This window comes from Oncorhynchus clarkii, chromosome 9 (assembly GCF_045791955.1).
Source record: "Oncorhynchus clarkii lewisi isolate Uvic-CL-2024 chromosome 9, UVic_Ocla_1.0, whole genome shotgun sequence".
Lineage (NCBI taxonomy): Eukaryota > Metazoa > Chordata > Actinopteri > Salmoniformes > Salmonidae > Oncorhynchus > Oncorhynchus clarkii.
Window position 1 is genome coordinate 10,169,565 of NC_092155.1, and position 72,089 is coordinate 10,241,653.

The 72,089-nt window shown below is 43.2% G+C and overlaps 2 protein-coding genes across 2 annotated transcripts; both read left to right on the forward strand.

The window, feature by feature from the left end:
- Positions 1-15,822: 15,822 nt before the first annotated feature.
- Positions 15,823-47,949, forward strand: LOC139417081 (urea transporter 1). The gene is made up of 8 exons (XM_071166329.1): positions 15,823-15,946; positions 17,472-17,661; positions 20,193-20,321; positions 22,105-22,294; positions 25,632-25,779; positions 37,117-37,251; positions 47,419-47,468; positions 47,770-47,949. The coding sequence occupies exons 1-8, from the start codon at positions 15,823-15,825 to the stop codon at positions 47,947-47,949; spliced, it is 1,146 nt and encodes a 381-aa protein (XP_071022430.1).
- A 6,951-nt stretch (positions 47,950-54,900) lies between these two features.
- Positions 54,901-63,795, forward strand: LOC139417082 (N-acetyllactosaminide beta-1,3-N-acetylglucosaminyltransferase 3-like). The gene is made up of 5 exons (XM_071166330.1): positions 54,901-55,004; positions 59,634-59,724; positions 59,798-60,842; positions 61,870-61,955; positions 62,501-63,795. Exons 1-5 carry the CDS (start codon positions 54,992-54,994, stop codon positions 62,631-62,633), a joined length of 1,368 nt encoding a protein of 455 aa, XP_071022431.1. The 5' UTR covers positions 54,901-54,991; the 3' UTR covers positions 62,634-63,795.
- Positions 63,796-72,089: the final 8,294 nt, after the last annotated feature.

Genomic DNA, 72,089 nt, shown 5'->3' on the forward strand with positions numbered 1-72,089 from the left:
GAACTCCTATCAGCTGTCCAATTGCATCTTGGTATACTTTTGGATCTAATTCATAGGCCCCCCTTACAGACTCATCCTGCTGTGATTTAATGATAGACACCTGGTGTAATCGCTCTAACTAAAGCACAGAGACCTGTCCAGTCTTCTGGTAAAACATTCAAGAGTTTGTTCTGCCCATACATCCAGAAACTATCAGCTATACCTCTAACCCGATTCTTTAACATCGTAAGAGATGGTGTTACTTGAGTTAAATTACCACATTTACCTTTGTGATTCATAATCATTCCAATAATTTAACAATCAACTGTATTGTTTCCCACTATCTCCATAGCAGTAGAAACATTCAGGTTTACTTTTTACAATAGTAAACCTGTCATTATGAGGACCATTTAATTCAGTTCTTATGTCACACGTTGCACATTCATGTTCTTCCAACATAGTTTTGTTTAATTCACTTCTGCCTTTAGTGCTTCCTAATGCCAACCTGCATTCTATGTTTACACAAAGGAATTTAGAATTTTCTCTGAGTACAGTGAACATTTTTCCAAAGAGAACATTCTTCAAATGATGCAGGTTCAGGTACAATTAACAGATCTGCCAAAAGGGATTTACTACACAATATACAATGGTCCATCCCATGTTTGGTGGCTGTATGTTGACCCCACTTATACCAGCCATGTGTTATTGCTTTTCTACATTTTGGGTCAATGTTTGATTCTGGGGTAGTTTCTTCATTATGGCTACCCCAGTTGGTAACAGATGTCCAGATTTTCTTCATCAACCCACTTTCTTGTGGTTTTGCCATTGTCTTAGTTGGTGTACTAGTCTCTAGTGGGAGGTGATTTTACCATTTCTTCTAGGTTTGTCGATGTTGCTGTCAAGGCCATTCTACCGTTCTTCATCTGTCCTGGTTTTCACTTTCTGTTAGAAAGACCATGTGAGACCATAGTCTCGAGAAATAACACCCCTCTACTGCCACAACCTTCATTTATGAGCCCCCTCAGATCCCCAATGTAGTCACAGTCCATCTAACTCATAACACATCCGTCACTACTCCTAATTTACTACCACAATTAGATACAGTTGAAGTCGGAAATTTACATACACCCTAGACAAATACATTTAAACTCAGTTTTTCACAATTCCTGACATTTAATCATAGTAAAAATTCCCTGTTTAAGGTCAGTTAGAATCGCCACCTTATTTAAAGAATGTGAAATGTCAGAATAATAGTAGAGAGAAGGATTTATTTCAGCTTCTATTTATTTCAACGCATTCCCAGTGGGTCAGAAGTTTACATACACTCAATTAGTATTTGGTAGCATTGCCTTTAAATTGTTTAACTTGGGTCAAATGTTTCGAGTAGCCTTCCACAAGCTTCCCACAATAAGTTGTGTGAATTTTGGCCCATTCCTTCTGACAGAGCTGGTGTAACTGAGTCAGGTTTGTTGGCCTCCTTGCTCGCACACTCTATTTCAGTTATGCCCACAAATGGTTTATAGGTTTGAGGTCAGGGCTTTGTGATGGCCACTCCAATACCTTGACTTTATTGTCCTTAAGCCATTTTGCCACAACTTTGTAAGTATGCTTGGGGTCATTGTCCATTTGGAAGACCCATTTGCGACCAAGCTTTAACTTCCTGACTGATGTCTTGAGATGTTGCTTGGATATATCCTCAGAATTTTCCTGCCTCATGATGCCAACTATTTTGTGAAGTACACCAGTCCTTCCTGCAGCAAAGCACCCCCACAACATGATGCTTCACGGTTGGGATGGTGTTCTTGGGCTTGTAAGCCTCCCCCTTTTTCCTCCAAACATAACGATGGTCATTATGGCCAAACAGTTCTATTTTTGTTTCATCAGACCAGAGGACATTTCTCCAAAAAGTACAATCTTTGTCCCCATGTGTAGTTGCAAACCCTAGTCTGGCTTTTTTTATGGCGGTTTTGGAGCAGTGGCTTCTTCCTTGCTAAGTGACCTTTCAGGTTATGTCGATACAGGACTTGTTTTATTTTGGATATAGATAATTTTGTTCCTGTTTCTTCCAGCATCTTCACAAGGTCCTTTGCTGTTGTTCTGGGATTGATTTGCACTTTTCGCACCAAAATACATTCATCACTAGGAGCCAGAACGGATCTCCTTCCTGAGCGGTATGACGGCTGCGTGGTCCCACGGTGTTTATACTTGCATGCTATTATTTGTACAGATGAACATGGTACCTTCAAGGATGAACCAGACTTGTGGAGGTCTACAAAAAAATGTTGAGGTCTTGGCTGATTTCTTTTGATTTCCCCATGATGTCAAGCAAGGAGGCACTGAGTTTGAAGGTAGGCCTTGAAATACATCCACAGGTACACCTCCAATTGACTTAAATGATGTCAATTAGTCTATCAGAAGCTTCTAAAGCCATGACATAATTTTCTGGAATTTTCCAAGCTGTTTAAAGGCACAGTCAACTTAGTGTATGTTAACTTCTGACCAACTGGAATTGTGATACAGTGAATTATAAGTGAAATAATCTGTCTGTAAACAATTGTTGGAAAAAGTACTTTGTTGTGAACATAGTAGATCCTACTAGTCCTAAATGACTTGCCAAAACTATAGTTTGTTAACAATAAATGTATGGAGTGGTTGAAAAACTAGTTTTAATGACTCCAACCTAAGTGTATGTAAACTAGTTTTAATAACTCCAACCTAAGTGTATGTAAACTAGTTTTAATGACTACAACCTAAGTGTATGCAAACTAGTTTTAATGACTCCCACCTAAGTGTATGTAAACTAGTTTTAATGGCTCCAACCTAAGTGTATGTAAACTAGTTTTAATAACTCCAACCTAAGTGTATGTAAACTAGTTTTAATGACTACAACCTAAGTGTATGTAAACTAGTTTTAATGACTCCCACCTAAGTGTATGTAAACTAGTTTTAATGGCTCCAACCTAAGTGTATGTAAACTAGTTTTAATAACTCCAACCTAAGTGTATGTAAACTAGTTTTAATAACTCCAACCTAAAGTGTATGTAAACTAGTTTTAATGGCTCCAACCTAAGTGTATGTAAACTAGTTTTAATGACTCCAACCTAAGTGTATGTAAACTAGTTTTAATGACTCCAACCTAAGTGTATGTAAACTAGTTTTAATGACTACAACCTAAGTGTATGTAAACTAGTTTTAATGACTACAACCTAAGTGTATGTAAACTAGTTTTAATGACTCCCACCTAAGTGTATGTAAACTAGTTTTAATGGCTCCAACCTAAGTGTATGTAAACTAGTTTTAATAACTCCAACCTAAGTGTATGTAAACTAGTTTTAATAACTCCAACCTAAAGTGTATGTAAACTAGTTTTAATGGCTCCAACCTAAGTGTATGTAAACTAGTTTTAATGACTCCAACCTAAGTGTATGTAAACTAGTTTTAATGACTCCAACCTAAGTGTATGTAAACTAGTTTTAATGACTCCAACCTAAGTGTATGTAAACTAGTTTTAATGACTCCAACCTAAGTGTATGTAAACTAGTTTTAATGACTCCAACCTAAGTGTATGTAAACTAGTTTTAATGACTCCAACCTAAGTGTATGTAAACTAGTTTTAATGACTCCAACCTAAGTGTATGTAAACTAGTTTTAATGACTCCAACCTAAGTGTATGTAAACTAGTTTTAATGACTCTAAGTGTATGTAAACTAGATTTAATGACTCCAACGTAAGTGTATGTAAACTAGTTTTAATGACTCTAAGTGTATGTAAACTAGTTTTAATGACTCCAACCTAAGTGTATGTAAACTAGTTTTAATGACTCTAAGTGTATGTAAACTAGATTTAATGACTCCAACCTAAGTGTATGTAAACTAGTTTTAATAACTCCAACCTAAGTGTATGTAAACTAGTTTTAATGACTCCAACCTAAGTGTATGTAAACTAGTTTTAATGACTCCAACCTAAGTGTATGTAAACTAGTTTTAATGACTCTAAGTGTATGTAAACTAGTTTTAATGACTCCAACCTAAGTGTATGTAAACTATATTTAATGACTCCAACCTAAGTGTATGTAAACTAGTTTTAATGACTCCAACCTAAGTGTATGTAAACTAGTTTTAATGGCTACAACCTAAGTGTATGTAAACTAGTTTTAATGACTCCAACCTAAGTGTATGTAAACTAGTTTTAATGACTCCAACCTAAGTGTATGTAAACTAGTTTTAATGACTCCAACCTAAGTGTATGTGAACTAGTTTTAATGACTCCAACCTAAGTGTATGTAACCTAGATTTAATGACTCCAACCTAAGTGTATGTAAACTAGTTTTAATGACTCTAAGTGTATGTAAACTAGTTTTAATGACTCCATCCTAAGTGTATGTAAACTAGTTTTAATGACTCCAACCTAAGTGTATGTAAACTAGTTTTAATGACTCCAACCTAAGTGTATGTAAACTAGTTTTAATGACTCCAACCTAAGTGTATGTAAACTAGTTTTAATGACTCCAACCTACGTGTATGTAAACTAGTTTTAATGACTCTAAGTGTATGTAAACTAGATTTAATGACTCCAACCTAAGTGTATGTAAACTAGTTTTAATGACTCCAACCTAAGTGTATGTAAACTAGTTTTAATGACTCCAACCTAAGTGTATGTAAACAAGTTTTAATGACTCCAACCTAAGTGTATGTAAACTAGTTTTAATGACTCCAACCTTAGTGTATGTAAACAAGTTTTAATGACTCCAACCTAAGTGTATGTAAACTAGTTTTAATGACTCCAACCTAAGTGTATGTAAACTAGTTTTAATGACTCCAACCTAAGTGTATGTAAACTAGTTTTAATGACTCCAACATAAGTGTATGTAAACTAGTTTTAATAACTCCAACCTAAGTGTATGTAAACTAGTTTTAATGACTCCAACCTAAGTGTATGTAAACTAGATTTAATGACTCCAACCTAAGTGTATGTAAACTAGTTTTAATAACTCCAACCTAAGTGTATGTAAACTAGTTTTAATGACTTCAACCTAAGTGTATGTAAACTAGTTTTAATGACTCCAACCTAAGTGTATGTAAACTAGTTTTAATGACTCCAACCAAAGTGTATGTAAACTAGTTTTAATGACTCCAACCTAAGTGTATGTAAACTAGTTTTAATGACTCCAACCTAAGTGTATGTAAACTAGTTTTAATGACTCCAACCTAAGTGTATGTAAACTAGTTTTAATGACTCCAACCTAAGTGTATGTAAACTAGTTTTAATGACTCTAAGTGTATGTAAACTAGATTTAATGACTCCAACCTAAGTGTATGTAAACTAGTTTTAATGACTCTAAGTGTATGTAAACTAGTTTTAATGACTCCAACCTAAGTGTATGTAAACTAGTTTTAATGACTCTAAGTGTATGTAAACTAGATTTAATGACTCCAACCTAAGTGTATGTAAACTAGTTTTAATAACTCCAACCTAAGTGTATGTAAACTAGTTTTAATGACTCCAACCTAAGTGTATGTAAACTAGTTTTAATGACTCCAACCTAAGTGTATGTAAACTAGTTTTAATGACTCTAAGTGTATGTAAACTAGTTTTAATGACTCCAACCTAAGTGTATGTAAACTAGATTTAATGACTCCAACCTAAGTGTATGTAAACTAGTTTTAATGACTCTAACCTAAGTGTATGTAAACTAGTTTTAATAACTCCAACCTAAGTGTATGTAAACTAGTTTGAATAACTCCAACCTAAGTGTATGTAAACTAGTTTTAATGACTCCAACATAAGTGTATGTAAACTAGTTTTAATGACTCCAACCTAAGTGTATGTAAACTAGTTTTAATGACTCCAACCTAAGTGTATGTAAACTAGATTTAATGACTCCAACCTAAGTGTATGTAAACTAGTTTTAATAACTCCAACCTAAGTGTATGTAAACTAGTTTTAATGACTTCAACCTAAGTGTATGTAAACTAGTTTTAATGACTCCAACCTAAGTGTATGTAAACTAGTTTTAATGACTCCAACCAAAGTGTATGTAAACTAGTTTTAATGACTCCAACCTAAGTGTATGTAAACTAGTTTTAATGACTCCAACCTAAGTGTATGTAAACTAGTTTTAATGACTCCAACCTAAGTGTATGTAAACTAGTTTTAATGACTCCAACCTAAGTGTATGTAAACTAGTTTTAATGACTCTAAGTGTATGTAAACTAGATTTAATGACTCCAACCTAAGTGTATGTAAACTAGTTTTAATGACTCTAAGTGTATGTAAACTAGTTTTAATGACTCTAAGTGTATGTAAACTAGTTTTAATGACTCTAAGTGTATGTAAACTAGATTTAATGACTCCAACCTAAGTGTATGTAAACTAGTTTTAATAACTCCAACCTAAGTGTATGTAAACTAGTTTTAATGACTCCAACCTAAGTGTATGTAAACTAGTTTTAATGACTCCAACCTAAGTGTATGTAAACTAGTTTTAATGACTCTAAGTGTATGTAAACTAGTTTTAATGACTCCAACCTAAGTGTATGTAAACTAGATTTAATGACTCCAACCTAAGTGTATGTAAACTAGTTTTAATGACTCTAACCTAAGTGTATGTAAACTAGTTTTAATAACTCCAACCTAAGTGTATGTAAACTAGTTTTAATAACTCCAACCTAAGTGTATGTAAACTAGTTTTAATGACTCCAACCTAAGTGTATGTAAACTAGATTTAATGACTCCAACCTAAGTGTATGTAAACTAGTTTTAATGGCTACAACCTAAGTGTATGTAAACTAGTTTTAATGACTCCAACCTAAGTGTATGTAAACTAGTTTTAATGACTCCAACCTAAGTGTATGTAAACTAGTTTTAATGACTCCAACCTAAGTGTATGTAAACTAGTTTTAATGACTCCAACCTAAGTGTATGTAAACTAGATTTAATGACTCCAACCTAAGTGTATGTAAACTAGTTTTAATGACTCCAACCTAAGTGTATGTAAACTAGTTTTAATGACTCCAACCTAAGTGTATGTAAACTAGTTTTAATGACTCCAACCTAAGTGTATGTAAACTAGTTTTAATGACTCCAACCTAAGTGTATGTAAACTAGATTTAATGACTCCAACCTAAGTGTATGTAAACTAGTTTTAATAACTCTAACCTAAGTGTATGTAAACTAGTTTTAATGACTTCAACCTAAGTGTATGTAAACTAGTTTTAATGACTCCAACCTAAGTGTATGTAAACTAGTTTTAATGACTCCAACCTAAGTGTATGTAAACTAGTTTTAATGACTCCAACCTAAGTGTATGTAAACTAGTTTTAATGACTCCAACCTAAGTGTATGTAAACTAGTTTTAATGACTCCAACCTAAGTGTATGTAAACTAGTTTTAATGACTCCAACCTAAGTGTATGTAAACTAGTTTTAATGACTCTAAGTGTATGTAAACTAGTTTTAATGACTCCAACCTAAGTGTATGTAAACTAGTTTTAATGACTCTAAGTGTATGTAAACTAGATTTAATGACTCCAACCTAAGTGTATGTAAACTAGTTTTAATAACTCCAACCTAAGTGTATTTAAACTAGTTTTAATGACTCCAACCTAAGTGTATGTAAACTAGTTTTAATGACTCCAACCTAAGTGTATGTAAACTAGTTTTAATGACTCTAAGTGTATGTAAACTAGTTTTAATGACTCCAACCTAAGTGTATGTAAACTAGATTTAATGACTCCAACCTAAGTGTATGTAAACTAGTTTTAATGACTCCAACCTAAGTGTATGTAAACTAGATTTAATGACTCCAACCTAAGTGTATGTAAACTAGATTTAATAACTACAACCTAAGTGTATGTAAACTAGTTTTAATGATTCCAACCTAAGTGTATGTAAACTAGATTTAATGACTCCAACCTAAGTGTATGTAAACTAGATTTAATAACTCCAACCTAAGTGTATGTAAACTAGTTTTAATGACTCCAACCTAAGTGTATGTAAACTAGATTTAATAACTACGACCTAAGTGTATGTAAACTAGTTTAATGACTCCAACCTAAGTGTATGTAAACTAGATTTAATGACTCCAACCTAAGTGTATGTAAACTAGATTTAATGACTCCAACCTAAGTGTATGTAAACTAGTTTTAATGACTCCAACCTAAGTGTATGTAAACTAGATTTAATAACTCCAACCTAAGTGTATTTAAACTAGTTTTAATGACTCCAACCTAAGTGTATGTAAACTAGTTTTAATGACTCCAACCTAAGTGTATGTAAACTAGTTTTAATGACTCTAAGTGTATGTAAACTAGTTTTAATGACTCCAACCTAAGTGTATGTAAACTAGATTTAATGACTCCAACCTAAGTGTATGTAAACTAGTTTTAATGACTCCAACCTAAGTGTATGTAAACTAGATTTAATGACTCCAACCTAAGTGTATGTAAACTAGATTTAATAACTACAACCTAAGTGTATGTAAACTAGTTTTAATGATTCCAACCTAAGTGTATGTAAACTAGATTTAATGACTCCAACCTAAGTGTATGTAAACTAGATTTAATAACTCCAACCTAAGTGTATGTAAACTAGTTTTAATGACTCCAACCTAAGTGTATGTAAACTAGATTTAATAACTACGACCTAAGTGTATGTAAACTAGTTTAATGACTCCAACCTAAGTGTATGTAAACTAGATTTAATGACTCCAACCTAAGTGTATGTAAACTAGATTTAATGACTCCAACCTAAGTGTATGTAAACTAGTTTTAATGACTCCAACCTAAGTGTATGTAAACTAGTTTTAATAACTCCAACCTAAGTGTATGTAAACTAGTTTTAATGACTCCAACCTAAGTGTATGTAAACTAGATTTAATAACTACAACCTAAGTGTATGTAAACTTCAGACTTCAACTGTACTAAAACATTCTCTAATCAATTTAATCAATTTAGTCTCTCCTCAGAGAGTGGAAGTTGGTCGGATCATGAGACATCCCGAAAATTAGTCTTCACGCAAAATACCCCCGTCTGAACTGTTTGGCCTATTATGACCTCACTGTGGAAAGGGGAGACTCACGAATAAGATGGCCTATTATGACCTCACTGTAGAAAGGGGAGACTCATGAATAGAATGGCCTATTATGACCTCACTGTGGAAGGGGAGCATCACGAATAGGATGGCCTATTATGACCTCACTGTGGAAAGGGGAGACTCACGAATAGGATGGCCTATTATGACCTCACTGTGGAAAGGGGAGACTCACGAATAGGATGGCCTATTATGACCTCACTTTGGAAAGGGGAGACTCACGAATAGGATGGCCTATTATGACCTCACTGTGGAAAGGGGAGACTCACAAATAGGATGGCCTATTATGACCTCACTGTGAAAAGGGGAGACTCACGAATAGGATGGCCTATTATGACCTCACTGTGGAAAGGGGAGACTGACAAATAGGATGGCCTATTATGACCTCACTGTGGAAAGGGGAGACTCACGAATAGGATGGCCTATTATGACCTCACTGTGGAAAGGGGAGACTCACGAATAGGATGGCCTATTATGACCTCACTGTGGAAAGGGGAGACTGACGAATAGGATGGCCTATTATGACCTCACTGTGGAAAGGGGAGACTGACGAATAGGATGGCCTATTATGACCTCACTGTGGAAACTCACGAACAGGATGGCCTATTATGACCTCACTGTGGAAAGGGGGAGACTCACGAATAGGATGGCCTATTATGACCTCACTGTGGAAAGGGGGAGACTCACGAATAGGATGGCCTATTATGACCTCACTGTGAAACGGGGGAGACTCACGAATAGGATGGTGTTCTCCGTTTTCTTTCTTTTCTCTAGGAACGCCACAAGTGTCACGAGACACGTCTGAAGGTAAACCAGACAAACTAATTGACGTGTAAGAGGTCGTGCGGTGCCAACAAAAATAAGGGCTTAAATTAAACATGTAAAAATATCCGGAACTTTCTTGTATCTCCTAGATATAGAACAGATACTTCAAAACCTTTTTCCATATACACTCTATGTTTGCTATTTAAAATGTGTTATTCAATGTGTTTGTACGGCCTATAGCAGTAAAAGCATCATTTAATATTTTATCAAATAATCCCCAAAGGTTTAGACTTTTCCGTTTACATTTCTCTCTCTTATGCTCTACGCTCTACGCACACATACACACATACACACACACACACACACGCACACACACACACACGCACACACGCACACACACACACACACACACACACACACACACACATACACATACACACACACACACACACACACACACACACACACACACACACACACACACACACACACACACACACATACACATACACATACACACACACACACACACACACACACACACACACACACACACACACACACACACACACACACACACACACACACACACACACAGCTGTCCCACTCTGTATTCACCCCCTGCTTGGGTATTTATTTATGTATTCAGTCACCTTTGACCCTGAGATGTTAGAATGTGTTGTCCCTACAGATAGAGAGATAGAGAGGTAGAGAGAGAGTGAAGTAGAGCAAGACAGAGAGATATATTATATATTATATATATTATTATATATATTATTTATTTTCCCTTTTGTACTTTAACTATTTGCACATTGTTACAACACTGTATATAGACATATAACATGACATTTAAAATGTCTTGATTATTTTTTTGTGTAATGTTTATCGTACATTTTTAATTGTTTATTTCACTTTTGTTTGTTATCTATTTTACTAGTTTTGGCAATGTTAACATGTTTCCCATGCCAATAAAGCCCTTTGAAAAGAATTGAATTGAAAGAGAGAGCAGGAGAGAGAGAGGGTAAGTGGTCTACAGGAGACACGAATACTAATGCAGGTGCGCGCGCGTGTGTGTGTGTGTGTGTGTGTGTGTGTGTGTGTGTGTGTGTGTGTGTGTGTGTGTGTGTGTGTGTGTGTGCATTACCTTAAAATATGGTAACAGAAAATGCATAATGTAGCTAAATACATTCCATAGGTGTATATGGTTCAGTGTGTGTCACTCCTGTCTACAGGAATCCCTCTCCTTCACACACACACACACACACACACACACACACACACACACACACACACACACACACACACACACACACACACACACACACACACACACACACACTCTCTCTCTCTCTCTCTCTCTCTGAGTCAAAGTGTAATTCTGGATGGTTTATCTGCTTCTCTTCCTCTCATTTACAGAACATCCACAGTCAATAATTTACCTGCAACGGATAGAGAGATGGAGGCATAGAGGGATGGAGGGAATGGAGAAAGAGCGGAAGAGTAATTTATTTAAGAAAAAATGTAAATGAAGAGAGAGGGAGGGGGAGAGGAGAGGTAGGTGGAGGGGGAGAGGGAGAGGAGAGGTAGGTGGAGGGGGAGAGGGAGAGGAGAGGTAGGTGGAGGGGGAGAGGGAGAGGGAGAGGGAGGTGGAGGGGAGAGGTAGGTGGAGGGGGAGAGGGAGAGGAGAGGTAGGTGGAGGGAGAGAGGGAGAGGGAGAGGGAGAGGGAGAGGGAGGGGGAGAGGTAGGTGGAGGGGAAGAGGGAGGGGGAGAGGAGAGGTAGGTGGAGGGGAGAGGATGAGGGAGGGGGAGAGGAGAGGGAAGGGGAAAGGAGAGGGAGGGGGAGATGAGAGGTAGGGGAGAGGGAGAGAGGGAGAGGAGAAGTAGAGGGAGAGGGGGAGAGGGAGGGCAAACAGTAATTTCCTGCACCTTGCAGTGGTGACTCTCAGACTACAGATGAGTTGTTGGCTACTTTCCAAATGGCGCTTTTGTAGGGCACTACATTGAACCAGGACCCATAGGGCACTACATTGAACCAGGACCCATAGGGCACTGCATTGGACCAGGACCTATAGGGCACTACATTGGACCAGGACCCATAGGGCACTACATTGAACCAGGACCCATAGGGCACTACATTGAACCAGGACCTATAGGGCACTACATTGGACCAGGACCCATAGGGCACTACATTGAACCAGGACCTATAGGGCACTACATTGGACCAGGACCCATAGGGCACTACATTGAACCAGGACCTATAGGGCACTACATTGGACCAGGACCCATAGGGCACTACATTGAACCAGGACCTATAGGGCACTACATTGAACCAGGACCTATAGGGCACTACATTGGACCAGGACCCATAGGGCACTACATTGAACCAGGACCTATAGGGCACTACATTGGACCAGGACCTATAGGGCACTACATTGAACCAGGACCTATAGGGCACTACATTGGACCAGGACCCATAGGGCACTACATTGGACCAGGACCCATAGGGCACTACATTGGACCAGGACCTATAGGGCACTACATTGGACCAGGACCTATAGGGCACTACATTGGACCAGGGCCCATAGGGCACTACATTGAACCAGGACTTATAGGGCACTACATTGGACCAGGACCCATAGGGCACTACATTGAACCAGGACCTATAGGGCACTACATTGGACCAGGACCCATAGGGCACTACATTGAACCAGGACCTATAGGGCACTACATTGGACCAGGACCCATAGGGAACTACATTGAACCAGGACCTATAGGGCACTACATTGGACCAGGACCTATAGGGCACTACATTGAACCAGGACCTATAGGGCACTACATTGGACCAGGACCCATAGGGCACTACATTGGACCAGGACCCATAGGGCACTACATTGGACCAGGACCTATAGGGCACTACATTGGACCAGGACCTATAGGGCACTACATTGGACCAGGACCCATAGGGCACTACATTGGACCAGGACCCATAGGGCACTACATTGGACCAGGACCTATAGGGCACTACATTGAACCAGGGCCCATAGGGCACTACATTGAACCAGGACCTATAGGGCACTACATTGGACCAGGACCCATAGGGCACTACATTGGACCAGGACCTATAGGGCACTACATTGGACCAGGACCCATAGGGCACTACATTGGACCAGGACCTATAGGCAATATATAGAAAGTGAATTACTTACATAAACAGGCTACAATCACAAAGATAACACAAACATGCACTCACTTTTGTCAGCAATACTATTGGGGTGATATCTGCACACCCCCAGAGGTTGTCTATTGCAGATGCAAGGTGACCATAAAGCTGATAACTAGTAAAGACTCCTATCACAGCTAGTTGACCATAAAGCTGATAACTAGTAAAGACTCATATCACAGCTAGTTGACCATAAAGCTGATAACTAGTAAAGAGTCATATCACAGCTAGTTGACCATAAAGCTGATAACTAGTAAAGACTCCTATCGCAGCTAGTTGACCATAAAGCTGATAACTAGTAAAGACTCCCATCACAGCTAGTTGACCATAAAGCTGATAACTAGTAAAGACTCCCATCACAGCTAGTTGACCATAAAGCTGATAACTAGTAAAGACTCCTATCACAGCTAGTTGACCATAAAACTGATAACTAGTAAAGACTCCTATCACAGCTAGTTGACCATAAAGCTGATAACTAGTAAAGACTCCTATCACAGCTAGTTGACCATAAAGCTGATAACTAGTAAAGACTCCTATCACAGCTAGTTGACCATAAAGCTGATAACTAGTAAAGACTCCTTTCACAGCTAGTTGACCATAAAGCTGATAACTAGTAAAGACTCCTATCACAGCTAGTTGACCATAAAGCTGCTAACTAGTAAAGACTCCTATCACAGCTAGTTGACCATAAAGCTGATAACTAGTAAAGACTCCTATCACAGCTAGTTGACCATAAAGCTGATAACTAGTAAAGACTCCTATCACAGCTAGTTGACCATAAAGCTGATAACTAGTAAAGACTCCCATCACAGCTAGTTGACCATAAAGCTGATAACTAGTAAAGACTCCTATCACAGCTAGTTGACCATAAAGCTGATAACTAGTAAAGACTCCTATCACAGCTAGTTGACCATAAAGCTGATAACTAGTAAAGACTCCTATCACAGCTAGTTGACCATAAAGCTGATAACTAGTAGAGACTCCCATCACAGCTAGTTGACCATAAAGCTGATAACTAGTAAAGACTCCTATCACAGCTAGTTGACCATAAAGCTGATAACTAGTAGAGACTCCTATCACAGCTAGGTGACCATAAAGCTGATAACTAGTAAAGACTACTATCACAGCTAGTTGACCATAAAGCTGCTAACTAGTAAAGACTCCTATCACAGCTAGGGGACCATCAAGCTGATAACTAGTAGAGACTCCTATCACAGCTAGGTGACCATAAAGCTGATAACTAGTAAAGACTCCTATCACAGCTAGTTGACCATAAAGCTGCTAACTAGTAAAGACTCCTATCACAGCTAGGTGACCATAAAGCTGATAACTAGTAAAGACTCCTATCACAGCTAGTTGACCATAAAGCTGATAACTAGTATAGACTCCCATCACAGCTAGTTGACCATAAAGCTGATAACTAGTAAAGACTCCTATCACAGCTAGTTGACCATAAAGCTGATAACTAGTAGAGACTCCTATCACAGCTAGGTGACCATAAAGCTGATAACTAGTAAAGACTCCTATCACAGCTAGTTGACCATAAAGCTGCTAACTAGTAAATACTCCTATCACAGCTAGGGGACCATCAAGCTGATAACTAGTAGAGACTCCTATCACAGCTAGGTGACCATAAAGCTGATAACTAGTAAAGACTCCTATCACAGCTAGTTGACCATAAAGCTGCTAACTAGTAAAGACTCCTATCACAGCTAGGTGACCATAAAGCTGATAACTAGTAAAGACTCCTATCACAGCTAGTTGACATAAAGCTGATAACTAGTAAAGACTCATATCACAGCTCGTTGACCATAAAGCTGCTAACTAGTAAAGACTCCTATCACAGCTAGTTGACCATAAAGCTGATAACTAGTAAAGACTCCTATCACAGCTAGTTGACCATAAAACTGATAATTAGTAAAGACTCCTATCACAGCTAGTTGACCATAAAGCTGATAACTAGTAAAGACTCCTATCACAGCTAGTTGACCATAAAGCTGATAACTAGTAAAGACTCCTATCACAGCTAGTTGACCATAAAGCTGATAACTAGTAGAGACTCCCATCACAGCTAGTTGACCATAAAGCTCATAACTAGTAAAGACTCCTATCACAGCTAGTTGACATAAAGCTGATAACTAGTAAAGACTCCTATCACAGCTAGGTGACCATAAAGCTGATAACTAGTAAAGACTCCTATCACAGCTAGGTGACCATAAAGCTGATAACTAGTAAAGACTCCTATCACAGCTAGTTGACCATAAAGCTGATAACTAGTAAAGACTCCCATCACAGCTAGTTGACCATAAAGCTGATAACTAGTAAAGACTCATATCACAGCTCGTTGACCATAAAGCTGATAACTAGTCAAAACACACCATACAAAGATAACAAACACCTCTATCTCACATTCACACTGCAAACACAATACTGAAGACTGAACGAGTTACTGAACAAAGAGAGGTGAAAAAGAGAGATAAATAAATATTGAAATAGAGAGAGATATGATCCATATTAAAGTTCTTTGCGTAATGTTGTGGACTTTGGTGTTCGGTGTGTGTGTGTGTGTGTGTGTGTGTGTGTGCGCGTCCAGTCAGTAATGCTTTATCTGGCTGTCCGGTTTATAAGTCATCTCGTTAACCCTCGCCTTAGAGGAAGAGGAGAATAGAGAGAGAGAGAGAGAGAGAAAGAGAGCGGAAGCCTCCGGAAGCGTGGACACACAGGGGGTTGCCGGCTGCTGTCACCATCTGCTGTTAACGCTGTGTCAGGATGTGGGTCGAGGACAAGGCCAAACCGGAGTCGAACCGGAGGACAGTCGGCATGCGCCAGCATTTTGTTAACGGTCTTGTTTACTGCACTGGAGACATGATGCACTTCAGCCAGTACATGGAGGGTACAGTTATGTCTTTCTTCTTCTCTTTATAGTCAAATGGTGTTACTTACCTTTTATGCCATGAACATAATGGATGAAATACAATACAACTGAAATACTGAAATAGGCTAAAATACTTGACATCGTTCATTCAAATCAAAACTGCCAAAAGGTCAATGAAAAGGTCGTTTCTGACAGTCCGAGACAGATCAATGTCCCTATGACAACACCTGTTGAAAGGAATCAAATTGAAATAAAAGGAGAATCTTAGTTATTGATTGTAGAAAACAATTTAAAATGTGGCTTATAGCTGACGAAAAAAATAGTTAACCAAATTGTCACATGACTTCCAATAGAATCTATGACTTGAAGTAAAACGAATGTGTCGCAACTTCATCCACCTATCCTCCCCCTCTCCTCCCCTTCCTCCTCCTCCTATCCTCTCCTCCCCTTCCTCCTCCTCCTATCCTCTCCTCCCCTTCCTCCTCCTCCTATCCTCTCCTCCCCTTCCTCCTCCTCCTATCCTCTCCTCCCCCTCTCCTCCCCTTCCTCCTCCTCCTATCCTCTCCTCCCCTTCCTCCTCCTCCTATCCTCTCCTCCCCTTCCACCTATCCTCCCCCTCTCCTCCCCTTCCTCCTCCTCCTATCGTCTCCTCCCCTTCCTCCTCCTCCTATCCTCTCCTCCCCTTCCTCCTATCCTCTCCCTCTCCTCCCCTCCCTCATCCCCCTCTCCTCCCCTTCCTCCTATCCTCTCCCTCTCGTCCCCTCCTCCTCTCCCTCTCCTCCTCTCCTCCCCTTCCTCCTATCCTCTCCCTCTCCTCCCCTCCTCCTCTCCCTCTCCTCCTCTCCTCCCCTTCCTCCTATCCTCTCCCTCTCCTCCCCTCCTCCTCTCCCTCTCCTCCTCTCCTCCCCTTCCTCCTATCCTCTCCCTCTCCTCCCCTCCTCCTCTCCCTCTCCTCCTCTCCTCCCCTTCCTCCTATTCTCTCCCTCTCCTCCCCTCCTCCTCTCCCTCTCCTCCTCTCCTCCCCTTCCTCCTATTCTCTCCCTCTCCTCCCCTCCTCCTCTCCCTCTCCTCCTCTCCTCCCCTTCCTCCTATTCTCTCCCTCTCCTCCCCTCCTCCTCTCCCTCTCCTCCTCTCCTCTCCCACACCTCCACTCCTCCTCTCCTCCTCTCTCCCTCACTCCTCCTCCCCTTCCTCACTCCTCTTCCCCCCCAACTTCTCCTCCTCACCCCTCTCCATCTCTCTCCTCCTCATTCCTCTCCCTCTCATCATCCCTCTCCCCCACTTCTCCTCCTCACCCCTCTCCCTCTCCTCCTCCTTCTCTCCCACTTCCCCTCCTCATTCCTCCTCCCTCTCCCCCACTTCTCCTCCTGACACCTCTCCCTCTCCTTCTCCCTCTCTCCCACTTCCCCTCCTCATTCCTCCTCCCTCTCCCCCACTTCTCCTCCTCACCCCTCTCCCTCTACCCCACTTTTCCTCCTCACACGTCTCCCTCTCCCCCACTTCTCCTCCTCACTCCTCTCCCTCCCCTCCTCCCTCTCTCCAGACAAGGCCTTCATTTTCCAGCTGTTTGAGTGGAGCATGCGGGGTGTAGCCAGGGTCATCCTGGCCAACAACCCCCTGAGTGGTGTTCTGATCCTGGGAGCACTGGTCTGGGCCTCCCCCTGGCAGGCTCTACTGGGGACCCTGGGTCTACTGACCTCTACACTCACTGCTGTTATCATAGGACAGGACAGGTGCAAACACACACACACATATACACACACATATACACACACATATACACACACACACACATATACACACACACACACACACACACACACACACACACACACACACACACACACACACACACAGAAATGCCACACACACAGAAACGCCACACACACATGATGCTTTTCCTACGAGCTCTCACAGTCTCACATCAGAATTACATGCTGACATGCCTCCCAGGTGGCACAGTGGTCAAGGGCGCTGTACTGCAGCGCCAGCTGTGCCACCAGAGACTCTGGGTTTGCGCCCAGGCTCTGTCGTAACCGTACGCGACCGGGAGGTCCGTGGGGCGACGCACAATTGGCCTAGCGTCGTAGGGATATCATTGTCTCATCGCGCACCAGCGACTCCTGTGGCGGGCCGGGCGCAGTGCGCGCTAACCAAGGTTACGCGCATCAGCACTCATTGGACTCACCTGGACTGGGTCTGGGGCTTCCACGCCTTAGCTGAGGTGTCCTTGCCTCGGTTGGCTCGGCAGGCTCCCACCCCACATCATGCTTCAGCCAGCTCGTCAGGCTCCCACACCACAGCCGGCTCATCAGGCTTACCTCCCACATCATGCTTCAGCCGTTTTGTCAGGATCTCGTGCCTCAGACGTCTCGTCACTCAAACACCTCAGCGGGATCGTCAGGCTCCCACGCCTCAGCCAGCTCGTCACTCAAACACCTCAGCGGGATCGTCAGGCTCCCACGCCTCAGCCAGCTCGTCACTCAAACACCTCAGCGGGACAGTCAGGCTCCCACGCCTCAGCCAGCTCGTCACTCAAACACCTCAGCGGGATCGTCAGGCTCCCACGCCTCAGCCAGCTCGTCACTCAAACACCTCAGCGGGATCGTCAGGCTCCCACGCCTCAGCCGGATCGTCAGGCTCCCACGCCTCAGCCGGCTCGTCACTCAAACACCTCAGCGGGATTGTCAGGCTCCCACGCCTCAGCCGGATCGTCAGGCTCCCACGCCTCAGCCGGATCGTCAGGCTCCCACGCCTCAGCCGGCTTGTCACTCAAACACCTCAGAGGGATCGTCAGGCTTCCACGCCTCAGCGGGATCGTCCCATGCCTCAGCCGGCTCGTCACTCAAACACCTCAGCGGGATCGTCAGGCTCCCATGCCTCAGCCAGCTCGTCGGACTTCCACGCCTCAGCCAGCTTGTCCGACTCCCATGTCTCGGCCGGCCCGTCAGGCCTATTTAATAACATGCATGTGTACATTTATTTTGCAACGCGAGTGCACACGACGGGAGCGGTGTATTCAGAATGTTAGACGTTAATCCATATTTCTCAAGCGTAACATTTCAAAGTTGTTCCAACTGTCAAATTTCAAATTTAAGGTTAAGTTCAGGTATTAACTCCAAATGATTAAGGTTAGGCGTTAACTCTGAATGGTTAAGGTAAGGCTTGGGATAGACTTAAAACAAAAACATCTTTCTACTGCTGGATTTGAACTTGTAACCTTTGGAATCAGAGGCAGATACTTACACCCATCCGCCACAACGGCCTAGCAAAACCAAAACCTACTTGAAGGTAACAGCGCTCACTGTTGCCCCCTAGTGTCCGGTTTCCAAAACCAGAACCTACTAGAAGGTAACAGCGCTCACTGTTGCCCCCTAGTGGCTGGTTTCCAAAACCAGAACCTACTTGAAGGTAACAGCGCTCACTGTTGCCCCTAGTGGCCGGTTTCCAAAACCAGAACCTACTAGAAGGTAACAGCGCTCACTGTTGCCCCTAGTGGCCGGTTTCCACATCATCTCCCGACGTCCTCAGACGGACGTCGAACACTGACTTGTATCACGGCTGACCTGGCTGAATTTTCAACCTTAACATCAGTATATGCATTGGTCTATACACTCTTATCTTATACTAGGGAAGTTGTGTTTCCATGGCTAGGGTTGACTTTGAGGACTTGTGAAGAGCAGAATCAGCAACCTCTGCATCATCAAAACAGTTGCTTTGTGAGAAACTGTGAAAGTTTACAGGAGCCATTGTTATGTAAATAAGTCTGAGCCTTTTAGGTAAAACACTGGGGTAAATCCTGTATGGAAATGAGCCAAAAAAGTGGAATTCCACGCACACACACACACACACACACACACACACACACACACACACACACACACACACACACACACACACACACACACACACACACACACACACACACACACACAGAGACACACACACAGAGACACAAACACATACACGAGACATAACACAGGCATATCCTTGTCAAATATCTGCCTGTATATTTATTTATTATATTTTAATGTATCCTTAATTTAACTAGACATTTCATTGTTACTTACAACCTCATGTTAATCACATTAGCCTACGTTAGCTCAACATTCCCTCAGGGGACCCACCGATCCTGTAGAAGTTTTAACTAGACAAGTTAGTTACGAACAAATTCTTGTTTACAATGTGTTTTGCCTTTTCTTCTCTCTCTCTGTGTGTGTGTGTGTGTGTGTGTGTGTGTGTGTGTGTGTGTGTGTATTCATAGTGAGGAGGTATCCGGAGGTCTCCATGGGTTCAATGGTATGCTGGTGTCTCTGTTGATGGGGGTGTGCAGCTCTGCAGGAGACTGGTACTGGTGGCTGCTACTGCCTGTCTTTCTGGGGGGAGCTACCAGGTGAGACACACACACACACACACACACACACACACACACACACACACACACACAATGTCTTTGTTTTCATTCTCATGTATAAACATATTCAAATATGTCCTTGCAGCACACTATCACAGATTATTGTGAAATAGACACTAATTACATATTCATATTTTTTTGTGTGTCCACCACACACCTATTTGTGTCTGTATTTTGTGTATATTTCACGATATTTTGTGATAGTACGTTCCCCCCAGTACTCCCCCCCCAGTACGTTCCTCTACAGTATGTTGATAGTACGCCCCCCCCCCAGTACGTTCCCCCCAGTACGTTCCTCTACAGTATGTTGATAGTAACCCCCCCCCCCCCCAGTACGTTCCTCTACAGTATGTTGATAGTACACCCCCCCCCCCCCCTCAGTACGTTCCTCTACAGTATGTTGATAGTACACCCCCCCCCCCCCCCCATCCAGTACGTTCCTCTACAGTATGTTGATAGTACACCCCCCCTCCAGTACGTTCCTCTACAGTATGTTGATAGTACCCCCCCCCCCCAGTAGGTTCCTCTACAGTATGTTGATAGTACCCCCCCCAGTACGTTCCTCTACAGTATGTTGATAGTAACCCCCCCCCCCCAGTACGTTCCTCTACAGTACGTTGATAGTACCCCCCCCCAGTACGTTCCTCTACAGTATGTTGATAGTAACCCCCCCCAGTACTTTCCTCTACAGTATGTTGATAGTAACCCCCCCCAGCACGTTCCTCTAAAGTATGTTGATAGTAACCCCCCCCCAGTACGTTCCTCTAAAGTATGTTGATAGTAACCCCCCCCAGTACGTTCCTCTACAGTATGTTGATAGTACCCCCCCCCCCCCCCCCCCCCCCAGTACGTTCCTCTACAGTACGTTGATAGTACCCCCCCCCAGTACGTTCCTCTACAGTATGTTGATAGTAACCCCCCCCAGTACTTTCCTCTACAGTATGTTGATAGTAACCCCCCCCAGTACGTTCCTCTAAAGTATGTTGATAGTAACCCCCCCCCAGTACGTTCCTCTAAAGTATGTTGATAGTAACCCCCCCAGTACGTTCCTCTACAGTATGTTGATAGTAACCCCCCCAGTACGTTCCTCTAAAGTATGTTGATAGTAACCCCCCCCAGTACGTTCCTCTACAGTACGTTGATAGTACCCCCCCCCAGTACGTTCCTCTACAGTATGTTGATAGTAACCCCCCCCAGTACTTTCCTCTACAGTATGTTGATAGTAACCCCCCCCAGTACGTTCCTCTAAAGTATGTTGATAGTAACCCCCCCCCAGTACGTTCCTCTAAAGTATGTTGATAGTAACCCCCCCCAGTACGTTCCTCTACAGTATGTTGATAGTAACCCCCCAGTACGTTCCTCTAAAGTATGTTGATAGTAACCCCCCCCAGTACTTTCCTCTACAGTATGTTGATAGTAACCCCCCCAGTACTTTCCTCTACAGTATGTTGATAGTAACCCCCCCCCCCAGTACGTTCCTCTACAGTGACCTGATAGTATGTTTCTCCCCCCAGTACGTTCCTCTACAGTATGTTGATAGTAACCCCCCCCCCAGTACTTTCCTCTACAGTATGTTGATAGTAACCCCCCCCCAGTACGTTCCTCTACAGTGACCTGATAGTATGTTTCTCCCCCCAGTACGTTCCTCTACAGTATGTTGATAGTAACCCCCCCCCAGTACGTTCCTCTACAGTGACCTGATAGTATGTTTCTCCCCCCAGTACGTTCCTCTAGTGACCTGATAGTACATTTCTTCCCGCAGTACGTTCCTCTACAGTGGCCTGGCTCCCCTGCTAGATAAGTGGGACCTACCTGTGGCTGTGTTCCCCTTCAACATGGTGATCCTGCTCTACCTGGCCTGTACTGGCTCCTCTAACCCCTACTACCCTCACCACCCTGCCACACCACTAGGGGAGCTAGAGAGCAATGCTACCCAGCTCAGCCTCACTCAGGTAGGAGAGAGAGGAAGAGGGGAAGGAAGAGGGGTGGGCAACACGTGGTGCTGAGAGATTAACCAACATGGGCAATATATCACGGCTAAGGGCTGTTCTTAGTCACGATGCAACGTGGAGTGCCTGGATACAGCCCTTAGCCGTAGTAGATTGGCCAAATATCACAAACCTCTGAAGTGCCTTTTTGCTATTATAAACTGGTTACCAACGTAATTAGAGCAGTAAAAATAAATGATTTGTCATACCCGTGGTGTGCGGTCTGATATACCACAACTGTCAGCCAATCAGCATTCAGGCTCGAAATGCCCAGTTTATGATAAACAACTAATTGACCGATGTCGGTTCAATTACTTGAATTTAATTTAGTTCTGTTCTTTTTGTGTGAAGCCCTACGCACCGTTTCTCTAGAGGGAAATCAAGTCAAGAACTATGTGGGACGCTGGGCTGAAAGGAGTTGTAGTTTTAATGAAGAAAATATTCAATCTAGTTCAGCGCAGAAACGTGGTAATTTCTCTACAATGACCATAATCCATTGTGCCACTTACGCCTGCTTCATTAAATTAGATACACACAGATCGCATGAGAGAGGAATGTACACAACACAAGACGAGAGGGACAGAGATAGTTTGTGAAAGTACGCCTTATCTACTTTGAAGAACTAGTCAAATGATTTGGTCAATCAGCTCTGCGGCTAGTCTACTGTAGCTAAATAGGATGACTACAGACAGTACAGTATGGGGAGCACAGAGATAGCATTAGATGGTCTGGCAGGCTGGTTGGCTGCTACTACCTGAGCAGAGATGGGATGATGACTTTAAGGAAGGAGAAATAACAACTTGGCAAGGGTACTTCTGACATAGCGATCTGGTCAAATGTAGTGTACTATAGGAAATAGGGTTCCGTTTGTGACTCAGTCAACAGGTGCCTTCTGGGAACGTATCCCCTGTCAATAGTCTAAAGTGTTTTACTTTCCTCGTCTCCTCTCCTTATTTCTTTCCGTTGTCACCTCTCCTTCTTTCTTTCCGTTGTCACCTCTCCTTCTTTCTTTCCTTGTGTCCTCTCCTTCTTTCTTTCTTTCCTTGTGTCCTCTCCTTCTTTCTTTCTTTCCTTGTGTCCTCTCCTTCTTTCTTTCTTTCCTTGTGTCCTCTCCTTCTTTCTTTCTTTCCTTGTGTCCTCTCCTTCTTTCTTTCTTTCCTTGTGTCCTCTCCTTCTTTCTTTCTTTCCTTGTGTCCTCTCCTTCTTTCTTTCTTTCCTTGTGTCCTCTCCTTCTTTCTTTCTTTCCTTGTGTCCTCTCCTTCTTTCTTTCTTTCCTCGTCTCCTCTCCTTCTTTCTTTCCTCATCTCCTTCCTTCTTTCTTTCCGTTGTCTACTCTCCTTTCTGTCCTCATCTCCTCTCCTTCTTTATTTCCTCGTCTCCTCTCTTTCTTTCTTTCCTCATCTCATCTCCTTCATCTGCGTTGTTCTGTAAAGACAGGCTAGGTGAAAGCATTATGGAAGAAGGACTTTCAGACAGCGAGGTCTTTCAAATCAGTTTAGAAAAGGTTATAGAGATGAACTAGACAGCTAATTCCATAATTTATAATGTGACAGCATTGGCAGCACCAATGAGGGTTAACATGTGCTTAAACAGTCCTCTATCCAACTCTATGAGACGAGCCACAACATAGCAAGCTTGTTGGAGAGTTCCTATGTTGCCAGTGCATTAGATCACATATAAACTGGCCTAAGGATATGTTCTTTCCGTATAAGAGTACTCTGAACAAATCCAAAACGTAGGCTTAAATAGAGATGATTTATTTACATCATGATGTCCATCCATGTGAGAGTAGTTTCACTACATCTCAAATGCCCCTCATCTTTTTCTGTTCTCTCTCTCTCTCTCTCTCTCTCTCTCTCTCTCTCTCTCTCTCTCTCTCTCTCTGTCTCTCTCTCTCTCTCTCTCTCTCTCTCTCTCTCTCTCTCTCTCTCTCTCTCTCTCTCTCTTTCTCTCTCTCTCTCTGTCTCTCTCTCTCTCTCTGTCTCTCTCTCTCTCTCTCTCTCTCTCTCTCTCTCTCTCTCTCTCTCTCTCTCTCTCTCTGTCTCTCTCTGTCTCTCTCTCTGTCTCTCTCTCTCTCTCTCTCTCTCTGTCTCTCTCTCTCTCTCTCTCTCTCTCTCAATTCAATTCAATTTCAATTCAAGGGGCTTTATTGGCATGGGAAACATATGTTTACATTGTTGAAGCAAGTGAAGTAGATAATATACAAAAGTGAAATAAACAATAAACATTACACTCACGGAAGTTCCAAAATAATATAGACATTTCTTCTTCTTAGAACATAACATAGACATTTTTCTTCTTCTCTTGCCAACTTCCCCTCCTTTGATCTCATCTCTCTTTTATTCAAATTCCAGTCCTCTCTCTTCCTCTCTGTCACCGACTAGGCTACATCTCCTCAGCTCTTTCTCTGTTTCTCTCCGTCTCTCTCTCTCTCTCTCTCTCTCCCTGTGCTTATTCTTATTATAGACACACACACACACACACTCTCACACATGGAGAGAGAGAGAGAGAAAGAGAGAGAGAGAGAGAGAGAACCACAGGCACCTGGGAACCTACGCTGCTCTGTCATTGTTTTACATTGGGACAGAGAGAGAGATAGACAGAGAGAGAGAGAAACAGAGACAAAGACAGACAGAGAGAAACAGAGACAAATACAGACAGAGAAAAACAGAGACAAAGACAGACTGAAAGAGAGAGAGAGGGATGAGAGATGAGAGACGAGAGAGAGAGGGATGAGAGATATGCGAGAGAGAGAGAGGGGTGAGAGATGAGAGACGAGAGAGAGAGGGATGAGAGATGAGAGACGAGAGAGAGAGAGATGAGAGATGAGAGATGAGAGAGAGGGGTGAAAGATGAGAGAGAGATGAGAGAGAGGTAGAGAGAGACAGAGAGAGAACTGTGCCAGCCTGCAGCAGTGATATCATTATGATCTTGTAAGTAAAGATACATCACAGCAACAGGCAGGTGCATTTATCCCGTCGCCATGGAAACCACTCACATCTCACTATTAGGGTGTTTGTATGGGTGGTGGTGATGGGTGTGGAAATTCACTGGCATGTCCTTGGCACCAGCACTAGAACACAGAGACTGCATTCCAAATGGAACCGTATTCCCTATATAGTGCACTACTTACAGTATGGACCCTGGTCAAAAGCAGTGCACATCATAGGGAATAGGGTGCCCTTTTGGGATACGGACACATTATATGTGTGTGCATCTGTTTTTAAGAGTGTGTGTGTGTGTGTGTGTGTGTGTTTGTGCGTGTGCGCGTGTGTGCGTTTGCGTGTGTAATTCCCTGTAGCTCCTGCAGGGGGTGCCGTTGGGTGTGGGTCAAATCTATGCCTGTGAGGACTTGGGCCCCTCTGTGTTGATCCTGGGAGCGACGCTGCTCTACTCACCTCTACTGGGCTCACACGCCCTACTGGGCTCTGGGGCCGGCACACTCGCAGGTGAGTAGGATAACTTAGCTGTGCTGTCTGTCTCCATGCTGTTCATTCAGAGACAGGAGGTTTGATAAAGATAAAAGAAACAGTTAAAACCAACTGTCATGCTGGCACACTGTGGAGTAGACTATCTCTATCTCTCTCTTTCTCTTTCTCTCTCTTATGATTAATAAGCTCCTCGGAAGGAGGGCGAGGTAGAGAGAAAGAGAGAGAGGCAACTGGACCTTTTTTGGAACACCATTATTTTTGTCTTACTGAGATTTACTGTCAGGGCCCAGGGCCCAGGTCTGTGCAGAAGATCTAGGTGCTGCTGTAGGCCCTCCTTGGTTAGGGACGGAAGCACCAGATCATCAAAAAACAGTAGAAATTTGATTTAAGATTCTAGTAGGGTGAGGCCGGGTGCTGCAGACTGTTCTAGTGCCCTCGTCAATTCGTTGATATATATGTTGAAGAGGGTGGGGCTTAAGCTGCATCCCTGTCTCACCCCACGGCCCTGTGGAAAAAAACGTGTGTGTATTTTGCCAAATTTAACCGCACACTTGTTGTTTGTGTGCATGGATTTTATAAAGTTGTATGTTTTTCCCCCAACACCACTTTCCATCCATTTGTATAGCCGACCCTCATGCCAAATTGAGTCAAAAGCTTTTTTGTTTATTTTTTGTCAGTTAGGGTGTGCAGGGTGAGCAGGGTGAGCAGGGTGAGCAGGGTGAGCAGGGTGTGCAGGGTGAGCAGGGTGAGCAGGGTGAGCAGGGTGAGCAGGGTGTGCAGGGTGAGCAGGGTGAGCAGGGTGTGCAGGGTGAGCAGGGTGAGCAGGGTGAGCAGGGTGTGCAGGGTGAGCAGGGTGAGCAGGGTGTGCAGGGTGAGCAGGGTGAGCAGGGTGAGCAGGGTGAGCAGGGTGAATACGTGGTCTGTTGTACGTAATGTATTATTATTTATTTATTTCTGTTGGGGGGGAGGTTCAGCTGGGGGGAGGGGGGTAGTTCAGCTGGGGGGAGGGGGGGAGTTCAGCTGGGGGGAGGGGGGGGGGGGTAGTTCAGCTGGGGGGAGGGGGGTAGTTCAGCTGGGGGGAGGGGGGTAGTTCAGCTGGGGGGAGGGGGGTAGTTCAGCTGGGGGGAGGGGGGGTAGTTCAGCTGGGGGGAGGGGGGTATTTCAGCTGGGGGGAGGGGGGGGTAGTTCAGCTGGGGGGAGGGGGGGGTAGTTCAGCTGGGGGGAGGGGGGTAGTTCAGCTGGGGGGAGGGGGGTAGTTCAGCTGGGGGGAGGGGGGTAGTTCAGCTGGGGGGAGGGGGGGGTAGTTCAGCTGGGGGGAGGGGAGGTAGTTCAGCTGGTGGGAGGGGGGAGTTCAGCTGGGGGGAGGGGGGAGTTCAGCTGGGGGGAGGGGGGGGGCGGTTCAGCTGGGGGGAGGGGGGGCAGTTCAGCTGGGGGTGGGGGGGTAGTTCAGCTGGGGGAGGGGGTAATTCAGCTGGGGGGAGGGGGGGTAGTTCAGCTGGGGGAAGGGGGGGTAGTTCAGCTGGGGGGAGGGGGGTAGTTCAGCTGGGGGAGGGGGGTAGTTCAGCTGGGGGGAGGGGGGTAGTTCAGCTGGGGGGAGGGGGGGTAGTTCAGCTGGGGGAGGGGGGTAGTTCAGCTAGGGGGGGAGGGGTTCAGCTGGGGTGAGGGGGGGGTAGTTCAGCTGGGGGTATGGGGCGAGGGGGGGGGGGTAGTTCAGCTTTAATATTGCAGACAGATTGTAGCTTCCATCAATGTAATTGTCTGCTTCATTTCCAATCCCCCACATATAACATAACAACATCTGGAAAAAGTCAATGGGTCTGAATACTTTCCGAAGGCACTTTTTGTCTCATTACAATATCTCAGATCTACAGATAGGTCCTTGGACACAGTAAAGTTACTGCTCTGACATGAACTGTCAACTATGGGACCTTTATACAGGCAGTTGTGATTCTGTCTGAATCATGTTCAAACAATTGAATTGGCCACCGATGGACTCCAATCAAGTTGTAGTGACATTCTCAAGGATGATCAAAGGAAATAGGAATGTCATAGCAAAGGGGAGAAGGAGGGGAGGAAATAGGAATGTCATAGAAAAGGGGAGAAGGAGGAGAGGAAATAGGAATGTCATTGCAAAGTGGTGTGAATACGTATATAAATTAGATATTTCTGTATTTCATTTTCAATTAATTAGCAAAAATAAATAAAAACATGTTGTCACTTTGTCATCGAATTGGATGCAGTCTATCACAGTGCCATCCGTTTTGTCACCAAAGACCCATATACTACCCACCATTGCAACCTGTACGCTCTCGTTGGCTGGCCCTCACTTCATACTCGTCGCCAAACCCACTGGCTCCATGTCATCTACAAGACCCTGCTAGGTAAAGTCCCCCCTTATCTCAGCTCGCTGGTCACCATAGCATCTCCCACCTGTAGCACACGCTCCAGCAGGTATATCTCTCTAGTCACCCCCAAAACCAATTATTTCTTTGGCCGCCTCTCCTTCCAGTTCTCTGCTGCTAATGACTGGAACGAACTACAAAAATCTCTGAAACTGGAAACACTTATCTCCCTCACTAGCTTTAAGCACCAACTGTCAGAGCAGCTCACAGATTACTGCACCTGTACATAGTCCACCTATAATTTAGCCCAAACAACTACCTCTTTCCCTACTGTATTTAATTTATTTATTTTGCTCCATTGCACCCCATTATTTTTATTTCTACTTTGCACATTCTTCCATTGCAAATCTACCATTCCAGTGTTTTACTTGCTATATTGTATTTACTTTGCCACCATGGCCTTTTTTTGCCTTTACCTCCCTTTTCTCACCTCATTTGCTCACATCGTATATAGACTTGTTTATACTGTATTATTGACTGTATGTTTGTTTTACTCCATGTGTAACACGGTGTCGTTGTATGTGTCGAACTGCTTTGCTTTATCTTGGCCAGGTCGCAATTGTAAATGAGAACTTGTTCTCAACTTGCCTACCTGGTTAAATAAAGGTGAAATAAAAATAAAATAAATAAATAAAATAAATCGTGGGGTGAGAAAAAGTATATATTTAATCCATTCTTAATGCAACATAACAAAATGTGATATAAGTCAAGGGATGGGAATAGCTTCTAGCAGAAACCGCTCAGTTCTGCCTCCAGACTTATGACAATTAACATCAACCTGCGTCTGGTCATTGAATCAAGTCTCTTCATCTGCCACCTACAGTGGCTTGCAAAAGTATTCACCCCCTTGGCATTTTTCCTATTTTGTTGCCTTACAACATGGAATTAAAAATATATTTTTTTGGGGGGGGGGTTGTATCATTTGATCTACACAACATGCCTACCTCTTTGAAGATGCAAAATATGTTTTATTGTGAAACAAACCAGAAATAAGACAAAAAAACAGAAAACTTGAGTGTGCATAACTATTCACCCCCCCAAAGTCAATACTTTGTAGAGACACCTTTTGCAGCAATTACAGCTGCAATTCTCTTGGGGCATGTCCCTATAATCTTGGCACATCCAGCCACTGGGATTTTTGCCCATTATTCAAGGCAAAACTGCTCCAGCTCCTTCAAGTTGGATGGGTTCCGCTGGTGTACAGCAATCTTTAAGTCATACCACAGATTCTCAATTGGATTGAGGTCTGGGCTTTGACTAGGCCATTCCAAGACATTTAGATGTTTCCCCTTAAACCACTCAAGTGTTTCTTTAGCAGTATGCTTAGGGTCATTGTCCTGCTGGATGGTGAACCTCCATCCCAGTCTCACATCTCTGGAAGACTGAAACTGGTTTCCCTCCAGAATTTCCTGTATTAAGCTCCATCCATCATTCCTTCTATTCTGACAGGTCTCCCAGTCCCTGCCAATGAAAAACCTCCTCACTGCATAATGCTGCCACCACTTCTGGCCACTTCTCCCTAAAGCCCAGATCTGTGGAGTGTACGTCTTAAAGTGGTCCTATGGACAGATACTCCAATCACCGCTGTGGAGCTTTGCAGCTCCTTCAGGGTTATATTTTTGTTCTCTTTGTTGCCTCTCTGATTAATGCCCTCCTTGCCTGGTCCCTGAGTTTTGGTGGTGTAACGAGTTTCGTCTTCATACGAAGGAGAGTCGGACCAAAATGCAGCGTGTAGATTGCGATCCATGTTTTAATGAACAAACGTAAAACACGAATCAATGCAAACACTACAAAATAAAGAACGTGAAGAACGTAACGAAAACCTAAACAGCCTATCTGGTGAAAAACACATAGACAGGAACAATCACCCACAAACCCACAGTGAAACCCAGGCTACCTAAATATGGTTCCCAATCAGAGACAATGACGAACACCTGCCTCTGACTGAGAACCATATCAGGCTGAACATAGAAATAGACAAACAAGACATGAAACATAGAATACCCACTCAGATCACACCCTGACCAATCAAAACATAGAAAATACAAAGTAAACTATGGTCAGGGCGTGACAGTACCCCCCCCCCAAGGTGCGGACTCCGGCCGCAAAACCTGAACCTATAGGGGAGGGTCTGGGTGGGCATCTGTCCGCGGTGGCGGCTCTGGCGCTGGACGTGGACCCCACTCCATGACAGTTTTAATCCCCCTCCTAAACGTCCCTAAATAGGTTACCCACCACAATGATAACATGGGACAGAGGGACAGCTCGGGACAGAGGTAACTCGGGACAGATAGGTAGCTCAGCACTGAGAGGAAGCTCAGCACTGAGAAGAAGCTCAGCACTGAGAGGAAGCCCAGGCAGGTAGTAGAAACTACCAGAACCTGGCTGGCTGGCGGTTTCAGCAGATCCTGGTCGACTAGCAGATCTGGGAGAATCTGGTCGACTGGCGGATCTGGGAGAATCTGGTCGACTGGCGGATCTGGGAGAATCTGGTCGACTGGCGGATCTGGGAGAATCTGGTCGACTGGCGGATCTGGGAGAATCTGGTTGACTGGCGGATCTGGGAGAATCTGGTCGACTGGCGGATCTGGGAGAATCTGGTCGACTGGCGGATCTGGGAGAATCTGGTCGACTGGCGGATCTAGGAGAATCTGGTCGACTGGCGGATCTAGGAGAATCTGGTCGACTGGCGGATCTGGGAGAATCTGGTCGACTGGCAGATCTGGGAGAATCTGGACGACTGGCAGATCTGAGAGAGTCTGGACGACTGGCAGATCTGGAAGAGTCTGGACGACTGGCAGATCTGGAAGAGTCTGGTCGACTGGCAGATCTGGAAGAGTCTGGTCGACTGGCAGATCTGGAAGAGTCTGGACGACTGGCAGATCTGGAAGAGTCTGGACGACTGGCAGATCTGGAAGAGTCTGGACGACTGGCAGATCTGGAAGAGTCTGGTCGACTGGCAGCTCTGTCTGCTCCATGCTGACTGGCTGCTCCATGCTGACTGGCAGCTCTGGCTGCTCCATGCTGACTGGCTGCTCCATGCTGACTGGCAGCTCTGGCTGCTCCATGCTGACTGGCTGCTCTGGCTGCTCCATGCTGACTGGCTGCTCTGGCTGCTCCATGCTGACTGGCTGCTCCATGCTGACTGGCGGCCCTGGCTGCTCCATGCTGACTGGCGGCCCTGGCTGCTCCATGCTGACTGGCGGCCCTGGCTGCTCCATGCTGACTGGCGGCCCTGGCTGCTCCATGCTAACTGGCAGCTCTGGCGGCTCCTTGCAGACTGGCAGCTCTGGCGGCTCCTTGCAGACTGGCAGCTCTGGCGGCTCCTTGCAGACTGGCAGCTTTGGCGGCATCCTGCAGACAGGCAGCTCTGGCGGCTCCTTGCAGACTGGCAGCTCCATGCAGACTGGCAGCTCTATGCAGACTGGCAGTTCCATGCAGACTGGCAGCTCCTTGCAGACTGGCAGCTCCTTGCAGACTGGCAGCTCCTTGCTAACTGGCAGCTCTAAGCTAACTGGCAGCTCTATGCTAACTGGCAGCTCTATGCTAACTGGCAGTTCTGAACAGGCGGGAGACTCCGACAGCGCTGGAGAGGAGGAGGGCTCCGACAGCGCTGGACAGGCGAGGCGCACTGTAGGCCTGATGCGTGGTACTGGCACTGGTGGTACTGGGCCAAGGACACGCACAGGAAGCCTGGTGCGGGGAGCTGCTACCGGAGGGCTGGGGTGTGGAGGTGGTACTGGAAAAACCGGACCGTGCAGGCGCACTGGAGCTCTTGAGCACCGAGCCTGCCCAACCTTACCTGGTTGAATGCTCACGGTCGCCCTGCCAGTGCGGCGAGGTGGAATAGCCCGCACTGGGCTATGCAGGCGAACCGGAGACACCGAGCGCAAGGCTGGTGCCATGTAAGCCGGCCCAAGGAGACGCACTGGGGACCAGCTGCGTAGAGCCGGCTTCATGGCATTAGGCTCGACGCTCAATCTAGCCCGGCAGACACGTGGAGCTGGAATATACCGCACCGGGCTATGCACCCGCACTGGAGACACCGTGCGCACCACTGCATAACACGGTGCCTGTCCGGTCTCTCTAGCCCCCCGGTAAGCACAGGGAGTCTGCACAGGTCTCCTACCTGGCGTAGCCATACTCCCTGTTAGCCCCCCCCCAAGAAATTTTTGGGGCTGGCTCTCAGGCTTCCATCCGCGTCGCTGTGCTGCCTCCTCATATCTGCGCCTCTCAGCTTTCGCCGCCTCCAGTTCTTCTTTGGGGCGGCGATATTCTCCTGGCTGAGCCCAGGGTCCTCTTCCTTCTAATTCGTCCTCCCATGTCCATACCTCCTCTTTGGGCTGCTCCTGTTGCCTCTTCTCCTGCTGCACCTTTGGGCGGCTACACTCCCCTGGTTTAGCCCAGGGTCCTCTCCCGTCGAGGATTTCCTCCCATGTCCAGAAATCCTTATTGCGCGTCTCCTCGCGCTGCTCCTGCCTGTTGACACGCTGCTTGGTCCTTTTGTGGTGGGTGATTCTGTAACGGCTTTCTTCTATCTCCTCTTCTGATGAAGAGGTAGAACAAGGATCGGACCAAAATGCAGCGTGTAGATTGCGATCCATGTTTTAATGAACAAACGTAAAACACGAATCAATGCAAACACTACAAAATAAAGAACGTGAAGAACGTAACGAAAACCTAAACAGCCTATCTGGTGAAAAACACATAGACAGGAACAATCACCCACAAACCCACAGTGAAACCCAGGCTACCTAAATATGGTTCCCAATCAGAGACAATGACGAACACCTGCCTCTGACTGAGAACCATATCAGGCTGAACATAGAAATAGACAAACAAGACATGAAACATAGAATACCCACTCAGATCACACCCTGACCAATCAAAACATAGAAAATACAAAGTAAACTATGGTCAGGGCGTGACAGGTGGGCGGCCCTCTCTTGGCACACAGCTACAATACATAGACTCCAATGCATAGATAACCAATAGGATAGTGACTAGATAACCAATAGCATAGTGAATAGATAACCAACAGGATAGTGACTAGATAACCAACAGGATAGTGACTAGATAATCAACAGGATAGTGACTAGATAACCAACAGGATAGTGACTAGATAACCAATAGGATAGTGACTAGATAACCAACAGGATAGTGACTAGATAACCAACAGGATAGTGACTAGATAACTAGATAATCAATCGGTTATGTTAGCACTCGTCTCCCAAACATTCTTCAAGATTGTCTGTCTGTCCGTCCGTCCGTCTGTCTGTATGTATATCTGGTTACTTTGTTAGATATAAATAAGTCTGGATGATAGTATTGATTTGTCTGGGAGCTCGGTTGGTCTGTGTGTGTGTCTGTGTGTGTATGTGTGTGTATGTGTTTGTGTGTGTGTGTGTGTGTGTGTGTGTGTGTTTGTGTCGGGAAACGCCATTGCGTCATTGGATATCCGTAACCTACATCGATTATTTTTCCTACACTCAATCTCCGAGGTTTCCATGGTTACGACCCTGAATATACGTGTGTGTGTGTCTGTCTGCGTATCTGTGTGTGTGCTCATACTTATACATTTGTGTGTGCGTGTGTAGTCTATTTTATCTTTCAGTGATAAGTTCTCTCCATTTCACGCCCTCTCTCTCTACAACGCATTTTTAAAGTATTCAGACCCCTTCCCTTGTCCCACATTTTGTTACGTTACAGCCTTAATCTAAAAATGGATTCAATAATGTTTTTCCTCATCAATCTACACACAATACCCCATAATGACAAGAGGTTTTAAGATTTTCTTAAAGATTGGTTAGAGAGCTGGACTAGTAACCTTATTTACATAAGTATTCACCCCCTTTGCTCTGAGACTCCAAATTGAGCTCAGGTGAATCCTGTTTCTATTGATCATCCTTGAGATGTTTCTACAACTTGATTGGAGTCCACCTGTGGTAAATTAAATTGATTGGACATGATTTGGAAAGGCACACACCTGTCTACATAAGGTCCCAAAGTTGACAGTGCATGTCAGAGCAAAAACAAAGCCATGAGTTCGAATGAATTGTCTGTAGAGCTCAGAGACAGGATTGTGTCGAGGCACAGATCTGGGGAAGGGTATCAAACCAATTCTGAAGCATTAAAGATCCCCAAGAACACAGTGGCCTCCATCAAATGGAAGAAGTGTGGGACCACCAAGACTCTTCCTAGAGCTGACCACCCGGCCAAACTTAGCAATCGGGGGGAGAAGGGCCTTGGTCAGGGAGGTGACCAACAACCCAATGGTCACTCTGACAGAACTCTAGAGTTCCTCTGTGGAGATAAGAGAACCTTCCAGAAGGACAACCATCTCTGCAGCACTCCACCAATCAGGCCTTTATGGTAGAGTGGCCAGACGGAAGCCACTCCTCAGTAAAAGGCACATGGACAGAAGCCACTCCTCAGTAAAAGGCACATGGACAGAAGCCACTCCTCAGTAAAAGACACATGGACAGAAGTCACTCCTCAGTAAAAGGTACATGGACAGAAGTCACTCCTCAGTAAAAGGCACATGGACAAAAGTCACTCCTCAGTAAAAGGCACATGGACAGAAGCCACTCCTCAGTAAAGGGCACATGGACAGAAGCCACTCAGTAAAAGGCACATGACAGACAGCTTGGAGTTTGCCAAAAGGCACGTAAAGGACTCTCAGACCATGAGAAACAAGATTCTCAAGATTGAACTCTTTGGCCTGAATGCCAAGCCTGCCTGGCACCATCTCTACCGTGAAGCATGGTGGTGGCAGCATCATGCTGTGGAGATGTTTTTCAGCGGCAGGGACTGGGAGACTCGTTAGGATCAAGGCAACGATGAATGGAGCAAATTACAAAGAGATCCTTGATGAAAACCTGCTTCAGAGTGCTCAGGACCTCAGACTGGGCGAAGGTTCACCTTCCAACAGGACAACGACCCTAAGCACACAGCTAAGACAACACAGGAGTGGGTTCAGGACAAGAGTCTGTAATACCTACATGTTTCAAGCAGATCAGCATAGTCTATGTGCCCAAGAAAGTGAAGGTTACCTGCCTAAATGGTAGCTATGAAGTGCTTTGAAAGGCTGGTCATGGCTCACATCAACACCATCATCCCAGAAACCTTAGACCCACTCCAATTCACATACTGCCCCAACAGATCCACAGATGACGCAATCTCAATCGCACTTCACACTGCCCTTTTCCACCTAGACAAAAGGAACAGCTATGAGAGAATACGGTTTATTGAATACAGCTCAGCGTTCAACACCATAGTGCCCACAAAGCTCATCACTAAGCTAAGGACTCTGGGACTGAACACCTCCCTCTGTAACTGGATCCTGGACTTCCTGATGGGCCACCCCCAGGTGGTAAGGGTAGGTAACAACACATCTGCCAAACGGATCCTCAACACAGGGGCCCCTCAGGGGTACGTGCTCAGTCCCCTCCTCACCCACTCCAACACCATCATTAAGTTTGATGACGACACAACTGTGGTAGGCCTGATCACCGACAACAATGAGACAACCTATCGGGAGGAGGTCAGAGACCTGGCAATGTAGCACCAGGACAACAACCTCTCCCTCAACGTGAGCAAGACAAAGGAGATTATCGTGGACTATAGGAAAATGAGGGTCGAACAGGCCCCCAGTCTCATCGACGGGGCTGTAGTGGAGAGGGTAGAAAGTTTAAAGTTCTTTGGTGTCCACATCACCAACAAACTATCATGGTCCAAGCACACAAAGACAGTTGTGAAGAGGAGCACGACAACGCCTTTTCCCCTCAGGAGGCTGAAAAGATTTGGCATGGGTCCCCAGATCCTCAAAAAGTTCTACAGCTGCACCATTGAGAGCATCCTGACCGGTTGCAGCCTGGTATGGCAACTGCTCAGCATTCGACTGTAAGGCGCTACAGAGTGTAGTGCGTACAACCCAGTACATCACTAGGGCCAAGCTTCCTGCCATCCAGGACCTATATAATAGGCAGTCAGAGGAAGGCCCCAAAAAAGTGTCAAAGACTCCAGTCACCCAAGTCATACACTGTTCTCTCTGCTACATCAAGGCAAGCGGTACCGGAGAGCCAAGTCTGGGTCCAAGAGGCTCCTCAACAGGTTCTACCCCCTGTCATAAGACTGCTGAACAGTTCATCAAATGGCCACCCAGGCTATTTACATTGAGCCCCCCTCTGTTTATTATCTGTGAATGGTCACTTTACCCCTACCTACATTTACAAATCGACTACTAACCTGTACCCCCGCACATTACTCTTATTTTATTGTGTTCATTTTTGTTGTATTTTTTACTTTACTTTATTTAGTAAATCTTTTCTTAACTCTATTTCTTCAACTGCATTGTTGGTTAAGGGCTTGTAAAGTAATCATTTCACTGTAAGGTCTACCCCCTATTCGGCGCATGTGACAAATACCATTTGATATGATTTACTGAGATGGGAGAACCTGCCAGAAGGACAACAGTCTCTACAGGACTTCACCAATCTGGGCATTATGGGAGAGTGGCCAGATGGAGGCCTCTCCTGAGAAAAAGACATGGCTGCACGCCTGGACTTGACAAAAAGGCACCTGAGTTACAAACATGTAACTCTTTGACCAATTACAGTGTGGTGGGTTAGTTATTGACATACATTCAAATATACTGTTACTAAGGAAATAGCTAACATGGAGAAAGAAAGATGGAGGGAGGGGGAATGAAAGGGAGAGGGAGAGACAGATAGATATGAAATCAGGGAGGGGGAAAGGGAGTGAGAGGTAGAGACAGTACAAAGGGAAGACAAGAAAATGGAGAGGAAGAAAGAGAGGGCGAGATAATCTTCCAGCAAACATGAGTATCTATCTCTCCCTCCTGGACACGTCTGGTACTGCACATTTTAACATTTAAATCTCTCAGTGCCTGTGTGACTCATATCTGACAGAATAACACTATGTGTGTCTACAGGTCTGTCGGTGTCAGTGCGTCACGGGGCCCTGTACTCCGGGCTGTCAGGGTTTAATGGAGCTCTGGGTTGTATGGCCGTGGGAGGACTGTTCTTTACCTTCAACTGGAGGACACACCTCTTCTCTATCGCCAGCGGTGAGACATTCTTCTCCGCGTCTTTCCCCCACACCATCCCTCTCTCCTCTCCATCCCTCTCTCCTCTCCATCCCTCTCTCCTCTCCATCCCTCTCTCCTCTCCTCATCCATCTCTTCATCCCTCTCTCCATCCCTCTCTCCTCTCCTCATCACTCTCTCCTCTCCATCCCTCTCTCCTCTCCATCCATCCATCCATCTCTCCTCTCCATCACTCTCTCCTCCATCCATCTCTCCTCTCCATCCATCTCTCCTCTCCATCCCTCTCCTCTCCATCCCTCTCTCCTCATCCCTCTCTCCTCTCCTCATCCCTCTCTCTTCTCCATCCCTCTCTCCTCTCCATCCCTCTCTCCTCTCCATCCCTCTCTCCTTTCCTTATCCCTCTCTCCTCATCCCTCTCTCCTCTCCATCACTCTCTCCTCTCCGTCCCCTTCTCCTCTCCTCATCCCTCTCTCCTCTCCATCCCTCTCTCCTCTCTTCATCCCTCTCTCCTCTCCTCATCCCTCTCTCCTCTCCATCCCCCTCTCCTCTCTTCATCCCTCTCTCCTCTCCATCCCTCTCTCCTCTCCACCCCTCTCTCCTCTCCTCATCCCTCTTTCTTCTCCTTATCCCTCTCTTCTCTCCGTCCCTCATTTCCTCATCCCCCTCGCCTCTCCCCATTCCTCTCTCCTCATCCATCCCCATCCTCTCCTTCCCTTCCCTTTCTCCTCTCCATCCCCCTCTCTCCTCTCCTCTCTCCATCCCCCTCTCTCCTCTCTCCTCTCCTCTCTCCATCCCCCTCTCTCCTCTCTCCTCTCCACCCCCCTCTCTCCTCTCCTCTCTCCATCCCCCTCTCTCCTCTGCTCTCTCCTCTCCTCTCTCCATCCCCCTCTCTCCTCTCTCCTCTCTCCTCTCTCCATCCCCCTCTCTCCTCTCCTCTCTCCATCCCCCTCTCTCCTCTCCATACCCCTCTCTCCTCTCCATCCCCCTCTCTCCTCTCCTCTCTCCACCCTCTCTCTCCTCTCCTCTCTCCATACCCCTCTCTCCTCTCCTCTCTCCTCTCCTCTCTCCACCCCCCTCTCTCCATCCCCCTCTCTCCTCTCCTCTCTCCTCTCCTCTCTCCATCCCCCTCTCTCCTCTCTCCATCCCCCTCTCTCCTCTCCTCTCTCCATCCCCCTCTCTCCTCTCCATCCCCCTCTCTCCTCTCCTCTCTCCACCGGCTCTCTCCTCTCCTCTCTCCATCCCCCTCTCTCCTCTCCTCTCTCCTCTCCTCTTTCCATCCCCCTCTCTCCTCTCCTCTCTCCATCCCCCTCTCTCCTCTCCTCTCTCCATTCCCCTCTCTCCTCTCCTCTCTCCATCCCCCTCTCTCCTCTCCTCTCTCCATCCCCCTCTCTCCTCTCCTCTCTCCATCCCTCTCCAGTGAATACATCTGATCCTGTAAATGGGTAATCAGGAAGTCATTGTGTACCTTGATTGAATTTCATAGTTTTTGCAGAGGTCCAACACACACACACACACACACACACACACACACACACACAGAGAGAGAGAGATAGAGAATGTAGCGGTGAGAAGATTGTTCCTGATAGGGGTTGTGGCTCATTAGTAAAGAGATAATCTACTCACAGCCTCATCCAGAAGCTGGGTTTGAGTCCTCAATGGCACACTATTCACTGAACAGATCACTATGTAGGGAATAAGGTATACAGCACTATGTAGTTAATAAGGTATACAGCACTATGTAGTGAATAAGGTATACAACACTATGTAATACGGTATACAGCACTATGTAGTGAATAAGGTATACAACACTATGTAGTGAATAAGGTATACAGCACTATGTAGTGAATAAGGTATACAACACTATGTAATACGGTATACAGCACTATGTAGTGAATAAGGTATACAGCACTATGTAGTGAATAAGGTATACAGCACTATGTAGGGAATAAGGTATACAGCACTATGTAGTTAATAAGGTATACAGCACTATGTAGTGAATAAGGTATACAACACTATGTAATAAGGTATACAGCACTATGTAGTGAATAAGGTATACAACACTATGTAATACGGTATACAGCACTATGTAGTGAATAAGGTATACAACACTATGTAGTTAATAAGGTATACAACACTATGTAATACGGTATACAGCACTATGTAGTGAATAAGGTATACAACACTATGTAGTGAATAAGGTATACAACACTATGTAATAAGGTATACAACAATATGTAGTGAATAAGGTATACAACACTATGTAGTGAATAAGGTATACAGCACTATGTAGTGAATAAGGTATACAACACTATGTAATAAGGTATACAGCACTATGTAATAAGGTATACAACACTATGTAGTTAATAAGGTATACAGCACTATGTAGTGAATAAGGTATACAACACTATGTAGTGAATAAGGTATACAACACTATGTAGTGAATAAGGTATACAACACTATGTAATAAGGTATACAGCACTATGTAGTGAATAAGGTATACAACACTATGTAGTGAATAAGGTATACAACACTATGTAGTGAATAAGGTATACAGCACTATGTAGTGAATAAGGTATACAGCACTATGTAGTGAATAAGGTATACAACACTATGTAGTGAATAAGGTATACAGCACTATGTAGTGAATAAGGTATACAACACTATGTAGTGAATAAGGTATACAGCACTATGTAGTGAATAAGGTATACAACACTATGTAGTGAATAAGGTATACAGCACTATGTAATAAGGTATACAGCACTATGTAGTGAATAAGGTATACAACACTATGTAATAAGGTATACAGCACTATGTAGTGAATAAGGTATACAACACTATGTAGTGAATAAGGTATACAGCACTATGTAGTGAATAAGGTATACAGCACTATGTAGTGAATAAGGTATACAACACTATGTAGTGAATAAGGTATACAATACTATGTAGTGAATAAGGTATACAACACTATGTAGTGAATAAGGTATACAGCACTGTGTAGTGAATAAGGTATACAACACTATGTAATACGGTATACAGCACTATGTAGTGAATAAGGTATACAACACTATGTAGTGAATAAGGTATACAGCACTATGTAGTGAATAGGGTATACAGCACTATGTAGTGAATAAGGTATACAACACTATGTAGTGAATAAGGTATACAGCACTATGTAGTGAATAAGGTATACAGCACTATGTAGTGAATAAGGTATACAGCACTATGTAGTGAATAAGGTATACAGCACTATGTAGTGAATAAGGTATACAGCACTATGTAGTGAATAAGGTATACAACACTATGTAATACGGTATACAGCACTATGTAGTGAATAAGGTATACAGCACTATGTAATAAGGTATACAACACTATGTAGTGAATAAGGTATACAGCACTATGTAGTGAATAAGGTATACAACACTATGCAATAAGGTATACAACACTATGTAGTGAATAAGGTATACAGCACTATGTAGTGAATAAGGTATACAACACTATGTAATACGGTATACAGCACTATGTAGTGAATAAGGTATACAACACTATGTAGTTAATAAGGTATACAACACTATGTAATACGGTATACAGCACTATGTAGTGAATAAGGTATACAACACTATGTAGTGAATAAGGTATACAACACTATGTAATAAGGTATACAACACTATGTAGTGAATAAGGTATACAACACTATGTAGTGAATAAGGTATACAGCACTATGTAGTGAATAAGGTATACAACACTATGTAATAAGGTATACAGCACTATGTAATAAGGTATACAACACTATGTAGTTAATAAGGTATACAGCACTATGTAGTGAATAAGGTATACAACACTATGTAGTGAATAAGGTATACAACACTATGTAGTGAATAAGGTATACAACACTATGTAATAAGGTATACAGCACTATGTAGTGAATAAGGTATACAACACTATGTAGTGAATAAGGTATACAACACTATGTAGTGAATAAGGTATACAGCACTATGTAGTGAATAAGGTATACAACACTATGTAGTGAATAAGGTATACAACACTATGTAGTGAATAAGGTATACAGCACTATGTAGTGAATAAGGTATACAACACTATGTAGTGAATAAGGTATACAGCACTATGTAGTGAATAAGGTATACAACACTATGTAGTGAATAAGGTATACAGCACTATGTAATAAGGTATACAGCACTATGTAGTGAATAAGGTATACAACACTATGTAATAAGGTATACAGCACTATGTAGTGAATAAGGTATACAACACTATGTAGTGAATAAGGTATACAGCACTATGTAGTGAATAAGGTATACAGCACTATGTAGTGAATAAGGTATACAACACTATGTAGTGAATAAGGTATACAACACTATGTAGTGAATAAGGTATACAACACTATGTAGTGAATAAGGTATACAGCACTGTGTAGTGAATAAGGTATACAACACTATGTAATACGGTATACAGCACAATGTAGTGAATAAGGTATACAACACTATGTAGTGAATAAGGTATACAGCACTATGTAGTGAATAAGGTATACAGCACTATGTAGTGAATAAGGTATACAACACTATGTAGTGAATAAGGTATACAGCACTATGTAGTGAATAAGGTATACAGCACTATGTAGTGAATAAGGTATACAGCACTATGTAGTGAATAAGGTATACAGCACTATGTAGTGAATAAGGTATACAGCACTATGTAGTGAATAAGGTATACAACACTATGTAATACGGTATACAGCACTATGTAGTGAATAAGGTATACAGCACTATGTAATAAGGTATACAACACTATGTAGTGAATAAGGTATACAGCACTATGTAGTGAATAAGGTATACAACACTATGTAGTGAATAAGGTATACAGCACTATGTAGTGAATAAGGTATACAACACTATGTAATACGGTATACAGCACTATGTAGTGAATAAGGTATACAACACTATGTGAATAGGTATACAAGCACTATGTGTGAATAAGGTATACAGCACTATGTAGTGAATAAGGTATACAGCACTATGTAGTGAATAAGGTATACAGCACTATGTAGTGAATAAGGTATACAACACTATGTAATACGGTATACAGCACTATGTAGTGAATAAGGTATACAACACTATGTAGTGAATAAGGTATACAGCACTATGTAGTGAATAAGGTATACAGCACTATGTAGTGAATAAGGTATACAGCACTATGTAGTGAATAAGGTATACAGCACTATGTAATAAGGTATACAACACTATGTAGTGAATAAGGTATACAGCACTATGTAGTGAATAAGGTATACAACACTATGTAATAAGGTATACAACACTATGTAGTGAATAAGGTATACAGCACTATGTAGTGAATAAGGTATACAGCACTATGTAGTGAATAAGGTATACAGCACTATGTAGTGAATAAGGTATACAACACTATGTAATACGGTATACAGCACTATGTAGTGAATAAGGTATACAACACTATGTAATAAGGTATACAGCACTATGTAGTTAATAAGGTATACAGCACTATGTAGTGAATAAGGTATACAACACTATGTAATAAGGTATACACCACTATGTAATAAGGTATACAGCACTATGTAGTGAATAAGGTATACAACACTATGTAGTTAATAAGGTATACAACACTATGTAGTGAATAAGGTATACAACACTATGTAGTGAATAAGGTATACAACACTATGTAGTTAATAAGGTAAACAAACATTATGTAGTTAATAAGGTATACAACACTATGTAGTTAATAAGGTATACAGCACTATGTAGTGAATAAGGTATACAACACTATGTAGTGAATAAGGTATACAGCACTATGTAGTGAATAAGGTATACAGCACTATGTAGTGAATAAGGTATACAACACTATGTAATACGGTATACAGCACTATGTAGTGAATAAGGTATACAACACTATGTAGTGAATAAGGTATACAGCACTATGTAGTGAATAAGGTATACAGCACTATGTAGTGAATAAGGTATACAGCACTATGTAGTGAATAAGGTATACAACACTATGTAATACGGTATACAGCACTATGTAGTGAATAAGGTATACAGCACTATGTAATAAGGTATACAACACTATGTAGTTAATAAGGTATACAACACTATGTAGTGAATAAGGTATACAGCACTATGTAGTGAATAAGGTATACAGCACTATGTAGTGAATAAGGTATACAGCACTATGTAGTGAATAAGGTATACAGCACTATGTAGTGAATAAGGTATACAACACTATGTAGTGAATAAGGTATACAGCACTATGTAGTGAATAAGGTATACAACACTATGTAATAAGGTATACAACACTATGTAGTGAATAAGGTATACAGCACTATGTAGTGAATAAGGTATACAACACTATGTAATACGGTATACAGCACTATGTAGTGAATAAGGTATACAACACTATGTAGTGAATAAGGTATACAGCACTATGTAGTGAATAAGGTATACAGCACTATGTAGTGAATAAGGTATACAGCACTATGTAGTGAATAAGGTATACAACACTATGTAGTGAATAAGGTATACAGCACTATGTAGTGAATAAGGTATACAACACTATGTAGTGAATAAGGTATACAACACTATGTAGTGAATAAGGTATACAGCACTATGTAGTGAATAAGGTATACAACACTATGTAATAAGGTATACAACACTATGTAGTTAATAAGGTATACAACACTATGTAGTGAATAAGGTATACAGCACTATGTAGTGAATAAGGTATACAACACTATGTAGTGAATAAGGTATACAACACTATGTAATGAATAAGGTATACAGCACTATGTAGTGAATAAGGTATACAACACTATGTAATAAGGTATACAGCACTATGTAGTGAATAAGGTATACAACACTATGTAATACGGTATACAGCACTATGTAGTGAATAAGGTATACAACACTATGTAATAAGGTATACAGCACTATGTAGTGAATAAGGTATACAACACTATGTAGTGAATAAGGTATACAACACTATGTAGTGAATAAGGTATACAGCACTATGTAGTGAATAAGGTATACAACACTATGTAATACGGTATACAGCACTATGTAGTGAATAAGGTATACAGCACTATGTAGTGAATAAGGTATACAGCACTATGTAGTGAATAAGGTATACAACACTATGTAGTGAATAAGGTATACAGCACTATGTAGTGAATAAGGTATACAACACTATGTAATACGGTATACAGCACTATGTAGTGAATAAGGTATACAACACTATGTAGTGAATAAGGTATACTGCACTATGTAGTGAATAAGGTATACAGCACTATGTAGTGAATAAGGTATACAGCACTATGTAGTGAATAAGGTATACAGCACTATGTAGTGAATAAGGTATACAGCACTATGTAGTGAATAAGGTATACAACACTATGTAGTGAATAAGGTATACAGCACTATGTAGTGAATAAGGTATACAGCACTATGTAGTGAATAAGGTATACAGCACTATGTAGTGAATAAGGTATACAACACTATGTAATACGGTATACAGCACTATGTAGTGAATAAGGTATACAACACTATGTAGTGAATAAGGTATACAGCACTATGTAGTGAATAAGGTATACAGCACTATGTAGTGAATAAGGTATACAGCACTATGTAGTGAATAAGGTATACAGCACTATGTAATAAGGTATACAACACTATGTAGTGAATAAGGTATACAGCACTATGTAGTGAATAAGGTATACAACACTATGTAATAAGGTATACAACACTATGTAGTGAATAAGGTATACAGCACTATGTAGTGAATAAGGTATACAGCACTATGTAGTGAATAAGGTATACAGCACTATGTAGTGAATAAGGTATACAACACTATGTAATACGGTATACAGCACTATGTAGTGAATAAGGTATACAACACTATGTAATAAGGTATACAGCACTATGTAGTTAATAAGGTATACAGCACTATGTAGTGAATAAGGTATACAACACTATGTAATAAGGTATACAGCACTATGTAGTGAATAAGGTATACAACACTATGTAGTTAATAAGGTATACAACACTATGTAGTGAATAAGGTATACAACACTATGTAGTGAATAAGGTATACAACACTATGTAGTTAATAAGGTATACAACACTATGTAGTTAATAAGGTATACAACACTATGTAGTTAATAAGGTATACAGCACTATGTAGTGAATAAGGTATACAACACTATGTAGTGAATAAGGTATACAGCACTATGTAGTGAATAAGGTATACAGCACTATGTAGTGAATAAGGTATACAACACTATGTAATACGGTATACAGCACTATGTAGTGAATAAGGTATACAACACTATGTAGTGAATAAGGTATACAGCACTATGTAGTGAATAAGGTATACAGCACTATGTAGTGAATAAGGTATACAGCACTATGTGGTGAATAAGGTATACAACACTATGTAATACGGTATACAGCACTATGTAGTGAATAAGGTATACAGCACTATGTAATAAGGTATACAACACTATGTAGTTAATAAGGTATACAACACTATGTAGTGAATAAGGTATACAGCACTATGTAGTGAATAAGGTATACAGCACTATGTAATACGGTATACAGCACTATGTAGTGAATAAGGTATACAACACTATGTAGTGAATAAGGTATACAGCACTATGTAGTGAATAAGGTATACAGCACTATGTAGTGAATAAGGTATACAGCACTATGTAGTGAATAAGGTATACAACACTATGTAGTGAATAAGGTATACAGCACTATGTAGTGAATAAGGTATACAACACTATGTAATAAGGTATACAGCCCTATGTAGTGAATAAGGTATACAGCACTATGTAGTGAATAAGGTATACAACACTATGTAGTGAATAAGGTATACAACACTATGTAGTGAATAAGGTATACAGCACTATGTAGTGAATAAGGTATACAACACTATGTAGTGAATAAGGTATACAACACTATGTAATAAGGTATACAGCACTATGTAGTGAATAAGGTATACAACACTATGTAATACGGTATACAGCACTATGTAGTGAATAAGGTATACAACACTATGTAATAAGGTATACAGCACTATGTAGTGAATAAGGTATACAACACTATGTAGTGAATAAGGTATACAACACTATGTAGTGAACAAGGTATACAGCACTATGTAGTGAATAAGGTATACAACACTATGTAATACGGTATACAGCACTATGTAGTGAATAAGGTATACAGCACTATGTAGTGAATAAGGTATACAGCACTATGTAGTGAATAAGGTATACAACACTATGTAGTGAATAAGGTATACAGCACTATGTAGTGAATAAGGTATACAACACTATGTAATACGGTATACAGCACTATGTAGTGAATAAGGTATACAACACTATGTAGTGAATAAGGTATACAGCACTATGTAGTGAATAAGGTATACAACACTATGTAGTGAATAAGGTATACAGCACTATGTAGTGAATAAGGTATACAGCACTATGTAGTGAATAAGGTATACAGCACTATGTAGTGAATAAGGTATACAGCACTATGTAGTGAATAAGGTATACAGCACTATGTAATAAGGTATACAGCACTATGTAGTGAATAAGGTATACAACACTATGTAGTGAATAAGGTATACAACACTATGTAGTGAATAAGGTATACAGCACTATGTAGTGAATAAGGTATACAACACTATGTAGTGAATAAGGTATACAACACTATGTAGTGAATAAGGTATACAGCACTATGTAGTGAATAAGGTATACAGCACTATGTAGTGAATAAGGTATACAGCACTATGTAGTTAATAAGGTATACAGCACTGTGTAGTGAATAAGGTATACAGCACTATGTAGTGAATAAGGTATACAGCACTATGTAGTGAATAAGGTATACAGCACTATGTAGTGAATAAGGTATACAGCACTATGTAGTGAATAAGGTATACAGCACTATGTAGTGAATTAGGTATACAGCACTATGTAGTGAATAAGGTATACAGCACGTGCGTGCGTCTGTCTGTCTGTCTGTCTGTCTGTCTGTCTGTCTGCGTGCGTGCGTGCGGTGTGTGTGTGTGTGTGTGTGTGCGTGTGTGTGTGTGTGTGCGTGTGTGTGTGTGTAGGATGGTAGATTAACTATCTTCTCTGCCCTACAGCGTTTCTTTCTTCGTATGCTGATATCGCCCTGAGTAATCTACTGGGAACGGTGAGCCCTCAGACATACACACTATAACTCCTACAGCACTGTTTTCCTCTTAAGAGTATATGATTCCTACTTCCTCAATTTTTCCTGACTCTTCCTCTTTCTCTCTCTCCCCCTCTTTCCTCACCCCCTCTTCCTCTCTCACCCTCTTTCCTCACCCCTCTTCCTCACCCCCTCTTCCTCTCTCACCCTCTTTCCTCACCCGCTCCTCCTCTCTCTTTCTTTCCTTCCCCCCTCTCCCTACACCACCCATCTCTCTCTCCTCTACTCCCAACCCCCCCCCCCCCCCCCCCCCCCCCTCCAGGTGGGCCTCCCAGCATGCAGTTGGGCAGCGACTCTGACCGCCACTCTGATGCTGCTGCTGACAGGGCGGAGCCTGTCTGCATACCGCATCCCTACTGGTCGAGTCATGGCTCCGGAACAGAACATCCGCTGTCATAGCCAATGGGCTGCCAGAGAGACCACAGACAGCACTGACGTATAGACACAGACACACAACTGCCTGAACCCATAAAATGTCCATATCGATATTGTCCACATGATGGCGCTCTGAGTCTGGCAGGTGTAAGCGAGTTTCTGCTCGGTAGCCTTCAGATCGAAGATCAGCTTCCCCTTCCCTGATCCTAACCTTAACCATTAGAATGAAACAATATGCAAAACTGACCTAGGATCAGCATCTAGGAGCAACTTCACCCTACACTGAACCACAGGGACAAGTACATACAGAAAGGAGGAGATGTACATAGCCTTTCTGGCTTCACTGGGCCTATAAAGGGACCGATTGAAGTCAATGTCTTTGACTCAGTGTTGTAGGCTTCAATAGGCTACATGCTGATTAAAAATCACTTTCTGTGTCTCTGTATGTCATTATAGCCTGTGAAGGCCTACTACTAAGCTTGTCAAATAAACAATTTTTCCACTTTCACTGCTCGTTTTTCGTCCCCCAAAAAATGTGAACCTTGAAACACGGACACCTGGCGCGCATACCTGAGGAAAACACTTCTCCAGGTGAGGGCAAAGGTCAGGGCCTGGTTTCAAATGTTATCGACTATATCGCTGGGCGAGGTGTAGTTGTTATGTGGGCGAGGAGTAGCTGTTATGTGGGCGAGGAGTAGCTGTTATGTGGGCGAGGAGTAGCTGTTATGTGGGCGAGGAGTAGCTGTTATGTGGGCGAGGAGTAGCTGTTATGTGGGCGAGGAGTAGCTGTTATGTGGTCGAGGAGTAGCTGTTATGTGGGCGAGGAGTAGCTGTTATGTGGGCGAGGAGTAGCTGTTATGTGGGCGAGGAGTAGCTGTTATGTGGGCGAGGAGTAGCTGTTATGTGGGCGAGGAGTAGCTGTTATGTGGGCGAGGAGTAGCTGTTATGTGGGCGAGGAGTAGCTGTTATCGGGGGTTAACTGCCTTTCTCAAGGGCAGAAGAAGCACATTTGTCCACCTTTGTCGGCTCAGGGATTCTAACCAACAACCTTTCGGTTACTCTTACAGTTTTTGACAGTTGCGTCCAGATGATTTCTGAGACTATGGCTTCTTTTCTCGAGACTCTACACACAAAACCCCCAAAGCACACAACACGCCAAACGTCACACATCTCTTGCAGAACCAAACACTTCATTCAAAACTATTTTAACTCTTCTCAAAATTGTGTTTCTTTTTGCATTAAAACTCTACACACAAAATGATTAGCTCTTATACACGCCAACTACACACAGACGTGACAAATGTAAAACACTCCTATCTTGTGTCTTTTGCATGTTCCGTGTGCAGTGGAGTCCACGGCAGCTTGTCATAGCACTCACACGTACATATATGCGCTCAAACATATACAGTATGTACATATTCAGTATGTACACATATTCAGTATGTACACATATTCAGTATGTACATATTCAGTATGTACACATATTCAGTATGTACACATATTCAGTATGTACACATATTCAGTATGTACACATATTCAGTATGTACATATTCAGTATGTACACATATTCAGTATGTACACATATTCAGTATGTACACATATACAGTATGTACACATATACAGTATGTACACATATTCAGTATGTACACATATTCAGTATGTACATATTCAGTATGTACACATATTCAGTATGTACACATATACCTTATGTACACATATTCAGTATGTACACATATTCAGTATGTACATATTCAGTATGTACACATATTCAGTATGTACACATATACAGTATGTACACATATTCAGTATGTACACATATACCTTATGTACACATATTCAGTATGTACACATATTCAGTATGTACATATTCAGTATGTACACATATTCAGTATGTACACATATACAGTATGTACACATATTCAGTATGTACACATATTCAGCATGTACACATATTCAGTATGTACACATATTCAGCATGTACACATATACAGTATGTACACATATTCAGTATGTACACATATACAGTATGTACACATATACAGTATGTACAAATATTCAGTATGTACACATATTCAGTATGTACACATATTCAGCATGTACACATATACAGTATGTACACATATACAGTATGTACAAATATTCAGTATGTACACATATTCAGTATGTACACATATTCAGCATGTACACATATACAGTATGTACACATATACAGTATGTACACATATTCAGTATGTACACATATTCAGTATGTACACATATTCAGCATGTACACATATTCAGCATGTACACATATTCAGTATGTACACATATACAGTATGTACACATATTCAGTATGTACACATATTCAGTATATATTTACACAGAAATAGAAGGAGGGGAAAAAATATTCTCAAAACATTGTATTTTTATCCAGATTCCAGAATAAATAGTAACAGACAAAACACACAGTAGAAGACAAATAGGCTTGTTACTATGAAGAAAAAAGGTGCATCCTGTCTCCTATTTGGGTCTGGCCACAGAGCCTCAACAACATCACAAGCGATGTTCTCTCTGGCTAAACAACAGGGGGGGGGGGGGGGGGGGGGGAGTAGCGTCTGGAGTGGCGTATTCAGCCCTGGCACGCCCCCTTGTCTATGTCACCACAGGCCTCCTCCTGATCTTCGTCCCCCTCTGACTCTCACTCCTCTTCCTCTAACTCTCTCTCCTTTAATTGGCCTCCATTGTTGACCAAACCAAGAAAGCCAACCCGAAGCCTATTTATAGTGCTAAAGCTCTGATTTCTAAGCGAAGAAATCAGCTATAAGTGTTTTCACACTGTCAGCACTCGGTCATAGGTAGATTTTGAATGGCAGTTTTTTCCCCAAAACGAAACACAAGATCTGTTACTTTTGAATGATGCGTCTAATGTAGAGAACAGTGTTTAGGAAGACGTGTGTTTTACAATTTGCAAACTGAGTGTAAAAGCAGATAAATGTGCTTGTAGTTTTGCAGACTTGGTGTGAAGATGAGGCACATGAGTTAATGGTTTCACTGAGAGTTCCTCAAGTACCACTTTTAGTGTGTAAGAGATGGTAGAAAACTGTAACCTCTAGGCTACCATCAGTCCAGGAAGTAAAATTAAATTCCAATTCTATAATAAAAAAATTAATAAAAAAAATTCAATGACATTAAAACAAAGCAAAGAGTAGCTATTTCTTTCCAAAGTTCACTTCTTTTTTTATATATATAAAAATAAATATGGGATGTGGTCAATTCGAAGTGAATACATCATGCATTTCTATCTGAACGTTGGCCAACATTGTGTCCTGCTGAACGTGGTGCTGATTTCCAACAGCCCATTCATTCACAGCCGATACAGATACTGTACCTATCAGCGTTTTGTCTGGTGGTACATGTGAGTCGTCATTCACAGCCGATACAGATACTGTACCTATCAGCGTTTTGTCTGGTGGTATATGTGAGTCGTCCCATATAAAACGGTTCCCTGACAGGTTTGAAGAATACACATCTCCCCCCCCCCCCCCCAGTCTTTTGGTCAGAGGACTCCTCCAGCTGTAGAAAAACAAAGTAGAGTTGACAGCACAGCGCTGATTACATCAATGGCTGATAGGGGAACTCCAGGACAGACAGTATTTTGACCCTTGACCAGATCAACCTGACCAACCTGAAGTGGGACTGGTGCCTGGCCACATTCTGCCTCAGCCTTCTGCTCCTGATATGGGAGGGGGTTCCCACCACACTACTGAACAACAGATCCACCAGGTCATGTAAGTAGCCTGTGAATTAAATCAAATATAATCACTCAATAAACATATAGCGGATATTATATATATATGTTTAGTGATGATACTAATAGAGGGACTGTAAGTACAGAATAGAGTCAGACCAGTGATGCTGAAGGTGGTATTACTATACAACCAGCCAACGTTACTGAATGCTTGTATAATGTAAGACTGGTACTCAGGGCTAGACATGTACCATCCTTCATTCATTTATGCCCTAGAAAATACACAATATACTTTTTTGAGAACGGGCATGTTGTTTGTAGCACTAGTAGGAGACGAAGATCCTGAATGTTAGCTAGTTTTAACCTATATAGCTAGTTTTAACCTAACCCTTGATCATGACTCCCACTTCCATTAAAGGCAGACTGCCGACAGGTCCTGAGTTACAGACTGCTAACCCAAACAATATACCTGTTTTCATAAAAGTAGCTAGCTACCTAAATTGCAAATCTGGGTTAGTTATCATTATATTTGTCCGAGTTTAAATTACTTGGCTAACTAGCTAAACTTTCGTTTTCGTAATGGGTCCCCAAACGACTCTCCTTCGCCTTCACACGATATGAATGGAATGCTCACAATATCGACGACAAGCTGGCTGACGTTGAGTCCTGTCAAAACGGGTCGCCAGGTGTAACGTTAGGCATGCAACTCTTCCTCTCTGTGACATTACACATTGGGGAGAGGCAATGTATTTGGCGAGTTACATCACGGGTATCATAGCCACACACCAGTCCCAGCCATCATGTTGTGTGTTTGTTGTAAATAATCCATTCCTTGCCACCTTGCACAATATTGTTGAATGCATTAGAAATCTGCACCAACTATATGCAAGTCGATTTTCACTCCTATGCCGAGAAAGTGTGCATGCATTGCAGACTTCACAGCCCACAACAGGAGGAAGCTGGGGTGGGACACCACCTTGTTGTCTCTGGGCAATTGGACATCATTGGTAAAAGCGGGCTTGAAAGTAATTCATAACTATCCCATCCCTATCCGTTACGATGCAGTCACTTCCAAATGTTGTTTTGGAAGATACTGGCTTTATGACCAAAATGATCCTATTTACACTTTGTGGTTCATTTTGATACTAGAATCAATGTTTCTGACTCATATCGATGCCACGTAGGCCCTTTATAAGTGTATAAGTTGGTTCTAGGAGACAGTTCAACTTTAAAACTGCAACATGTTCTGTCATTCTCATGGCAAAATGCGAGGAATATCATGAGGTGAGCTATTAAACAGCTATTTCTTCCGCTATGCTCCATGGACATTTTTTGGGAATTTCAGGAAATTAGCTTTAAAACTGCAAAATGTTCTCTCGGACAAAATGAGTCAAATAGAATTATAAAACTGTTTTTTTTTTTTTTTAGGGGGGTTGGGGGGCCTTCCACGTATACTGTATTCTCAAAATATCCCTCCATATATCATAATAAATCTGGTCAAACTGTAAAAAAATATATAAAAAAAGAATAATGTTTTAAAAAAACATGGGGGAATACGCCCATCTACTGTTTGTCTCCCTACCACCACAATTCCGCCCTTGCAGTGTACACATATCTCACTGTCAACTGCATTTATTTTTAGCAAACTTAACATGTGTAAATATTTGTATGAACATAAGATTCAACAACTGAGACATAAACTGAATAAGTTCCACAGACATGTTAGTAACAGAAATGGAATAATGTGTTCCTGAACAAAGGGGGGGTCAAAAGTAACAGTCAGTATCTGGTGTGGCCACCAACTGCATTAAGTACTGCAGTGCATCTCCTCCTAATGGATTGCACCAGATTTGCCAGTTCTTGTTGTGAGATGTTACCCCACTCTTCCACCAAGGCACCTGCAAGTTCCCGGACATTTCTGGGGGGAATGGACCTAGCCCCCACCCTCCGATCCAACAGGTCCCAGAGGTGCTCAACTGGATTGAGATCCGGGCTCTTCGCTAGCCATGGCAGAACACTGACATTCCTGTCTTGCAGGAAATCACGCACAGAACGAGCAGTATGGCTGGTGGCATTGTCATGCTGGAGGGTCATGTCAGGATGAGCCTGCAGGAAGGGTACCACATGAGGGAGGAGGATGTCTTCCCTGTAACGCACAGCATTGAGATTGCCAGCAATGACAACAAGCTCAGTCCGATGATGCTGTGACACACCTCCCCAGACCATGACGGACCCTCCACCTCCAAATCGATCCGGCTCCAGAGTACAGGCCTCGGTGTAACGCTCATTCCTTCAACGATAAACGCAAATCCGACCATCACCCCTGGTGAGACAAAACCGCTACTCGTCAGTGAAGATAACCTTTTACCAGTCCTGTCTGGTCCAGCGACGGTGGGTTTGTGCCCATAGGCGATATTGTTGCCGGTGATGTCTGGTGAGGACCTTACAACAGACCTACAAGCCCTCAGTCCAGCCTCTTTCAACCTATTGCGGACAGTCTGAGCACTGATGGAGGGATTGTGCGTTCCTGGTGTAACTCGGGCAGTTGTTGTTGCCATCCTGTACCTGTCTCGCAGGTGTGATGTTCGGATGTACTGATCCTGTGCAGGTGTTACACGTGGTCTACCACTGCGAGGACAGTCAGCTGTCCGTCCTGTCTCCCTGTAGCGCTGTCTTAGGCATCTCACAGTATGGACATTGCAATTCATTGCCCTGGCCACATCTGTAGTCCTCATGCCTCCTTGCAGCATGCCTAAGGCACGTTCACGCAGATGAGCATGGAACCTGGGCATCTTTCTTTTGGTGTTTTTTAGAGTCAGTAGAAAGGCCCCTTTAGTGTCCTAAGTTTTCATAACTGTGACCTTAATTGCCTACCTTCTGTTAGCAGTTAGTGTCTTAATGACCGTTCCACAGGTGCATGTTCATTAATTGTTTATGGTTCATTGAACAAGCATGGGAAACAGTGTTTAAACCCTTTTACAATGAAGATCTGTGAAGTTATTTGGATTTTTACGAATTATCTTTGAAAGACAGGGTCCTGAAAAAGGGACCTTTCTTTTTTTTTGCTGAGTTTGTGAGTGTGTGATATGGGAGACAGAGGTATGTTTATTTCGACATTACAAAGAGTTTTATAAACAATGGCACCACTGCCATGTTTGCACTGAGCCTTGCTGTTGGAAAACCACATCAGTCTCCGGCTGTCAGAGATGCACCTCCCCGACTTTCGTTTGCACTCAAATAAGGCCAGTACAAACCGCGGTGTAAAGCTTATGCGGTAAGTGATTTTTAGAGGAAGTTGGCCAATCTTTAACTTATTTTGGTAGAGTTAAAACGACGTCGCTGTGGAATAGTGTTGACATTTGACAAGCCAAATAGACGTACGATGATAACCAAGGGTAAGTGCGATTCAATTAGCTTATTTCAACATTTCTGTTTAGCACCATGATACAACCATATGCATTACTTGTTTCATCCTGCTTTTAATGTTGCTATAAGAGAATGTATGAATGATGCTTCCACTAGATAGCACAGTCACGAAGTCAAAGTAAGCTATATCCTACAAATGAATGAACTTTGTGTTTGCTTTTAGTTTAAGGTTAGGCATGAGGTAAGCAGTGTGGTTAAGGTTAGGTTTAAAAAGCACATTTTAAACAAGAGACATGTAGAAATAAGTGCGGTGTATAACTAGTATGCTGTGACGACCGATTGCTGAAGAAGCGTTGCACTTCCGTGAAAGTAAGGACTCTTCTCTCTTCATTCCGTCTGAAGTCGCCAAATGCTGCGTTGTTGAGCTATATTGTTTCCACTAAAAGAAAAGTCGCGCGCTAATAGTGTTTTCGATGCCATCATTATGTTGCAACTACTGTTGTTTCCAAACAACCACTTTACATCATCATGTAGGCTAAATGTGACCGAACACCTTGATTCGGTATTATGTAGCAACATGTGCATTTAATTAATTTATTTTCATTTTACATTTTTACATTGGATAAAAGCAGAGACACAGAGCTACAAAATGGTATATCATACACTGCATTTGTTTTTAGGAACGATGGGAAAGTAATTCTGCTTCGAAAATGGATAAACTTGTAATGCAACTTTTGAGTAAATGGCCTTTGAATGTTCTGGTACCTACTGGAGAGCTCTCCTTTGTCTACACCCATTCAGCATTGTTCACACCCTCTTAAACCAGTCCTACCTAATCTCTAAGTATTGACATGTGAGGTAATGTGCTAAACAGTGAGTAGTGTAGTAAAGATTAAGACTAAAAGTCGTAGCCTACAATAATTTATATTTACCTGGATATTTTTTCGTATAAATAAAATAATATACATTATGTGCAAGAACAATATTGATGATAGATTAGGTAGTTATATCCATACAACCAGGGGTAAAATGCCTAAGCAGCAGGATTTAAAAAACACAATTGTAGCAGCAACATATGGTGTGTGTGTGTGTGTGTTAGGAGAGTCATTTGAATATGTGCTTCTACACCTGCATTGCTTGCTGTTTGGGGTTTTAGGCTGGGTTTCTGTACAGTACTTTGAGATATCAGCTGATGTACGAAGGGCTATATAAATACATTTGATTTGATTTGAATAAAGGCACTGCAGGTAGTGCTGATGACTGGTCCGTCCAAAACATTCATGAACAAGAATCTATATTCAGAAAGACGGTTTCCGTCCTGCCCTGGACTTTGGTGCGGGGCATGTGATGTCCATAGCCTCTTCGTCGCAAAACTCTGATCTTCTGAAAAACATACGTTTTGTCGAGCTGTGTCCAGTCCAAGTGGAGCTTGTACAGGCAGACCATCTACGGGAGGAAGGATGTCAGCGTTGCGCAGCAGCTAAAACCTGGTCTGAGTCTGAACGCTCCTTGGTGACAAGGCTCCAAAGCATCGAAGATGTAAAACAGGAAATAACAAAACCAAAAAATAGAAGACATTACAACCTCGCACAACATCAATTCACCCCCTAAATTTAGATAAGAATAATAACCTCATACAATGCAATGAAGATTATTTTCACCTGATGTGCTGATCATGCTTGATCTGTGGCAGCGGCCTGAAGTACAGAGTCCGGTGTTGTTGCCAGCCACAGCTTTCCACCAGCACTGTACCATCTTCCAGTCCAACCAGCTGTGGGACGTTTACGCCTGTGAGTGCTGTCAGTCTCAGCAGTCTCAGACAGTGTTCACTCTGGTCTTTCTGAAGCACTGCTTGATGAGGTCAAAGCACCAGTCGGGGGGGGGGGGGGGGGGGGACTTGGTGTGGCCTGTGATCAGGAAGTGAAGGTCCAGACTGGTGGAGCTTGTGCATGGTCCGCCAAGCGCAATACCAGAGCACAAACTTGTTCTTGTTTTGGCCACTGCAGTTATCACTATTCAGGTCCACACGTGTTTCCCCAACTCCGTAGTTGGTGAAGAAATGGTGCATGTAGTTGATAACTGCGCTGCTGCCTTTGCTGGATGACATGCCTTCATCAATCAAGTAGTTGACTTGTTGTGGTATTCCTTCACAGTGGACACCAAACAAGACAGGCTTGCGAGTAGTTAAAAAATAGATGGGACCTGGCTACATAGGGTCAGATGGATAGTAGATGGGACCTGGCTACATAGGGTCAGAAGGATAGTAGATGGGACCTGGCTACATAGGGTCAGAAGGATAGTAGATGGGACCTGGTGACATAGGGTCAGAAGGATAGTAGATGGGATCTGGCTACATAGGGTCAGATGGATAGTAGATGGGACCTGGCTACATAGGGTCAGAAGGATAGTAGATGGGATCTGGCTACATAGGGTCAGATGGATAGTAGATGGGACCTGGGTCAGAAGGATAGTAGATGGGACCTGGGTCAGAAGGATAGTAGATGGGACCTGGGTCAGATGGATAGTAGATGGGACCTGGGTCAGATGGATAGTAGAAGGGACCTGGGTCAGATGGATAGTAGATGGGACCTGGGTCAGAAGGATAGTAGATGGGACCTGGGTCAGAAGGATAGTAGATGGGACCTGGGTCAGAAGGATAGTAGATGGGACCTGGGTCAGAAGGATAGTAGATGGGACCTGGGTCAGAAGGATAGTAGATGGGACCTGGGTCAGATGGATAGTAGATTGGACCTGGCTACATAGGGTCAGAAGGATAGTAGATGGGACCTGGGTCAGATGGATAGTAGATGGGACCTGGATGGCCGTAATCAGCACCAGACACCTGGCTAACTTCATGGGTCAGCTAGCTAGCTAAACAATGAACCATAATCCCAATTCATAGAGTACTAGAAAATACATACCGATTGTCATAGCTAGCTAAAGTTAACATTGAACCTATTTGGTTTAGTAGTTAGCTAGCTAACATTAAGCTATGACTAGCAATGCATATTGGCATTCTGAGATATCACTACACACAGAAAATACACCTAATGTTATGTAGCAAGCCAGCCATCTACCGTCAGCTAGCTAGCTAACAGTAAGCTTTAACTTTCAATGAAAACAACTTCCTGACAAATTTAGAAACTGAAACTGTAGCTAGACTCTTACCTGTATACGTGGATGAACGCTTCGAAGCAGACTGAAACCCCTTTCATTAAATAAGACGTCCTGGGTATTTTCCGCTTTGTTTGTACAGCTTCCGTTGTGTCCAGTCACTCTGGTTCACAATGACCATGTGCAATGGCATAATAATAATCCGATCTTTCTCCCCCTCTGTCACAGATGCCGTGGGTTGCCCTTAGTTTGAAGATGTAATCCGGAGCCAGGTGTTTTATACAACAGCCTTCTGTGTTCTCTTTGACTCCCTATGCATTCTGCAATCAAACGTCAGAATTCTATTCATCTCCTTATCGTACTCGGCTTCTACCGTCACTGTCAGGACTAGTGTCTTCTTTAAAGAGAAATGTTTTTTTTTTTTTAACCTAAATCAGGTATTTCCTCATCGTCTGATTCATTTTCATAGTCCGAGAGAGTTAGTATGGCACGATCGTCCTCCAGAAAGTAGCCATTACAATTTTTCCCACTGACTTTTGTCGATAGCGCCTGATAAATTCAGGGCAGCGATGTTGTTGAGAGCAGTAGCAACATATTTGCAGTCCTCCATGGCTAACGTTATATCTTTCGAAAACACCGCAAACCAATCTGAAACTCATCTCTCGGCATGTCCAGCCCACTGATTATCTCATCCAATCATGGCTAGTGGGAAGGTTCCCGTCTTTTTCTGTGGCTAAACCAACTAGGCTCGTAATTTAACAATTGTATTCGTATTTATAAATGGCAAACTAGTTTGTTATTAAGGCACATGAAAGTTCAAATGTTCCAGAAGGCATTTCTGCCAAAAAAAAGCATTGATAAAAAAATGTATTACATTAAAATGGCACTCCTGTGAAGTCATGACTTGCGACATACACCTAGTTTCCTGAAACTGGTCAAAAATGTATGATATCTCACTGGACTCGCCTAGGGTTGGGGTCAAATCCATTTCAGGAACTAAACTGACATTCCATTTCATGAAGCTCGTGGCGTTGCTTCCAGAGGCAGTTTGGAACTTGGTAGTGAGTGTTGCAACCGAGGACAAGACGATTTTTACATGTTTCAGCACTCAGTGGTCCTGTTCTGTGAGCTTGTAAGGCCTACCACTATGCGGCTGAGTCATTGTTGCTCCAAGACGTTTCCACTTCACAGTAACAGCACTTACAGTTGACCTGGGCAGCAGGGCAGAAATTTGAGGAACTGACTTGTTGGAAAGGTGGCATCCTATGACGGTGACACGTTGAAAGTCACTGAGCTGTTCAGTGAGGTCATTCTACTGCCAATGTTTGTCTGTGAAGATTGCATGGTTGTGTGCTCAATTTTATACACTTGTCAGCAACAGGTGTGGCCGAAAGAGCCAAATCCATTCATTTGAAAGGGGTGTCCACATACTTTTGTGTGTGTGTATATGTATATATTAGTACCTCCTCAATCCATCCCTCTCTCCCTCAATCCATCCCTCTCTCCCACAATCCATTCCCCTTACCCTCCCTCCCTCCCTCTAGGCTGTATTAGGATACTGCTCCCCAGGCCTGGTGTCTCCAGACTGGTTGTCCTGTCTCTTTCCTCCTCCCTGGCTCTGCTGCTACTCTACAGGTGGGTGATACGATAGACAGATATAATATAAATCATGACTTCATGATCATTTCTACTTCTTCTTCTTCTTCAGCTCTTTGAATGGTCCCCAGAGCCCCTCTGCGCTGCACCAGGTCTTCCTACATTTCAGACATGTCCGCTCCTACCCCCTCCTCAGACGGCCTCGCTGCTGCCGCCTCCATCCCCCCAACTCCAAATTTAACCCTGGACCCAGTCACCCCAGAACCAACCCCTGGTCCCTCTACCCTGACTCCAACCACGACATTGAAGCCAGCCCCATCCTTCTGCTCCTAGCAATCAAGTCCCACCCTGCCAACTCTGACCGCCGGGCTGCCATACGAGCCACCTGGGGCAGGGAGAGGGAGTGGAGAGGCCAGGGCGTGAGGAGGGTGTTTCTACTGGGCCTGGGAAGAGACAGGGGGGAGGAGGGGGGAGACCCAGATCTGGGGGAGGAGAGTGAGAGATACGGGGACATTCTCCAGTGGGAGTTCCGAGAATCATTTTTCAATGTGACTCTGAAAGAGGTTCTGTTCTGGAACTGGTTCCACCAGGAGTGTTCTACAACCGTTCTCTATATTCTAAAGGGGGACGATGACATTTACGTGGATGTGGAGAGAGTGGTGGGGTTCCTACAGAACAGGGAGACAGGGATGAGGAGAGAAGAAGAGGGAGAGACGGAGATAGGGGGAGAGACATTGATAAGGGGAGGGAGAGGGATGAGGAGAAGACAAAAGGGAGAGACGGAGATAGGGGGAGAGAGAGGGATGAGGAGGGGGACTGAGATGAAGAGAGTGATAGGACCAGGGGCAACGAGAGAGCGAGGAACAGAGGGAGAGGCAGGGAGAGAGCGAGGAACAGAGGGAGGGGCAGGGAGAGAGCGAGGAACAGGGTCTCCCCAGCCTCTCTACATGGGACGTATCTTTGTGGAAACCTATCCTGTGCGTATATGGTGGAATAAGTACTACGTCCCCTACTCCTTGTACCTTGGCCCCTACCCTCCCTACGCTGGGGGTGGAGGCTACCTCCTCTCCAGAGATGCCCTCTCTCTTCTCCTCCACGCCTCCACCAGGGTGCCTCTCTTCCCCATCGACGATGCCTACGTCGGCATGGTCGCACAGGTGAGTTCTTTGGTTGATTGGATGAATTTTATACTGATTATCACCATCACGCGCAAAAATGTAAATTCAATAATATTTGGTCATTTAGAAAGATACAGGTAGACGCAGTCATTCCTTGAGCCACAACATTTTATTTTGACCTTTTCTTTAACCTGGCAAGTCAGTTAAGAACAAATTCTTATTTCACAATGACGGCCTAGGAACAGTGGGTTAACTGGTCTAGGAACAGTGGGTTAACTGGTCTAGGAACAGTGGGTTAACTGGTCTAGGAACAGTGGGTTAACTGGTCTAGGAACAGTGGGTTAACTGGTCTAGGAACAGTGGGTTAACTGGTCTAGGAACAGTGGGTTAACTGGTCTAGGAACAGTGGGTTAACTGCCTTGTTCAGGGGCAGAACAACAGATTTTTACCTTGTCAGCTCGGGGATTTGATCTGGTCCAAACCGGTAACCGAATAAGAATCAAATCCAGTGATCTAAACCACTAGGCTACCTGCCCGCCCCAGGACCCTACTCCTCCGTAGAGCCCTGGTCCAAGTAGTGCACTACCCTATGGGCCCTGGTCAAAGTAGTGCACTACCTTATGTGCCCTGGTCAAAGTAGTGCACTACCCTATGGGCCCTGGTCTAAAGTAGTGCACTACCCTATGGACCCTGGTATTAAGTAGTGCACTACCCTATGGGCCCTGGTATTAAGTAGTGCACTACCTTATGGGCCCTGGTCAAAGTAGTGCACTACCTTATGGGCCCTGGTATTAAGTAGTGCACTACCCTATGGGCGCTGGTATAAAGTAGTGCACTACCCTATGGGCGCTGGTATAAAGTAGTGCACTACCCTATGGGCGCTGGTATAAAGTAGTGCACTACCCTATGGGCCCTGGTATTAAGTAGTGCACTATATAGGGAATAGGGTGCCATTTGGGATACTCACCACAATGGACAAACTCACATAAGCAAATGTAACAAAATGATGAAATCTTTCTCTCTCCCTCATTTCTCTTCCCCCTCTATCTGCTCCGTCTCTCTCCAGGCAGCTAACCTATCAGCCAGAAACCACCCTGGCTTCATGCCTGTGGAGTACTCTCCCTCCCGCCACCCCTGTCACTACCTCAACAGGTAAAAGTACTCTTTCGTTTCCACGTCTAACAAACGCCTAAACGGCAACAAGTAGCCGAGCTCTGTCAGGTGCGCCAGGATGTGTAAGGACCAGTGTGTTACGTTCTTGGCTGTACGAGACGTGTACAATAAACAGTACCAGTCAACAGTTTGGACACACCTTCTCATTCGAGGGTTTGTCTTTATTTTGTACTATTTTATACATTGTAGAATAATAGAGAAGACAAACTAAGGAATAACATATGGAATCATGTAGTAACCCAACCTCTAACTGGTACTGTGTATGACATAGGTCACGGGCATTCTATGTATTCTGTCCAGTGTGTAATGTACATTGTCTATTTTGCATACAGCACTTCTTTTAGAGTTCCCTGTATTTTATAAGGAATCCTGGTTAGAAGATTCCTGGCATTATGAGAGAATAAGAATAAATTCCAAGAATCCTACAACCAGTATTTTTTGGGGGAAAAAACAGGGCATTTGAGGAAAGTGAAGTATTTTGCAACCCTTACGTGTCTAAGACCATTATCTTGTCACTACCACAGTATCATGGTCCTCCACAAGCTGCTACCCACAGATCTGCTTCATCTCTGGAGCTTCCTCCAGACCCAGGTGCACTCCTGTAGGGACTCTGCCCAGGATGGGCTCACCTTGGCCAGAGCGAACTCCCCTGGTTAGGATTGGAGGGAAAGCTGATCTGTACCTAGGGCAGGGGGGGTATCAAATGTATTTTGTTCTGCGGGACACAGTTGGTCTTCACTGAGGTTTGCATTGACAATTTGCCCAAAATAGGTTGTCTGTTTTTGGAATGTTCAATGTAACCTGACGTTCTAGCTCCAGGGCCTGATGGGTGTCAGTTTTGCCCCAGCTAACACACCTGACTCCAATAATCACCAAATGTATTTTATTTAACCTGGCAAGTCAGTTAAGAACAAATTCTTATGTACAATGATGGCCTATGAACAGTGGGTTAACTGGTCTAGGAACAGTGGGTTAACTGGTCTAGGAACAGTGGGTTAACTGGTCTAGGAACAGTGGGTTAACTGCCTTGTTCAGGGACAGAACGACAGATTTTTATCTTGTCAGCTCGGGGATTTGATCTTGGAACCTTCCGGTTGCTAGGCCAACGCTCTAACCACGAGGCTACCTGCCGCCCTAATCATGAGCATCAGTTTAGAATGCAATTTGATTCATTAGCGTTTGCTAAGGATGGAGAAAAAGTGTGACGCCAATCAGGCCCTTTAGGACTGGAGTTGCCCACCCCTGAGCTAGAACGTCAGGTCTAGCAAGCTGCTGGACAGACTGAAGAGACTATAAATGTAGATTCATTATCATGTTTAACCCCTGACCTAGGGAAACCTGGGGTGAGATCTTAGATGTTTGGTCCGACGGGATTAACAGACAGTATAATTTAATGCACTGAGCAGCGTCGTGAATAACCTCAAGGATCTTTTACTGTGGATTATTTTTATTTTTAGTGTGAGTGTGCGTGCATGGGCATGTGTGAGTTGAGGTTCAATTACTATGAATCAAGCTATGAAATTGTTTAGTCAGTTTTGCAGAGATCAGATGTGTATCAGATATGCCCCCAAAAAAATCTGATCTGAGTCACATCAGACTACCTGTCTAAACATGGCTTTTGTATACCTGTGTTTTATACCGTGTGTTGCTCCACAGTTTACTGATGTTTTACCTCATGTTCTATGTGACAGGTCTTGTGAATTAAAAAGTGTTGTTTTTCAAATGACACTGAATGAAATTCTGATTCAGTGTATATGTGATCTAATAATCTGAGTAATGATTGTAATAAATAAATAAATAAATAAATAAATAAAAAAAATCTCCAAGAGAACCTCATGATGTAATGTAGGGCTGGACGATATGACCAAGATATAATTTTGTATATTTTTTATTTAACCAGGTAGGCCAGTTGAGAACAAGTTTCTTATTTACAACTGCGACCTGGCCAAGATAAAGCAAAGCAGTGCGACAAAGAGTTAGTAACACAATAGAAAAACCTACGTAGAAGAGTAGTATCAAATCACAATATGTTTCGCATTTGACGATATGACGGCATTTGACTGTATTTGATGAATAATTAAAGTAGTAGATTTGCTTTGAGTAGTGCAGGAACGTAAGGTGGCAACCCTTATTTACATAAGTATCTATATACAGGGTATTACGGTACATAAGTATCTATATACAGGGTATTACGGTACATAAGTATCTATATACAGGGTATTACGGTACATAAGTATCTATGTACAGGGTATTACGGTACATAAGTATCTGCCCCCGTTTTCTACTTTTGCATATTTGTTTTGTATACTGACTGTTACAAGAAACAAGAATTACATATTTCATAAACAAAGATATGCAACACCCAATGCTCCCGTGTGGAAAAAGTAATTGTCTCTCAACTGGTCGTGCCACCTTTTAAGCTGTAATGACTCCAACACTTCCTGTATTTGTTGATGTCTCACATCGCTGTGGAGGAATTTTGGCCCACTCTTCCATGTAGAAGTGCTTTAACTCAGTGACATTTCTGGGGTTTTCCAAGCATGAACTGCTCGTTTCAAGTACTGCCACAACATCTCAATTGGGATTAGGTCTGGGCTTTGACTAGGCCATTTCAAAACTTCAAATGTGTTACTTTTTTTTTGCCATTTTCATGTAGACTTGTGTTTTGGATCATTCTCCAATGGCACCCTATTCCCAATTCAGTGCACTACTTTTGACAAGAGAACGATGGGCTGTGGTCAAAAGTAGTGCACTAAAATAGGGAATAGGGTGTCATTTGGGACACAAGTAGTGATCCACAGAATCATTACCTTGCTGCCTGACCCAGCTGCGCTTCAGCTCAGATGGATTTCCTGACATTCTACTTGAGAATTCTCTGATACAGAGCAGAATTCATGGTTCCTTCTATTAAGACAAGTTGTCCAGGTCCTGAGACATCAAAGCATCCCCAAACCATCACACCAACAATCCGGTACGGTTGAATCCTGTACGGCATTGCTGTATGTTGCACTCAACATGTCTTGTAGATGAGTAGCCAGCCTAGACTACTGCTCTAACAGACCTACATGTCTTGTAGATGAGTAGTCAGCCTAGACTACTGCTCTAACAGACCTACATGTCTTGTAGATGAGTAGCCAGCCTAGACTACTGCTCTAACAGACCTACATGTCTTGTAGATGAGTAGCCAGCCGAGGCTGGCCAAACCGTCCCCTAACCCGGATGACGCTGGGCCAATTGAGAGCCACCTCATGGGTCTCCCGGTTGTGGCCGGCTGCGACACAGCCTGGGATCGAACCCGGGTTGAATTCAACAATGCGAGCTCTTCAGACTGTAATTTCATAAAATAGATTAATTAGCTGTTCTCTCCATTTTCTCAGAAGTGAGGTCACAAGTTTATCAAATTCCAAAACAGAATTACTTTCCCATTGTTCCTCAACTTTAGTGTATGGTATACCATTTTATAGCTCTGAATCTTGACTTTTTTCCAATGTTAAAAACACAATTAAAAAAGTTGATACATAAGATTGAGCCGGTCACAAATGCCTGTCTGTAAAGAGAAGGACAGGCTGTACATTGATCCCCCTGTATTTCTCTGTCCAATCACTTCACCCGATCACTTTCGCTCGCATGTTTTCGGGTCTGATCCTTTAGATTTCTGCTGCCTGCTACTGTGATAAATCACATGGTGAGGACGTTCGCTATCAATGTGCATAATATCCATTTTAGAATAAGACGTAACAAAATGTGTAGAAAGTCAAGGGGTCTGAATACTTTCCGAATGCACTGTAAATCAACCAGGTGTAAATCAACCAGGTGTAAATCAACCAGGTTTCAATGAACCAGGTTTAAATGGACCATGTTTAAATGAACCCTGCAGGTTTAAATGAACCAGGTGTAAAGGAACCAGGTTTAAAGGAACCAGGTTTAAAGGAACCAGGTTTAAAGGAACCAGGTTTAAATTAACCAGTTTTAAATTAACCAGGTTTAAATGAACTACGTTTAAATGAACCAGGTTTAAATGAAATGGGAGAAACTCCCCTAATACAGGTGTGCCAAGCTTCCAGCGTCATACCTAAGAAGACTTGAAGCTGTAATCGCTACCAAAGGTGCTTTAACTAAATACTGAGATAAGGGTCTGAATACTGTAAATGTGATATTTCATTATTTATTTTTTATACATTTGCTAACATTTCTAAAAAACGGTTTTTGTTTTGTCATCGTGGGGTATTGTGCGTAGATTGATGAGGGGAAAAAAGGGAGAGGTTGTTGTCCTGGCACCACACGGTCAGGTCTCTGACCTCCCTATAGGCTGGGGATTGGGGGAGAGAAGTTCTGTGAGTGTAATGTTTACTGTTCATTTTTATTGTTTATTTCACTTTTGTATATTATCTCCTTCACTTGCTTTGGCAACGTTAACATGTGTTTCCCATGCCAATAAAGCCCCTTGAATTGAAGTGAATTGAGAGAGAGAGAGACGGAGATGGAGAGTGAGAAAGAGAGAGTGAAATAAACAATAACAATTAACAGTAAACATTACACATACAGAAGTTTCAAAACAATACAGACATTACAAATGTCATATTATATATATATATATATATATACACACAGTGTTGTAACAATGTACAAATGGTTAAAGTACACAAGGGAAAATAAATAAGCATAAATATGGGTTGTATTTACAATGGTGTTTGTTCTTCACTGGTTGCCCTTTTCTTGTGGCAACAGGTCACAAATCTTGCTGCTGTGATGGCACACTGGAATTTCAAAATTGGATTTGTTTTCGAATTCTTTGTGGATCTGTGTAATCTGAGGGAAATATGTCTCTCTATGGTTTCATTTTTTCTCTTATCTCAGGGCCCCATGTTGCATTGCATTTGCAAAAGACCAAATGCGATAAAAGTCTGTCAGTAATTTGTGCACGATGAGGCCGCGGTATGATGCCACCATGGCTAACGACGCGCTCCACTGGAGGACTGGAGGCACTGCCAAGACCCTGATGGCCACTCGGCTCAGTGAAGGAAGAGCCTTGCTGTTCATTGCCCAGAACAAGAGGTCATTCTGTCCTTCGCAAGGTAGTGACTTAGTTGTAGTGCTGGAGAGGTCCCCACCGCTTTCTTCTGCCTCTTACAGTATGCTGCAAACAGCCCTTCTTCTTGTCCAGGACTATGGTCCTCTCGCTCTTTCTCATCAACAAGAGGCACAGCTTGCTCCGTCCCTGCAGCATCTTGCAGAATCAGTTCTGGCAAAACATGTAAAAGCATAGCAGAAACAAAATGGCCGGTATTAGAGTTTTGGTGATGCAGTGGGTTACACTGAACAAGTATTATTGTTGCAGTCAATTGGATGAAATTATGAGAAAAAGTTATATTAAACTCGATAATATTTACCTTTCACTCCCTGTGCCACCTCCTCCTTGACCTCCTCCTTGACCTCCTCCCTGACCAGCACATGGTGCTCCGCCCACATCAGAGAAAAAGCTGGATCCAAGGCAGCTGCTTTTTTTATTTATTTTTTTATTTCACCTTTATTTAACCAGGTAGGCAAGTTGAGAACAAGTTCTCATTTACAATTGCGACCTGGCCAAGATAAAGCAAAGCAGTTCGACACATACATCGACACAGAGTTACACATGGAGTAAAACAAACATACAGTCAATAATACAGTAGAAACAAGTCTATATACGATGTGAGCAAATGAGGTGAGATAAGGGAGGTAAAGGCAAAAAAAGGCCATGGTGGCAAAGTAAATACAAATAGCAAGTAAAACACTGGAATGGTAGATTTGCAATGGGTAGACTGAGATTTGCTTTGAGGTAGACTGGATCTGAAAAGGGGGCACTGATTCCATCTTGTGCCCTGCCCATTTTCACATTGATGAATATTCCAAGAAATCTTTTGTTCAGGGATGCCTGGAGACTTCTGACCAGGCCGCTCAGGAAATGGACTTGGGGCTTCCGCTGCTCCAGGTGGTGATTCGGGGCCAGGACCGAGGGAACAACAGAACTGATTGTGACTATCTTCTCCCCCTGTGTCATATCTGTTGCTTCTCCAAAATGGCTTCAGGATGTCCACCAACTCCTTCACCTTACTCCACTCCCGTACGGTGAACAACAACTCCTTCACCTTACTCCACTCCCGTACGGTGAACAACAACTCCTTCACCTTACTCCACTCCCGTACGGTGAACAACAACTCCTTCAACTTACTCCACTCCCGTACGGTGAACAACAACTCCTTCAACTTACTCCACTCCCGTACGGTGAACAACAACTCCTTCACCTTACTCCACTCCCGTACGGTGAACAACAACTCCTTCAATTTATTCCACTCCGGTACGGTGAACAACAACTCCTTCAACTTACTCCACTCCCGTACGGTGAACAACAACTCCTTCAATTTACTCCACTCCCGTACGGTGAACAACAACTCCTTCAATTTATTCCACTCCCGTACGGTGAACAACAACTCCTTCAATTTATTCCACTCCCGTACGGTGAACAACAACTCCTTCAACTTACTCCACTCCCGTACGGTGAACAACAACTCCTTCAATTTACTCCACTCCCGTACGGTGAACAACAACTCCTTCAATTTATTCCACTCCCGTACGGTGAACAACAACTCCTTCAATTTACTCCACTCCCGTACGGTGAACAACAACTCCTTCAACTTACTCCACTCCCGTACGGTGAACAACAACTCCTTCAATTTATTCCACTCCCGTACTGTGAACAACAACTCCTTCACCTTACTCCACTCCCGTACGGTGAACAACAACTCCTTGTGCCCAGCCTTTTCTGGAACATGACTGAGCTTTAGATGGTCACATTAGATAACTGCCTTCACTTGTCTCAGTGTTGAGTTCCATCTTGTGTTGACAGCAGCAGGGATGCCTCTTTCCCTGAATTCAGCCTCAAACACCTCTTTGAATGTTGTGTTGACAGCAGCAGGGATGCCCCTTTCCCCAAATTCAGCCTCAAACACCTCTTTGAATGTTGTGTTGACAGCAGCAGGGATGCCTCTTTCCCCAAATTCAGCCTCAAACACCTCTTTGAATGTTGTGTTGACAGCAGCAGGGATGCCTCTTTCCCTGAATTCATCCTCAAACACCTCTTTGAATGATGTGCTTGTATGCAGCCTTGAGCTGATTTTTGATAACTTTGAAAGAGAAGGAGTCATCCCTTTTGTTTCTATTCAAGCCGTCTCCCACCAGCAGCTGGAGAGTGTGGGCAGAACACTGCAAGCGCTGTTTTTTTTTGCAATAGCAACATCCACTGTTTGCTGGTCTTCCAGGGTCATTCCAGAGCTCTGGGTCATCAAGGTGATCTTCATCAGGTATTTCATCTTCTTGTTCAGTGGAGAATCACACCGTGAATGCTTTTCTCATGTCAGCAGCATTGTCACTAATGATGTAGTCCAATTTATCTTCAATACTGTACTCATCACATATGGCCTCAAATTGCTCACAGATTCTTTCGGCCGTGTGTGAGCCTTCGCCAAGATATTGGACTTGAGCTGTAGCCTCTCTCCATCTTTCTCCATACAGTGCACAGTGACACCAAGGAACCCCCTCATCTTTCTATAGGGCCAAATGTCCACCGTGCTGCTCAACTGAGTTTTCAGTTTGAATGTCTCTCTGTAGAGGTTCTCTACTTTTGATGTCAATGTTCTGCGACACACTGGGCTGTACTTATTGTCAACCACTGACAGAAAGTGACCAAAACTTTGCGCCACCCGGGAGGCCCCCGGTGGTTAAGGGCGCTGTACTGCAGCGCCAACTGTGCCACCAGAGACTCTGGGTTTGCGCCCAGGCTCTGTCATAACCGGCCGCGACCGGGAGGTCCGTGGGGCGACGCACAATTGGCCTTGCGTCGTCCGGGTTAGGGAGGGCTTGGCCGGTAGGGATGTCCTTGTCTCATCGCGCACCAGCGACTCCTGTGGCGGGCCGGGGGAGGGTATCAAGTCAGGTCGAGTCATAAGGCGTCAAGTCCAAGTTAAGTCACGAGTCATTGGTGTTAAAGTCAAAGTCGAGTTGCAAGTCATCGTATTTGTGACTTCTGCCAAATTAGCTGCTCCTCTGTCTGTCACTCGCTCCCTATGCACTCATGGCGCTCTGAGTCTGAGTTTCCATAGCAACGGCTCCGCTTGGGCTGCTCTGCTCAATGAAGTGACATGAGAGATCAGTTAGCTATTAGCCACTTTTTGTCACTCCAATAAAACTCAAGGAACATGATTATTTTCTCTGAATCAAATGTATTTATAAAGCCATTTTTAATCAGCAGTTAGAAACCTAAAACCCCAGAGACCAGTCAATGCACATGTAGAAGCACAGTGGCTAGGAACAACTCCCTAGAAAGGCAGAAACCTAGAGAGGAACCAGCCTCTGAGGGGTGGCCAGTCTTCTGGCTGTGCCGGGTGGAGATTATAAGAGTACATGGCCATTGAGGCCAGATTGTTCTTCAAGATGTTCAAATGCTCATAGATAACCAGCCAGATCGTTCTTCAAGATGTTCAAATGCTCATAGATAACCAGCCAGATCGTTCTTCAAGATGTTCAAATATTCATAGATAACCAGCCAGATCTTTCTTCAAGATGTTCAAATATTCATAGATAACCAGCAGCATCAAATAATAATCACAGTGCTTGTAGAGGGTGCAACAGGTCAGCACCTCAGGAGTAAATGTCAGTTGGCTTTTCATAGCCGAGCATTCAGAGGTCGAGACAGCAGGTGAGAGAGAGAGAGAGAGAGATGAAAACAGACCATCAACTTACTACCCTGAAATAAGCCTGAGTATAGCTCACGAAGATCTCCACCGCACGAGCCCGAGGAGGAAATCAACCTGACATTCTCTGGCAACGGCTCTGGTGGATGCAAATCGCACGCTCCCTCAACACTTGAGACATCGGTGGCATTGTGTTGTGAGACTAAACTGCACATTTTAGAGTGCTCTTTTATTGTCCCCAGCACAAGGTGCACCTGTGTAATGATCATGCCGTTTAATCAGCTTCTTGATAAATCACACCTGTCAGGTGGATGGATTATCTTGGCAAAGGACAAATGTTCACTAACAGGGATGTAAAAACATTTGTGCACACAATTTGAGAGTAATAAGCTTTTTGTGTGTATGGAACAATTCTGGGAACTTTTATTTCAGCTCATGAAACATGGGACCAACACTTCACATGTTGCGTTTGTGTTCAGTGTTCAGTGTAGTTGTAGTGTTGTCCAATCAAAGGAGTATTGATGTTCCTCTTCCTTCTGTTTCCACAGAGTTTAAGACAATTCAACAGTATGCAGGTCAATGCAACAGACAAATGCTCAAATGAATAAACCAACAACATTTATTACATACCAAATGTATATTGAGATGGTAACATTTTACATTAAATACATTTGACATCACATATATTTTCTCCACAGTGGGTGTGTCCCTGGACCCTGATACAGCACATCCCAGACTCATCCTGTCTGAAGATGGGAAACTAGTGAGAGGTGGAGACACACGACAGAATCTCCCTGACAACCCAGAGAGGTTTAAATATACAACCTGTGTCCTGGGAAACGAGGGCTTCTCCTCAGGGAGATTCTACTATGAGGTGCAGGTGGGTAAGAAGACTACAGTGTCTTGCGAAAGCATTCGGCCCCCTTGAACTTTGCGACCTTTTGCCACATTTCAGGCTTCAAACATAAATATATAAAACTGTATTTTTTTTGTGAAGAATCAACAACAAGTGGGACACAATCATGAAGTGGAACGACATTTATTGGATATTTCAAACTTTTTTAACAAATCAAAAACTGAAAAATTGGGCGTGCAAAATTATTCAGCCCCTTTACTTTCAGTGCAGCAAACTCTCTCCAGAAGTTCAGTGAGGATCTCTGAATGATCCAATGTTGACCTAAATGACTAATGATGATAAATACAATCCACCTGTGTGTAATCAAGTCTCCGTATAAATGCACCTGCACTGTGATAGTCTCAGAGGTCCGTTAAAAGCGCAGAGAGCATCATGAAGAACAAGAAACACACCAGGCAGGTCCGAGATACTGTTGTGAAGAAGTTTAAACACATCAATAGCGGCTGCTGATTAATGACACAGGCCCAATTT

Coding starts and splice junctions, on each gene's coding strand:
- LOC139417081 (XM_071166329.1), top strand. CDS start 15,823: ATGTGGGTCGAGGACAAGGCCAAACCGGAGTCGAACCGGAGGACAGTC. Junction 15,947..17,471: donor CTTCAGCCAGTACATGGAGG/GTACAGTTATGT, acceptor CCCTCTCTCCAG/ACAAGGCCTTCATTTTCCAG. Junction 17,662..20,192: donor GTTATCATAGGACAGGACAG/GTGCAAACACAC, acceptor GTGTATTCATAG/TGAGGAGGTATCCGGAGGTC.
- LOC139417082 (XM_071166330.1), top strand. Junction 59,725..59,797: donor GCTCTGCTGCTACTCTACAG/GTGGGTGATACG, acceptor CTTCTTCTTCAG/CTCTTTGAATGGTCCCCAGA. Junction 61,956..62,500: donor CCCTGTCACTACCTCAACAG/GTAAAAGTACTC, acceptor TCACTACCACAG/TATCATGGTCCTCCACAAGC.